The sequence below is a fragment of the Patiria miniata genome, unplaced genomic scaffold (assembly GCF_015706575.1).
Source record: "Patiria miniata isolate m_02_andy unplaced genomic scaffold, ASM1570657v1 HiC_scaffold_27, whole genome shotgun sequence".
Taxonomy (NCBI): Eukaryota; Metazoa; Echinodermata; class Asteroidea; order Valvatida; family Asterinidae; genus Patiria; species Patiria miniata.
In genome coordinates this window covers 2,478,365-2,550,325 of record NW_024037066.1, presented here as the reverse complement: position 1 = coordinate 2,550,325, position 71,961 = coordinate 2,478,365, and the positions used below count along the sequence as shown (strand labels likewise).

The window sequence follows — 71,961 nt, the reverse complement described above, 5'->3', positions numbered from 1 at the left end:
CGATGGCCATTCATGATACCTGGGACTATGCCGAACATTTTCTAATTGGTTTTATCAGGTTAACTCACGAGCTGATCTAGCTCAATTTTTGGGCCCCTTTCTCATGGCCCTCCTGACCACACCCACCAGAGTGTGCCCGGCAGACGTCCATTTCCTTACATTGGTATGTATGTGGAACATTGCTGCATACATGAAAATTGGTTAACTTTCCAGCTAGGCTGACCCCCCCCCCCCCCACCGGCTCCGGGCGTGGCATCCATTTAAAAAAGGGGGCAGGACTTGTCGTGCCTGCAGTGAAAACGGTTGTTCCCACTTGTAACAAAAGCAAAGTTCACAAAGACATAATAATATAGATTATAAGTGTTTTCCAGATTCGGAGCCACCACAAAAGTACCTTTTTGGGGGTGTGAAAGCCATTTTAAAAAAAGGGGGGGTAATTATCATGCCCACCTTGGAATAAATTGTGCCCATATTTCATGAAAAAAATTAAGCGTCCCACAGATGACTATAATCATGAGAAAAAATATCCAGATGTGGAGCCATCTCGAACATACCCTTTAGGGGCGTGGCAACCATTTTAGAAAAAAAGGGGGCGGGGTTTTCATTATGCCCACCATGGAAACATTGTTTCCACATTCATAGCGAAATGGAACTTTCCACAGACATTGACATTCATGACATAAAAAAATTCAAGATGTGGAGTCGTCGCGAACACACCCTTTTAGGGGCGTGGCAGCCATATTGAAAAAAGGGGGCGGGGTTCTCATTATACCCACCATGGGAAAAATGTGCCCACATCTCATAAACGAATGAAGCTAATTCCCACTGACATTTATAATCCTGAGAAAAAAATTCAGACGTGGAGCCATCACAAACACACTCTTTTAGGGGCGTGGCAGCCATAGTAAAGTGGGGGGGGTAGTCATGATGCCTCTATAAGAAAAAAGTTGTGCCTACCTTTCATATACGGATTAAAGGGAAAATACAACATTTGCAAACATCAAAAAATAAAACTACCAAATCATTTTGAAATACCTTGCTGGACTAATAGTGAATAACAGTGTAAAGCATCCTGTAAAATCATGGCACCTGGTATACTGTCATTTTCAAGAAAAGTGGTATTTTTAACCAATTTCCAACGCTGATCGGCCGACCAGCGTTGGAAAAAAACTGGCTTTTTTTCAAATACTGGCCCCAATTGACCATCGCACTTGTTTGCAATCAATTACACACCTATGAACGGTTACAAGGCAGCTAGACTGGTTCCCTGACCTTACAATTCCCCAGTGTATGTAAACTGCTCTGTTTCTTCTTAAATGGAGTCAGGGAACCAGACTACAGGAAAATGATTGTTTTTCTTGGTTTTTATATCATTTTTGACCCCAAAACCTCAAAAAAGTCAGTGTAACTATGTTTGCTATATATTTCCACCCCCCCCCCAATTCCATCCATTTCTGAAAATTACAGCAAAAGCAAATGATGTATATTCCCTTTAAACTCCACACAGACAATATATTTATGAGAATCTTCCTTTCTTCGAATGTGAAGCATCACAAACTTACCCTTTTAGAGGCGTGGCATATATGTATAAAAATTGGGGGGGGGGCTGCTACAAATCATTTGCCCACCATCGAAACTTGTGCCTACTTTTCATAAATGAGTAAACTTCACACAAACTTGTTGAAAGAAAATAAATTCAGATGTGGAGCCACTGCAAACTCATCCTTTTAGAGGCGTGAGGGGCCTACTCACTGTGCCCACAATTGCAATTTTTATATTTTGTTGTTGATTACTTATAATGTTGATTGGCCCATAACCCATATGACATTATTTGGTAATACAATGACTTACACCAAAGAGCATGGGTAAGTACCGGTAGGCTAACCTGTTATAGGGTTCAACATATATACATGTACTTATATTATCATGCACATCAAAATTCCAGAGTGATTTCATTATTTTTCAAATACACAGCACACAGTGCAGTCCTAAACTCTAACATTTAACATTTAAGGGCCAAGGAAATCTTTTTTTACGGGGGTGGGTGGGTGTCATATGACACTTCGGGCGCTGTTGTGTGTTTTTTTTTTTGGGGGGGTGTCATATGACGCTTTGGGCGCTGTTTAAAACAATCACATTTCATGGCCATTTCAATAGTCTTCAATACATGTACCTGTATACGTTAAATGTGAGGTAAAATATTGAGTTTCATTTCATTTTTTTTTTTCATTATCTGTTCTCTTTTTCTCCTGGTGTGGGAGGGGGTGCAAAATCCCCTTACCCCTACCCGTTGCGCCGCATTGACAGCAGGTTGGATCACAACACGATGTACTCTCCTTGTCGTGGTGGTTACGTCCACAATGACTTCACATTCAATGAATCTGTGTACCCCCACAATACAACCCCTCCATTTTCTTAGAAATGGTATATCAAGCTCTGACCAGTGGTGTTTTTTTTTTACCCCAACCCAATCCATTACAAAAATTAGTAGCCCTGACAACATTTTACACTTTTTACAGGTGCGACACTGCATATGCCTTTGGGTCTGTCACAAAAAAGGCATGGGAAACACCATGTATTTGAAGAATTAACATAAGTCTTTCCAAGACTAACTGAGGTACCCCAGTTTATACCCCAATTCAGAAATTGCTGAAGTTGAGAGGTTAACAATAATTCTACAGACGACAGAACCAGTAACTGAGCTAATATAGATGAGGCAAGAATGCATAGTGTAAGAAAACAAAGGGTTTGCCAACAGTAACTTCCAACTATAAAGGCGGCCCTACTCCAACACATTAGAAGAGCTATCTGAGGTGGATTTTATTACATGTATATGAAAAGCGATCAAAATTTTCCAGGGTGGGCATTGGTCCTAGTGGGCATATTGATTCCCTCCACTTTTGAAAATAGATGCCACGCCTCTAAAAGGGTAGGTTTGTGATGGCTTCACATTTGAAAAAAGAAAGATTTTCATGAATATATTGTCCGTGTTAAGTTTAATCCGTTTATGAAGGTACGCACAACTTTTTTTTATACATGGAGAGGCATCATGACTACCCCCCCCCCACTTTACTATGGCTGCCACGCCCCTTAAAGGGTGTGTTCGCGATGGCTCCACGTCTGAATTTTTTCTTGGGATTATAAATGTCAGTGGGAATTAGCTTCATTCGTTTATGAGATGTGGGCACATTTTTCCCATGGTGGGTATAATGAGAACCCCGCCCCCTTTTTTCAATATGGCTGCCACGCCCCTAAAAGGGTGTGTTCGCGATGGCTCCACATCTTGAATTTTTTTGTCATGAATGTCAATGTCTGTGGAAAGTTCCATTTCGCTATGAATTTGGGAACAATATTTCCATGGTGGGCATAATGAAAACCCCGCCCCCCTTTTTTCCTAATATGGTTGCCACGCCCCTAAAGGGTATGTTCGAGATGGCTCCACATCTGGATATTTTTTCTCATGAATATAAACGTCTGTGGACGCTTATTTTTTTCATGAAATATGGGCACAATTTATTCCAAGGTGGGCATGATAATTACCCCCCCTTTTTTTTTAAATGGCTTTCACACCCCCAAAAAGGTACTTTTGTGGTGGCTCCGAATCTGGAAAACACTTATAATCTATATTATTATGTCTTTGTGAACTTTGCTTTTGTTACAAGTGGGAACAACCGTTTTCACTGCAGGCACGACAAGTCCTGCCCCCTTTTTTAAATGGATGCCACGCCCCAAAAAGGGTAAATTTGCGATGGCTTTACATCTAAGACAATTTCTCGCATGAATATAAACATCTGTACCAAGTTTCATGCTTTTATGCAAAAGTGCACACTTTGTTCACATATCCGCTGGACTAATAAGGGTGTACGCGCATAATGCCATTCGGCAAGGCACACGACGAGACATTCAAATGCATTGCTGAAAACTGATGCTCAAATTAATACATATGTATGAAATAGACCATAATCATGTTGTGGCCATCTGACTTTTTTCCAATTCCAATCAACGTAACCAAAGTGAGGCTGTAAGGAAAAACAGTCTGGTTCCTGTTTGCACACACACAAAATTTCAATCAGTACTGTTGTTGGATACATGTAACATGACTAAAATGGTGGCAGCATGATAAAGGTCTTGCTGTTGCTTGGCGCCATACGAACCACACGTGGTGTGTTGCCCCTCTCCTCTACCCTACATCCTCCAGTGGAGCCCTAATAACAGGAAAATTAGAGCATATACAAAATGCAAGCACTGCAATAGCCGGGACAAAGTGATGTAGCTTTTGCTGCCAACAGTAGACTTCGGGCCCGGGTTATAATAGTATTGCCCTAGTACAGTACGCGTTTTTCAGAGTGGGAAAAGACCTTCCCTTTGATAGGCTGCGTACAAAATCTATTCAATGTGGCCATGCGCCAAAACGACTCAGCAACACAAATAATACTCACCGCATTGATGATCCTTGAACTTAAATTCTTATATTCTTCTGTTGTAGAATTCAGGTAAGCATCGTCAAAAGTAACATTCATACCATCAATTTGAGTGATATAAAATGTTGCAGTAAAAGTTGTCTCATCTGAAATGCAGAAACCAGAAAACTATCTATTATTTAAGGTAGAAATAATTCCATGAGTTAATTCTGGGCCCAATTTCATAGCACTGCTTAACAGTAAGCAGAAAAGTTGTGCTTACTATAGCAGAAAATCATACTGCTGCTTAAGCACTATTTCATGCTAACGGTTGCACGCGCATGGATATTTCTATTGTTATGTCACTGATTTAAGCAAAGTTTTCTTCTGGGGTTAAGCGTGCTTTTGCTATGCTTACTGCTTAACGGTCTTTATGAAATAGATAGAGGCTCGGTAAGCACAAAGACGGCTGTTAAGCAGCGCTATGAAATTGGGCCCTGGTGACCTTAAGAACACAGGTTTATGTGCATTACAAAGGAAGCACGTTAGTGTTTGATTAGTGGCTCTTAACTCACGCGAGAGGGGGGCAATAAATATTTCCCCCCAAAACCTGTATTCTCAACATATTCTCGATTTATCAATTTTAGAGGGACATTTGCCCCCCCCCCCCCCCACCATTTAATTTACACCAATATGACTTTGCACCCCCCCCCCCTCGCGACGCCCATTGTGTTAGTGTTTGTTTTGTGGCTCTTAACCAAACACATAGACCGCCAGGTCTACACGAGCATTTCGTGATTTCGCGTCTCCCGACTTAAATCCAAACTATGGGCAAATTCACCTCTCGGGATTTTACACACACCCAAACTGTTCCATTAAAAGAAATATTCTATATAGTTATTTTTCGATTGTGGAAAAAATCCCTTGTGAACTTAATATGATTTAGGAAAATTAAAAAAACAATAACGTGAACAACTTTTTTCAATCGGATTGTGAGTGAACCAGCCTTTTGTAACTCAAAATTCAAAATTAACTCATGTCCTGTTTGTAAATACTGTACTAAGTGCGTATCTGCAATGAACGCGCGTCGCGCGATATTGCGTTGCACTATACATTTGCTCGATTTGCAATGCTCTCTCCGTTATACTTACTCCCAACGATTTCCTTCCTATTTTGTTGGAAATAGTTTCCTATTTAAAGTATAGTTCATAAGTAAAGTTAAGCCAATTTCTTTTTGAAAACATAACATGGAACCGATATTCACAAACTTTACGGTCGTGTCCAGAAAATGGACTTTTTGTTAACAATCATCCCAACTTTACACTTGCAATGGAACGCTCTCAATTGAGAGCGTTCCATTTCAAGGGTGACGTTGGGATGATTTTTTTGATCAAACACTTGTTTTGTAAAGGCCTTCAGAACACTTCGAATTGAATTAATTTATCATCATTATTTAATATTCATGTTTTGTAACAAGCCGTATATATGTCTGAGTGCTCCCCGTTTGCTATTTCTCAGGTGGACAGCTTTGCCAAATTTGCTAGCATCGTCACTTTGGATGATGTCCCTGATTTATGACTACATAATCAAACGGGTTTATTGCTAGCGCTCTGGAACAGAGATATTGGCTTATTGTGAAAGCCGCTATAGGAAAGGAAAGGCAGGATAGCTCAGTCGGATGTAGAACACCGGTACGGCACTTCAGAGGTCGCAGGTTCAAATTCCGCTCCAATCGATTTCGTTGCTACCAAATCTAACCTTGGGTATTTCATACTAAACCTTTCAATGCTTAGTCTTTGGGCAAGCACCGGTGTGCTTTTCAATCGAGCCATCCAACAGGCCCAATATGCAGGCGGTTTTCCCAATTTATTTTTATATTATGAAATTTGCATGATCTGCTATGGACACATGGGAAAGAATCGCTTGAACAGTTCTATATTAAAGGCCCGTTCTAGACACCGTGCTACTGCCATGCCGAGCTCAATTAAATATATTTTTTTTTAATTCGGCACGGCGATAGCCATGTTGCCTCGGCGAAATGAGTTCGGCACGGCAACGCCCTTTATATATTAGGGCGACAGTGCGCTGTCGTCGTTCCAAATAGCTGTATTGGTGTGGTGCCATTGCCGTGCCGAACTCAACTGGACACAACTGTCAAGCTTGTGCATACTGGCTCTATTTCATACTTAAAAAAAAAACTGAAAAACGAAACCATCAACTCTTTCAAGCTAAGGTGAATGGGTGCGCTCGGGTGTGTGGGTGTGTTTATTTTTCTAAAGCTGGAAAAGGCGCGAAAGATATTACATCAATGTCCCAAAAGTGTTTTCTTTCAGAAACCATCTTCCTGTGGGTTTTGAGTGAAGGTGTAAAATTTGACCCTGCGTCGTGTAAAATGTTACAGTGGGCTTCACGATAGTTTGGAAGTTGTGCCAACAAAATAGCGGGACATTGTTTGGAGAAACCACGTGAATTGGGTGGCAACGGCGAGTCGAGGGTCGCTACAAATATAACCCCGCCATGACGCGAGTGTGACGCCGGGCCAGCGGCTGGGTGTCAGAGTGTTGGCGATGTTAGCTTGATTATTGCCTTGTTACAATAGACACATTTTATACAGTTTCTGCGAAACACTTTGAATTAAAAGTAAACTACAAATCACAAAAAAAACCACTTTCATTGGATCGCATATATTGTAGAGTTTTTAAATTCGAATTAGTTCAGATTTAAAACTAATATATTTATTAGTTTATTCCCGCCCTCCATCTGAAATGGAAACGATTGTTGGTGGGAAAAAACACGCCGAAGTCGAATGATATTACAGGCTGAAATCAGAACTTACCCGCTGACGCTTGGATAATTACGACAAAAAAGCAAAACAAGTCCGCGAAGAGCGCCTCCGAACGCCGTCGTTGTAATGTATGCTCCCGCACTCAGTAATTCATTTACAGTATACTTAAAGTGCGCCCTCAGTTGTTACACTGTTACAATCCAGTTTCCAACATGGCTGAATAAACCAGGTGAGCTCGTTCCGAATTATATGTCAGAACCCACTCAATATCTCACAAAGTGGCGACGAAGATGTTTTAATAGACATATAGTATTGTCAGAGATATAATTACTCACCTGTAGAGTCAAACAATTGACATTTTGCAGTGATATTTGTGCTGTTTTTGGAGTGATTTGGGGCTCGTTTTTCACCGTGCAACTCCATAGACTTGCATCCGTCGTTCATTTGTTCATGCTTATACGTGAAAACATACGCGTGTACAGTCGGTGAACACTATGGCGTCGGGACTTATCGGTCGGATTGACCCATATAACAGCGATGAGGAAGACTGGCCAACCTATGTTGAACGCTTAGAACAATATTTTGAGGCCAACAACATCGCTAATGAGAGGAAAGTTTCAGCACTAATCAGCTTGATTGGTAGCAAAACGTATACACTTCTCAAGAATCTCACTGCACCTGAGAAGCCATCGTCAAAACCGTATGCTGAACTCATAAAAATCTTGACAGCACATCTTGCACCTAGACCCCTGGTCATCGCAGAACGTTTTCGTTTTCACAAACGCGATCAAAAGGAGGGAGAACGTGTCAGCACTTATTTGGCTGGACTTAGAAAACTAGCTGAACATTGTCAGTTTGGAGATTACCTGAACGAGGCACTTCGTGACAGATTCGTCTGTGGCTTGCGGGCAGGCAGCATTCAGAAACGACTGCTTGCAGAGGATAAACTGACACTGAAAAGGGCAACTGAAATTGCCACAGCGATGGAAACTGCAGCGAGAGATGCCATCGAACTTCACCAGCAGACAACTTCAAGTTCTGCTGTACACACTGTAGCACGACGCAAACAATCATCATGCTACAGGTGTGGCAGATCAGGACATTCTGCCGACAGTTGCAGATTTAAAGATGCAACATGCCATTCATGTGGAAAACAGGGCCACATAGCACCAGCCTGCCGCTCCAAACCTCGTCCCCAGGGTAGGCCTAATAGACCACAGAAAAAGCCCTACAAGCCTCAACCCAATCAGAAAGGGAAGGTGAAAACTATGGAGGAAATTCCAGACACCGATAACGAGGACGACAACATTCTGATTGCCAGGATGAACATTCACAATGTGGGTCATAATCGGTGTGACATGAGCACAGCTATCTGGGTCACGCTCCACATTAACGACCGTCCAGTAAAGATGGAGGTGGACACGGGGTCAGCCATTACATTGCTATCTATGGCTGACTATCAGAAATTCTTCCCTGGAGAACAGTTGCAGCCGACAAAGATCAAACTGCAGACATACACAGGAGAACAGATTTCTCCGGCAGGACTCCTGAATGCCAAAGTTCGCTACAACAATCAGGAGCACAATGGGAAGATGTACATCATCAAAGGCAACAGTGCACCACTTCTTGGCAGAGACTGGCTAGCTCATATCAAGTTAGACTGGCCAAAATTGTTCGCCATGACAACCGCTCAACCCCCCAAAATTGGCAACACTGAAGAAAAGCTGGACGCCATGCTGAGTGAGTACCCAGAGCTCTTTCAAGAGGAGATCGGGGAACTCAAAGGCATTACTGGGAAGCTCAACGTACGCAACAATGCACAACCGGTATTTGTGAAAACCAGGCAAGTTCCGTACGCTCTACGACCCAAAGTGGAAGCAGAACTGACAAAGCTCGAACGTCAGGGCATCATTTCGTCAGTAGAATCCAGTGATTGGGCAACACCCATTGTCCCCGTGCCAAAACCAAACGGGGGCGTACGCATTTGTGGAGATTTTAAGGTGACGGTCAACCCTAACCTTAACATGGAACGTTATCCGCTACCGCGAGTGGAGGATGTCTTCGCTAATCTCTCCGGCGGCCAAAGATACAGCAAGCTTGATTTGCGCCAAGCGTACTTGCACATGGTCATCGATGCGGAGTCCAGAAAGTTGCTGACTATCAACACGCATAAGGGTCTGTTCGTCTACAACAGACTACCCTTTGGCATTGCGTCTGCACCAGCCATGTGGCAGAGAAGCATGGAGCAGGTACTCCAAGGCATACCTGGAGTCCAGTGCATCTTGGATGACATGATCATCACAGGCCGCAATGATGAAGAACACCTCAGCAATCTGAGAAGGGTCCTTGACGTGCTGAAGGCCCGTGGACTGCGCTTGAACAAAGCGAAATGCGAATTCTTCAAGCGAAAAGTGGTCTTCTGTGGGCATGAGATAACCCATGAAGGCCTGAACAAAACCCAAGACAAGGTTCATGCCGTCAAAAATGCTCCACGACCAACCAATGTGAGCCAATTGCGTTCGTTCCTGGGCCTGGTAAACTACTACCACCGGTTCCTACCCAATTTGTCGACTGAGCTACATCCACTGAATGAGCTCCTGCAAAAGAACCACAAGTGGGTGTGGACCCCTACTTGTGAGAAGGCGTTCGAGAAGGCCAAGTCCTTGATCACAGCAGATGAGGTCTTGACACACTATGACCCAGACCTTCCAGTGAAACTTGCGTGTGACGCCTCACCCTATGGTCTTGGCGCTGTTATGTCACATGTCATGCCTGATGGTTCAGAACGCCCTGTCGCCTACGCATCACGTACACTGACGACTGCAGAACGCAATTACTCTCAAATTGACAAGGAGGCACTCGCGTTGGTGTGGGGAGTGAAGAAGTTCAATCTGTACCTATGTGGACGGAAATTCACCCTGGTGACAGATCACCAACCACTTACCTCTATCTTCAATCCCTCGAAGAGCACTCCTTCAACTGCTGCTGCACGACTTGCGAGGTATGCGATTTTCCTTGGTAGTCATGATTACACCATCGAATACAAAAACACTGCTAAGCACTGCAATGCTGACGGGCTATCCAGATTACCCTTGGGCGAGACTGTGTCTGAACCAGCGGATCCTGATGACATACTCCAGGTGTCCCAACTAGAGACACTACCTGTCTCCAGTAGCGACGTTCGCAAAGAAACAGCCAGTGACATTACGCTTGCCAAGGTGTACGATTACACCATGAGAGGATGGCCTTCAGACACCGATCCAAGCCTAGCAGCATACCACAGTCGCAGAAACGAAATCACAGTGCACGACAACTGCTTGATGTGGGGACTTCGTGTCATAGTCCCTGGCAAACTGCGTGCACAAGTCCTAGCGGAGCTACACGAGGGTCATCTCGGAGTAGTCAAGATGAAATCTCTCTCTCGAGGTTTTGCTTGGTGGCCGGGAATTGACCATGACATTGAGCAACTAGCCAAAGAATGCTCTGGTTGCCAGAAAACCCAACGTAACCCAACTCTGGCCCCACTTCATACCTGGGAATGGCCTGCGAAACCGTGGCAGAGAATACACGTCGACTACGCTGGCCCATTCTTGGGACAGATGTTCCTGGTAGTTGTGGATGCGCATTCAAAATGGCCAGAAGTGATCCAGACTACCACTGCGACATCAAGCCAGACCATTGACATCCTAAGGGGCATATTCGCACAACATGGTGTCCCTGAGCAACTTGTTAGCGACAATGGTCCCCAGTTCAAGTCAGAGGAGTTCGAAACCTTCCTGAAACGCAATGGGGTGAAGCACATAACTTCAGCTCCTTACCACCCAGCGACAAATGGACTTGCCGAGCCCTTCGTCCAAACCTTCAAGAATGGACTCAAATCGATGGAAGGGGAGAAAGGGTCGGTAAAGCAAAAATTGTGCAGCTTTCTCCTTGCTTACCGCAATGCACCACATGCTACCACTGGTCATTCTCCGGCGTTCCTTCTCATGGGATGAAACCTCCGATCCAGACTTGACATCATCAAACCAGACATCCGCCAACGAGTCGCTCGTAAACAACTGGAACAGTCAATCTATCACAAATCTGGGAAGACGACTCGAAACCTGCTCACAGGCCAACCTGTGCTCGCTCGCAACTACCGAGACAGTCAGAAGTGGATTCCAGGCATAATCCACTCCCAAACTGGCCCACTCGCATACGAAGTTCGAGTTGGTCCCGACTCCATCTGGCGCAGACACATCGACCAACTTCTTGATGTCGACACTGGGAAGCCCTTCTTCTTCAACCAGCAGCCAGATCCTGTACCCCCATTTGTCCCTGATATCAGTGACCAGATGACTCCCAATCGTCCAGTACCTACTTCACCAACACATACACCTACCGACATCCAGCCCAGCGCAGAACAACCATCTGTTGTACCCGAGACAGCAACAGAACCACCTAGAACTGAGAGACGCTACCCCCAGAGGAAGCGGAAACCACCGGATAGACTGGATCTCTAAACCCCATACACACATAAGGTCCCAAAAAGGCTTGGGTAGCCACTATACTTGTGTTCTATACTTGTGTTTAGTAGTTTAGTGTTCAGAGCATGTGTTAAAAGAAAAAACAAGAAGGAACAAACAACCCAAACTCTCACTTTCATGAGTCCAAAAGACAACAGAAAAATGACACTTCACTAGTCAAATAATTCCAGATCAAAAAGAAATTTGCAGTTTATTACGAACAAAAATCATTGATAATTGTTTTGATATGCCAAAAGCTATTGCAAGTAATATCTCATGTGAACCTTGAATTCAACAATTTTGAACTGGAAATTGAACTCTAATTATCATGTGAACATTTATGGACTTTATTGCAGTTCCATATTTAAGTGAGGAGGAGATGTAATGTATGCTCCCGCACTCAGTAATTCATTTACAGTATACTTAAAGTGCGCCCTCAGTTGTTACACTGTTACAATCCAGTTTCCAACATGGCTGAATAAACCAGGTGAGCTCGTTCCGAATTATATGTCAGAACCCACTCAATATCTCACAGTCGTTGACGCATCTTGCTCGCCCAGGTTGGCCGGCGATGACCTGGCTGCCCTGATATCCCGCTGTATCATTGTCAATTATACGGTCGCATTATTGAAGAGAAAGTCTGCACTTACCGCTAGTTACTGTTGTTTGACATGCCGCTGGGACTGTTACGAGAAGAAACAAAAAGGCCGCGAAGAGCGCCTCCGGACTCCGTCGTTGACGCATCCTGCTCGCCTGGGTTGGCCAGCGATCGCCCTGCCTTGAAATTGGCCCTGAAATCCCGTTGTATCACTGTCAATAAACGGTCGGCTTGCGTACTACATACAGGCAGCACACTGCTCCGAGATCAGTCTAGGAGCGGTCTGGTAATATCATCGACGTGACATGTCGGGTATTGGGGCTCAGATCGGAAGGCCCCTCCCCTATATCTGTGATAGACAGCTCGGAGTGTCATTGTCACGCATGTTCAGTGCATTGTAACTCCGATTCGTTTCAACAGTCTTTTTTTTCCTTAAAAAAATCACGACGTCATAGGGGAGCCAACTCGAAAGGCCTGGTACATCAACACAAGGTTTTTTTTCTCCGATTTCACATTTGCACTTGATGGCGCCTCATGAAAAAAACAAGTACAGACCGTGTCCATTATTTTAATAGATAAGCATCGAAAAGGGCTGACTTTCTTTTTTTACAAAAATAAAATAAACTTAAGGGACTCAGCCAACGTGAACACCTGATGAATGGCGGCCTACACCTTTTAAAACTCATGACCATTATCCAAGTTCGGTATTATAGCTCCTGTATTTCAACAAAACTTAGCCATATAGGCCTAGGCCCTCCGTTTTCTGTTAACCGCGTGTTTACATTATTAAGCCACATGTAGGCTAACTCGTTTCTAAACGCATTTGCATTTTTTTCTCGGCAACTGTTCTCAACAGAACTATGTAAAATGATGTCTTCCTGTACTAGAACGAAAGAGATATTTTCCCTCATATTTTTTTCCCAGGATGGGCCATAGGATTATCCCCTCGTTTTTAAGTCTTTGTTCCGCTATGGAAAATATGATCGAACCTGGTTCGCAGGATCAACTTTATCAATCTCGATAAGTAGTAAACCCTGGCAGGGCAATATGCCTCCAAGTACTCCGCAATAGCAAGCAATTGACTTATAACGTGAACTTGATGATTTTATTTCAAACGTGTATCACGCAATGTAACGTTCATGGCGATTTATTAAAGACAATCGTCCGTTTTTCCATTTTGCTTATTATATAAATGTAATACTGCATGTTGCATGGGTAAGATTCTAACATTACAGCTTTGAGAAATCATGTAGGCCTATTTTTCGATCTCTACGAAAGCCCATTAGCGCCACTGTAAGTATATATGTTGTGGATTATTTAATTCGTTATTACGGATTAATAATTCGTTATTACGGATTATATATAATTCGTTATTACGGATTACTAATTCGTTATAACGGATTATTTAATTCGTTATTACGGATTATTAATTCGTTGTAAACGTTGTATGCAAAGATAGCGCCGCCTAGCGGCGCTATATACACAGGCCCCTGGTCACGTGCTCTCCACGTGTGAGAACATCAGACCTAATTCGTAATAACGAATTAATAATCCTTAATAACGAATTAAATAATCCGTAATAACGAATTAATAATCCGTAATAACGAATTAGTAATCCGTAATAACGAATTAAATAATCCGTTATAACGAATTAATAATCCGTAATAACGAATTAGTAATCCGTAATAACGAATTAAATAATCCGTTATAACAAATTAATAATCCGTAATAACGAATTACATAATCTGTAACATATATACTTGCAGTGGCGCTAATGGGCTTTCGTAGATCTCACTCCACGACGAATTGATTTCATTTGTACATCGGACAACGCGTACGTACAGCAATAAACAATTATAGCATGGCCATCCATGCTTTTAATATAGGTGGCGGGAAAGGTGTTTACGAGGTGTCAAGGGAGGTAGGCTGCTACGGTTGATTTTCCACAAAAGCTCGGACTCAGGCGGGATAGCAGCTAGTTTGGCAGCGTCCGAGGTTGCGCATGATTAAACACATAATTATAGACCGAATTTGATATTCCTGTCCTACAATAAGTAACACTTTGTGCAAGGGGTCCATTGTATCATTTCCAGTCTGGGGCCCGTCAGCAAAGAGATTCTCCATTGTGGTTGTGGTGGTTATTGCACTTTATCCCACCACAAAACAGTACTTGTCTGGGTTGCCCATACTTTTCATGGTTGACTGGCGCATGCGGGATTGGCCAATAAGGGCCATTCTTGTAGATTCGGATGAGACAAGACACACTAAACGTGGGTACAGAGTGTAGGCATTTTCCGTTGAAAAATCAAAATTTGTATTTTTAACTATGCACACCTCTAATGTAAAAGCTCTCTGGGGTATCTGCTCTTCCTATATTAAGCATAGTACAAGCCTCTTCCCTTTTTTTCGAGTGCCCGGGGTTATTTACTCCACCATTTTCACAGATGATTCTGCTCCAAAGGATAGAATTCAGACGGTGTGGGGTTGTTTATGACAACGCGAACACTAAGCTCGGGTTCAAAAGTTTAGCGTAAACCCCCATGCTATGACTCGGCCCCAGGCTTTTAAAATATTCCTGGCGCGATATGAGTTTTACCGCCCCGTCCAAACCTAGACGTTTACATGAGTGAGCCAATATGCATCTTGATTTATCTCACGTACTTACATTCGTGTTGTCACCCTTGTTGTGTGAATAGTAAAATCTTTTAAATCAGGTATTTGCTTTCAGCGAATCAGAGTTCAAAGTTTTACCGAGCAACGCCCATGCAATTTGAATAGCATAAGGCTCGGGTATTCATATACCGCACTGGACCTTAAATAACAATTTACAATGCATAAAAGCTTATCCTGGAAGTAGGTATTACATATGAGAGAGCACAATTTGTGAAAATTTACTGAAGGCAAATTTTCGTTCTACGTACGAATGCATTTGCTTGGACCCCCTTCCCCCGTGTACGCATGTTGTGCGCAATGTTAACAACCCCTCCTCTCTCCCCCATTCGTGCATACATACTTTGTGGACGGTCCTTGTCAGGGTTGCGCGTAATGGCGGATCCGGGATAGGCCAATGGCTTGGGGCCTTTTTGTATGCAGATTTGGATAAGTCGGAGCAAATTTAACTTGGATGCAGCAATTTTCCGTTGAAATAAAAATATGCATTTCACCTGTCCACGTCTCTATAATTAAAGCTCTCCAGAGGCAAATTGTCGCTCTACGTACTTATATTTAGCATATACAAGCCTTGATCTTAACTTTATGTGTTGCTCGGGGTTATTTGTTTTTCTACAGGGCTTGGCTTATGTCAAACGTCGAACTTCTGCCGTGTCTAATTTAATTCATTACAGTTGGCAAATAAGCGGCAGAAGTTCGGCAGTTGCTTCAAACGTCGACTTTCTGTTGAACGGAATTCGGTTGTTCCACATGGCGACCTTTTAGACATGTCCATGAGCGCCATTTTGTTTAAAAAGCCGAAACATGAACAGCCTGAGCAGGCGCATGCGCATTTTAAATCGGTATACCACTGCGATTCGGATTTTTGCCGTTTGAAGCCGTGCAGATCTTTTGTCCCTCAGAGCGGCAAGACATGTCGAACTTGCGACAGGAAGCCGGCAGTTGCTTCCAACGTCGACTTTCTGCCGTGTCTAATTCAAATAATGTCAACTTTGGGGCCAGTATTTGAATTAAACACGGCAGAAGTTCGACGTTTGAAGCGGGTTATAAGATCTTCATTGTTAATGCTTAGTAGGATTTATTACATGACTGCAATATTATTCTGTCACTGTCATATAAACTCTACCTTTGGTCACGGATGATTCCGCTCCAAAGGATGGAATTCAGTCGGTAAATATTTGGGTTGGTTTTCACAACGCAAACACCAGGCTCCGGGTTCAAAAGTTCAGCATAAACCCCCATGAAATTTGAATGGCTCGGCCCTTAGCTTTTCAAATTTCCTTGCATCGCAATTGCATATTAAGGGCGTCCCTTTTAATTCTATGGTTGTCATATTATTTTGGCCTTGAAGGAGGCTCGGTCGCTCGAAATAAATTTCTGGGGTAGAAAAAAAAGTACATGCTGAATGCACAAAAGGGTAAATAGAATGACGCAAACTATTGAATATATGACTGTCTCGTTCTGAATTTGCTTTTATTTCCATCATTTCAAAATAAATCAACCCAATACTCTGTTTCGGTATTCATAACCCTGTTATGTTCAACAAAATATGGGTCTATCGCTTGAAGTTTCCGATCTCGTTCAGTGGTGCACGAACGAAATTGTTCGGCTTTATACCTGTATTGGTGATTTTGAAGCCCCGTTTGACGTTCATGGGGCGGCTCCCCGTGTCAACCCCCATTATCTCAAAAGAAATAAATTCTGTTTCTTCACATTCATCTTCAATCCAGGTTTAATAAGTAGATCATAACTCCACTTCCAGACTTTATCTGCACTATACAGCTTATAAACGTTTTCACTATCGACGCTGCCGCATTATGAACACGTTATGATCATCAACATAAAACTTGAAGATGGTTCAATATCCCTGATTGTCCAGTCTGTATATCTGTACTGTGCACACCTGCAACACGTTTGCGCAATTTATGAGAGGTGGATGTATTTGAGATTTGAAATTAATAACTTCCTCGAGTTGAATAATATGAGTTTTACCGCCCGTCCAAATCTAATAATAATAATAATAATTACCGGCAATGGGGTAATAGGGAGACTTTCCCATAGACTTGTGCACAAAAAATTCCGATTTAAATGTGCCCTTACCCAATATTCCCTTGTCCTTTTTCCACGAATTTCAGTATTTTTACTAATTAGACCACGAGCAACAAATATAACCTAATTTCGACAGTAAAAATTTGCCTCTAAAGGGGGGCTGCGCCAATAGGGAGACACCTAGCCTATTAAGCCCATGTCTCCCTACTATCGAGATTTCTACGCTAACGTGTCTCCCTAATAGTACATTTGTAGGAATAATTATGATAATAAAAATAATAATAGTGGGTATTCATAAAGCGCACGTATTCACCAGGACTGGTGCTCAAGGCGCTACATCATTATTTCCCCTGCTCGTTGGGTCCATGAAACATTCCAAATACCATCTCAGCTCCGAGTATACAGCTCGATGCAGCCTGTTAGGCGCAATGAAGCTAATTCAATCACAATAACCATCTCTGCCCTCACAGGTACCCATTTACTCCTTGGTTTAGAGAAGCAATGAGTGACAAAGTGCCTTAATTGCCCAAGGGCACACGCACCATGACCCCAGACGTTTGCATGAGTGAGCCAATATTTATCTGTCTTTTATTTCACCTACTTACATTCGTGTTGTCGCCCTTGTTGCGTGAATATTGAAATCTTTTAAATCAGGTATTTTCTTTCAGCAAGAAAAAACGCCAGAATTTGTGTTGCAATAATCCTCGTGTAAAAGCCAAGAATCTGTCACAAATTATTACTTCATGGAAGACGTCAAGGGAATTTGTCTCGCAGATTGCGGTATGAAATAATGGAATCAGGTTCTTGAGAACCAGCAAACAGTAGGCCTATCTTTAGCTGCACAGTCCCATTCAGCCAACTTGTTTGTGTTTCCAATCTAAATAGTAAGCTCTGTCTTTGGTCACGGATAATTCCACTCCAAAGGATGGAATTCAGTCGGTAAATATTTGGGTTGGTTTTCACAACGCAAACACCAGGCTCCGGGTTCAAAAGGTTAGAGATAGCGGAGGGAGATAGTCAAGCCTTCGTAGATTTTGCATCTTTATTCAACACAAGTTCGAACTCGTAGACGCCACTGATGTTTCTGAGCTGAACAGTTCCGTGTGTCATGGCAACAGGGTTGAAATAGTCTGGTGCCAACACTTTTTAATGTTTCTTTACTGCAGTAATTACAATGACTACAACAACAGACTGGTTCCGTAAAGATTACATGCCACAGACTACATGTCTAAGAGGCGGGCTCCAAACGAAATTGTTGGTGCTACCATAAAAAAAAATACCGCACGGCATCGAGCTGGATACTCACCGAGTTGACGTCACCTGGGCGCGTATTTACTTCCCGGACGCGCTGCGTAATCGGCCAATTAAGCTTTCCAATTTGATCATGAATATTTAAGAGGTGTTCCGGTAGTTTTTCCGGTGCAGCGTGAATATTCTACTTCATGAAAATGGACCCATTGCTAGTACCGCGCATGCCTATGTAAGATTATGATATATTAAGGTTTATAGGGAGAGAGACCTGTCACGTGCGAGGGATTAACCAAAAATATGGAAAAAGAGTCCGATTTTCATAGGAGTCGGATTTTCATAGACACCTGCTCATCGACAGTTTCGGATAACTTGATAAGATAAGTGTTAACTGAACTGTAACCAAACTTTTTTTCCAAACCTAGACGGTTACATCATGTGAGCTAGTATGCATCTGTGCTTTATTTCACAATCTTCTTGTAAAAGCAGAGAATTTTGCGATAAAGCCTCTGTGTGAAGGAAGACGCCATTGTAGGCTCTTCAGCAATTCGAATTTATCTCCCAGAAGGAAATCAAGTTCTTGGGAACTTGCCAACATATTTATTTAGATGCATGGTTTCATTATGCCATCATGTGTGTGCTTCCGATAGATTCAAGGCTGAGTGTTGTATTGAGTGATTGTGCCCATTTTCCCTTTTTTCTCTAACAACAAAAGTTTGGTTTGAGATCAAAGTTTAACCGAGCAACGCCCATGCAATTTGAATAGCATGAGGCTCGGGTATTCATTAGCCGCACTGGACCTTTCACTCCTGTTTAATTGAGTTTGCGACTTGACAATAGACTTTCGTCGTAGTGTCAAAGTATTTGTGGTTTTCTCCCCCTTCAGGCGCTGAGCAACTGAATTCCCATCAGTAATTGTTTTTATAGAAATGTTCATGTTTACTTATGCGCATGCATGTCCAATCGCTGAATAAGGAATTCGTGTTTTCGCCGAGCTTTGGAGCCACATGTATAACGGTCCATGGAATTGGAAATGAAGCGTTTATTCAACGAATGTCTCTTAAAGGCTTACATAGGATCATATGCATTTCACCCAAAAGTAACATATCAAATTATCATCAAAAAGCTTACTTGGATTAAAGAACGGGAAAGATTTCCATATAAGAAGTTCACTCAAAACCCTGTGTACAAACCCTATGAGAGTGGACTGAAAATTCTGTGTTTTCTAAGAAAATTAAATGATTGTATTTTCTCACTGCTCAAATTGACTTTGATGACATGAAATTGCTATCTGGGGGCTTGTTAGTCAATACAGAGGAAAATTAGTGAACTTCTTATATGGAAATCTTTCCAAAGAACGTACTAATACTCCGTGAAACTATTCAGTCTGACTTGCTGACTGTCATTTAGAGAAAAAAAACATGGAATGAAGGTCATATCCATCAATCAAGTGACTGTAAATAAAGAGTGCTACTGTAGAAATCGTTTTTCGTGATCAATAGTTTGTGCAAGGTTTTGTGCTGAAACCTCGACAGGTTGTGTTTTGAACATTTGTCTTGGGATTTAGAGTGGAGTTATAGTTGGAAACGAACAAAATGCATGAACAGAAAATGATGCCTTTAAGCGTCTCTGACCAATTTTACTGGACCAAACAATCATGCATGCCTAGATATTACTTGCCTTTTTGTTGATTTCTGCAGTTGCTGCCAACCATGAGGCCTTTCAGACTATCGTTTCACTGTCCGTGTTGAAATCAAGAATGAGTCCGCCTTGAACAGAACTGGGTCCCAACGAACACGGGTTGGCAAGGCATGCCGTTCACACACAGTTTTGTACACGGGCCGGCTGTAATTTTTGAATTATCTACCCGGGTAGATCCACTCAACCCTGGTCCCAATCAGGGTTGAGTTCACCCGTGTAGAGCGATGGACCCGTTGTAGAAGCCGTGTTGGATTGCTGATAGTGTGAAAGGTGTTCCTGGATTGTGGGAAATATTTTTCTTAAATAGCCCACTTCACTTTCAAGGCAGGCATCAAAGAAACCAGTTATTCCTACAATGAAAACTACGAATAGCTAGTCATGAATCAAGAGCTGCATTTCTTTCAAGACCTGTTGTCAGATAGTTTGGGCAAAAGTGGCTTGAGGATGGGACACTGGTACAACTATATGCAGTACTTAAATGCTTTCACTTGAGAAGGTGTATTGGGCTAAACGAGGTAACTTCAAGACAAACGATTAGAAAGAGTAAAATGTAAGGACAAACAAGGGTTGTCTAAAAAATATGTAAAGAATGCTTCAGCTGGTGATTAGTCTCTCATACTCATTAAAAACTATTGTCACTCTAAATAAAGAAATACCTGACACGCGATTTGCACATTGTGGAGATTGCTGACAACACACGTTATGAAAAGTTGATGAACAATAAGGAAGCAATCGGCAGCCATACCCAAAACAAATAAACAACTATTCCAAGTTTGGTTCATATAGGAATGCAAAAACCATTGAAAAGACGCAGGCCTATTCAGAGAGACGGACATACAAAACAATACACTGAATAACAGTAAGCAACTTATACACAAAAATAATTACGTTATTGGAAACTGCGTGCAAGCTAATGCAAAACAATACACTGAATAACAGTAAGCAACTTATACACAAAAATAATTACGTTATTGGAAACTGCGTGCAAGCTAATGCAGGGGCGAAAGTACAGTGGTGGAGAGCGTAAAAATGATTCTCACAGTTTTTCGTGGGAGATCCACGCATGTTCTGTTCAAACATCCGCCATCAGTAATGAGCGCGTAGAGGGCCTAAGCCAAGTTCGGTATTTCAACTGCATGTTAAGATTTGACGATTTTCTTTTGAGACAAACAGTTCGCCGTATGCTTGTAAAATGACTGTCTTTTTCTGAAGTAAGCGAAACATTTCGAAAACGTTGGACAGCGATTTGGACACCGATTTGGCTAATTTGGCTCTGAAGAATTTCTGATTACATCAATGTGCCGCACATAGCTTTCTGTTATCCTTCAATCTGAGATGATATTTGTAAAGTTAAAAATTAAATCAAAGGTCTGAAAATACATTTATTTCTTAATAGACGAAGTTGGAATTGAAACCGAGACACTTGGTGCTAAGCCAATTTCGGTCGCATCCCGAGCCACGCCGATCGAGTCCGAGTCCAAGTCCGAGTCCGCAGGGTTGAGTCCAAGTCCGAGTCGCGAATCATACAAGTCTGTGGTGATATATAAGGTAGTTAAAATATGAACTCAACGATGACTGCCATGGCCCTTATTGATGACTGTCGTGCATAAACTATTTCATTACATGATGCTCGAGTTCAAAGTTTAACAGAGAAACGCCCAAGAAATTTCAATAGCTCGAGCTCCAATATTTCAGTAGCCCTTTGTAAGTTTTTCATCCGAGAGAATGACAATACAGTAGAGTAGGCCTAATCCGGACTTGAGAACCTAAATTAATGATGCGGCCATGGCGACAGGTCACGGAAAATATTCTTGCATTATATCCAGTATTGTTTTAAGCAAAATAAATTAACATTGCTTTTGTTGAGTTGTTGAGTTTTATGGGCGGTATATGCAGTTGTTGCCTTTTTTGTGACGTCACTTAAGAAATATAAATTGGGCACGTACTTGGGCTCAAAAGTCAACAGAATTGCTGTTGAAATCCTCTCGTATCAGCTGAGAATTTGCCACAAAGTAGTACTTTAGTGTAAAGGTAGACGTCATGTAGGCCCTACCCTACATCTACGTATTGCGACTGTCTCTCCCAGATACTGATGTGAAAATAACATTGGAAATCAAGGTCTTGGGAACTTGCTCACAGTATCTTTAGATGCACGGTCTCATTATGCCATCATGTGTGTGCTCCAATCCCCATCTATAAGAGATATATCCAAGGCCGAGTGCTGTATTGTTGGATTTTCCCCTTTTTTGTTTATTTTTACTCTTACGAAATCCCTAGGTTCGAGTTCAAAGTTTAATCGAGCAACGCCCATACATTCAAGGCCGAGTGCTGTATTGTTGGATTTTCCCCTTTTTTGTTTATTTTTACTCTTACAAAATCCCTAGGTTCCAGTTCAAAGTTTAATCGAGCAACGCCCATACATTCAAGGCCGAGTGCTGTATTGTTGGATTTTCCCCTTTTTTGTTTATTTTTACTCTTACAAAATCCCTAGGTTCCAGTTCAAAGTTTAATCGAGCAACGTCCATACATATCGAATAGCATGGAGCTCGGGTATTCATAGTGTTTGAGGCTAATTGAAAATAGACTTTCGTCGTAATGTCGAAAGAATTTTTTTTCTTAGAGGCGCTGAGCAATTGAATTCCCATCAGTGGATGGATTAGATTTGCAAGAAGGAAGCTTGTTATACGGTCCTTGGAATTGGAACAAGCGTTTAATCAAAGAAACTTCTCTTAATGGCACATATAGGATAAGAATGAAAAGTTGCATGGTGAAGATAACAGCAAGGCAAGTTTGCGGTGGCACCATGTGACATTAGTCTATTTTGTGATTGTGTTGTGGTTCTAAGAAGAACCGATCTCAACTCGACGTTTCGGACATCATTCCCTGTCTCCTGACGACGGACCGAGTATGCTGTCCGAAACGTTGAGTCCAAATCGGTTCTTCTCAGAACCACCGCATACTCACAAATTAATTTCACATGGGGTGCCACCGCAAATTTACCTTGCCATATGTAAGATCATTATGCGTTTATCCCAAAAGTAACTTACCAAACTATTTTCAAAAAGCTTTATTGGATTAAAGAAGAAGATATCACGAAATGTAGGTGATATCCAACGATCAGTGAAGTGACTATTTTTTTTGGGGGGGGGGCGGGGAATTAAGAGTGCTATTGAAGAAATCGTGTGTCGTGATCAACAGTTTGTGCATGGTTTTTCACTGTAAGATCGAACACTGAAACTTCAACACTGGAACTTCAACAGGTTGTGTTTGGAATATTTTTCGTTGGATTTAGAGTGGAGTTAATATTGGAAACGAACGAAATGCATGGACAAAAAAATGATGCCTTTAAGCGTCTCTGGTCAAAACTGGGATGGTTATGGCAATTTCACTGGACCACACAATCGTGCGTGCATACATCACTTCCATTTTTTTGTTAATTAAACCAACAAGATTTCTGAAGCTGCTTCCAACCATAAGGAAATGCTTGACACGCGATTTTTACAGCAACACGCTATGAAAAGTTCACGAACACTTTAGTGCCATGCATCGGCAGCCATACCCAAAAAAACTAACAACAATTCCAAGTTTGGTTCATAGGAATGCGGTTTCCAATGGCCATGCAATTGAAAGGACGTTGACCTATTCAAAGAACGGATACACAAAAAATACGCCGAATCACAGTGTGGAACACATCAATATGTTATTGGTAATTGCACGCAAGCTAGTGCGGGGCGATAGTGCAGTGGTACCGGCGGCTTGAAACCACCCACGTGACGGGCTTTTGACCAATAAGAATGGGTATTAACTGTATGAGGTATTTACGAATTGCACTGTATATTAGCAGTTTGTAATTTCACTCTTTGAATTTCGCTTTGGCAGTGCAACCGTTTTCTGACTGCCTCATTGTCACCCTCACTGAAGAAACTAAATATCCATGTCAATCATAAGTTAGTTAGGACTTGCCGAATCAGTCCAGTGTTCTTGCGAATACGTAAATTCTCTAGTTGAATGCATAAAAGAATTGAAATTACAGAATAACAAAATACGGTGCTCATAATTAACCTGTCGCTGTTTGCGAGTTAGCCACGCCCCTTAGACAACCCTATGGAATTTTGGACATTAAGTTTTGTTTGTCTCAGATTTCGCGTCTTCCGCGTTTCTTTGTATATCATGTAATTGTACAATAGTTCTCAAGGTTCGTTGATGCGATCCTACCGCGATAGGTTTATTTCAGAGAAACTCCAATTAATATTTCAAATTGATACAATACTATACTTTAAAAAACTGTCAACAATTCGTAAATACAACTTCAGGATGACAAAATATATACTTTGATCTAATTAGGCCTTTACTATTAAGTCATAAAACGCTGCTAAGAAAATAAGTTTCATAAACTTTGATTTGGACAAACCGACATAAAATGATATGATACTGTAAACTTCCGAATGAAAAAAATGTTGATAGGGCCTGCTTAAGCTAAGCTAAGGATAAATCATGACGGTGTTAATTGATTGTTTTGTTTTACCTGGGTAGCCCCACCGGATGTCTAGGAACTGTTCTCCCTTGGAAGTCTGGATTTAACTGTTGTCATTTATGTCATTACTCCGAGTTAAGCCCATTACAATAGATTAAGCACAAAAAGTTTACGTTTCTATGCCTTGATAAAATACAGCGGATGGTAATTCAAAACGCAGCTGCAATGTTAAGCCGGCGATTATATAAACTGTTTCGAATGTTCTAAATTCGACAGGAACACTACTTTCAAGACTCAAAAGGAGTGTTGGCTCCATAATACACTCTTTCAACAACACTCTTTCTTTAACACACAGAGTATTCATTTTTCCATCCGCTCACTAATATAATACAATAAAAAATAGATTATAAAATGTTTTAACTAAGAGCTGATCAAAATACACAGCAGCATATAACTTGTAACAAATCCTAAGAATTGCTTATGTTTAAAAATGAAAGACATTAGTTTTCTCATTACATAAAAAAACAGACCTCGTAACCCTATTATGGATTAAATACACCAATGAAGAACAAAGAACTTAAAAAAGCTGCTTTACCACAATCAGTTAACAGTTCCATCCAAGACTGTGTAGAATTTCAAAAGGTAACCCACAAAAAATATGGAATACATGTGCGGTAGTGTGTGAGGCTGATGATGATAAGGGGGCCGAGAAATTTCAGATCATATTAACACAGAATGTATTTTATCTTTATGTAATAGTAATGAAGCCAACCACAAAGTAAGATATGTTTAGTTTTATTTAACATCAGTAAATGCCCCCCTCTGGTGGGGATGAGTGTATGAAATTAAAATCATGAAAAAAGGGGTATAAAACAAATATGCTTCACTGGATTCAAAACAAGTTTCAACTGAGATAGTTTTTTAAGAGGTTAGTTTTGAAAATGGGTGTTTGCTTTGTCTTCTCCTACAAGAACCAAGAAAACACCTCAAATCAAGAATAAGATGGGGAGAGACACGGTACCAAACTGGGTGAATGCAGTATGTGTGAGGATTCATTCCACACAAGAACTTGGATAACTGTGGAACTGGTAATCATGGTAAAGCTGCAAGCCGTCGCTTAGTCGTTCAGTCTACTTATCCCATGGGCATTACTTGTCGCAGAGCTGCATCTGCAGCTATGGAAGCTGTGACCAGTGACGAGGTTTAGTAGTAGAGGGCGGGATTGTACACCGTGCGGCCTGCATGAGCCCTTCCATCACGCTGTGAAATAAAACACCAAGGGGACATATCACAAGTCTTGAAATTAAAGTTGTGGTGGAGTGTAAGCCGAGGGTAAAACATTTAATATTTGAAATTTACAGTGTGATCATGTAAACTCACCGCTTCGTTTTCTCGGTAACGTTCCAATGCCTCGTTCCCAGTCACCACGTATGGTCGGATGAAGTCTTGGCGATTCTGCATAGACTTTGTGTCATATACAAAGAAAACTTAAATCAGTAAGTTACACGTGACGTCTTAAATTATACATAGATATGTCCAAAGCAATACATTGATTGTGTCCATGTCTATATACAAACACCTTGTCTATTTGTATCAGAATCCATTTTATCCCCGAAGTACAGCACTCTTGCTTTCAAGGGTCATCAAGCCCCACGTAAAGTAAGATTGGCTAAGATCTACTTTCCTGAAATCAACAAAATCCTTCAAAACCCCATTGTGGATTGGGAAAGATCTTGGAAGGCTAGGGTTATAACTCCAGCAACTTGACAGGCTCTTTCTTCAGAAACCTCTCTAAGAGAAAGAACACAGTTAACCTGCCTCACCTGTATGTAAGGTGACTGGCTCATGACATGAGCGAGACGATTCATCCTCCTTTCTTCCTCCCTGTAGTCGGTTGCACTGTAGCCTTCGTCAGAGGACACGCTGCGATCTCCAAAATCGAAGGGTTCCCTACTAGATCGGAACTGTCTACTTGACTGATGGTAGTACTGAGCCTTACTATATTGACGCCTCATTAGCATGCAGAAACACATGGCTATTCCTGCTATAGCCAACAGGAGAACAACACATCCGACTATGATGAGAACTGTAGCTAAAGGTGAAACACCACCTGCAACAAAGAAAACAATACAAAATAAGGTACTTTTCGTCCAAAACCTTCAGATTAGGAACGAAATGAAAACGCAATTTTATTGCAAATACCCTGAGATACATAAACTGAATGTCAGGAACTGAGTTTTTTTCCAATGATCCGTAAAATCAACATGCTACAAAAAGGCCCGGCTGTAAATATAGTCCTTTAAAATGAACCAACTGTCTATGACCTTCTTATCTGGGGACATTTAGGGAAACTGATTCGAATGGGACGTACCTCCTGGGGCTGCCGTAGTCTCTGGGGCTGTCGTGGGTACTGGAGTCTCGCACTGGTCGCCAGTAAATGATGCTGGGCAACTACAAAACACAAACAGATTACATCCCACGTTTGTATAACATAACATCTTAATTTCTCAACGAGCATTAAAATAAATATGTATCTAAAACTCACATTAAGCATTCCCTCAGTTTTTTTTAAAGAATCTGGGCCGGCATAAGGAGGAATTGCACCATCGCCATTGTTCAATCAAATCATGGATGTGTAAGTGGCATATATACTCGGTCAACATCAGCATTTTCAATTACCGATATATCGACCAACTAATATCAATTATTATCATAATTAATTGATATAGGCAGTGCAACCCATACTAAAATCATTCAGGCACTTTCCGGCCTTTTTGTCATGTGCTGCTTTTAAGGTTATAATAATCCAACTCCTTTCATGCAACTCCAGCTTCGCCCCCTAAATTACCTGCAGGTTAGCTGAGGGTTGAAGCCTGTCCTCTCGCACGTTCCGCCATTCATACAACCATCTTGTGTGCAGTCTGATAACAGTGCTGATAACAGAACCAATTACAAAAAGTGTAAATGTCAAAATGTGCAAAATATCCACTGGTGGATTTTTTCCCAATGGACCACTGCTTTACCGAACACTTTGTGCTTAGGTTGTCGCAGGGATTGCATTTCTAATTCAGGAGGTTTCCTCAGTCCATCTATTATTCACATTTTTGTCAATTACGTTAACACAGCTGTACTCAGTTCAAAGTCGGAGACCATTTAAATGATTGAGTGTCCCACGGTTCTAAATCAATTTCATATTTTCTTTCGTATTGATGTCTCTGTTTCGGAGGATAACTGGAATATCAATAACGAAGTGAAATATCCAAACAAATGTTAAAAAAGCTTACACGCCTTCTAATCAATGTTTGTACACTCCATGTCAGTTAGTGTTTTCTACCTGTAAATCTGTTCTTTGTATTTGGTGCGGTTGCCCTTGTTTCACCTAATAGTCTACAAGGACAACAGCATCATATAGTGCTTAGAAACGTAGTATTAAGCGCGGTATAAATGTTTGCTATTATGATTATTATTATTATTAGTCAAAACATTCCTTTAACCATTAGCACTTGTATTACACTGTGTTACATAGTATTTACTCATTGATGAATCCATAAGCCATACTAGGGCTGGGGCATTTTGGGGTAGTACTGGTAGTAACAGGCAAGTTGGATTGGGGAGATCATAGGAACTAAGACATTACAAAGCCTTACATGTGTTTGTGTAGCTGACAGAGTCCGGTACAAGAGCTATGTCTGTAACACCATCGTTTATTGTGCCACCCGCTGCAATCACATTGGTGATGACATCCACCGATGGTTGTTGCCCTTGGAATGCTAGCGCAATATGTGTAACCACACTGCCACTCTCAAATCTCAAAACTTGTACGGCAATCACACGGTTAGTCAAACTATCTCCCCGCAGTTTGCTCAGAATCTGGAAAAAGGAGAAAGTAGCGTTCAGATGGTAAATAGACGAGGTCAGTTCTTATTCTTATTGCAAATATGAAAGTCACTTCTGACATTGAGGTAATTTGCCTCAGGAATTTGCAAAGTTGAATACATTTCCACCACAGTAAATTTTGTAGTGGATATTTTGTCATAATGAATCACTATATTTTGTCATGATGAACCCATCTTTACCGTCATTCTTATGACAGGGACGACAGCTGGTACCAATTACCCGACAGAAGATGCCAGAAATTAAACCCGGTTCCATATCTGGTTCTTTTACCTGAAAACCCTCTTTGCATAAACACAACTTTTCGATACTATAGGGAGACACAACTTTTGCACTGATCAGTGATAAATAACCCACAAAAAAATTGAAAAAATGTGTCTTTGTATACCCAACGAATACTTAAATTATGAGGCTTTGCGAGGGAGATGCCTTTCTGCTTTTGCAGTCGACCAACTCGTCAATGATCAACTCGCATACTGAAGTTTGTATCCTTGTGGAGTCATTTCTTTGTTCTCGTGTACTAAAATTTTAGAATGTGAAAATCCTGTTTCAGAATGCTCCTATTTTAACCAGAATTAACTTCTTGGGCTGAAATTCGGACTTCAGGGTACCGTGTATGATCAGATCTCGGGAACACATAACACATATATATACACACCCAAGTGTGTATTTACCTTGCTCTTTCAAAACGACAACGGGTATAAGGTTCCAAAATTACCCGCAAAAGCACACCCCTATGCAAATTCCAGCCCATGGCCAGAACTGGCATATGGATTGTAGAGGAACTTGTTCATATCCCTGTGTTCACAATACACAAGCTTTAAGTTCATTCCCACAGGGGCGTGCACTTAAATACATGAATGAAACAAATTAATGGTATATTACCGCTGAAACAACCCTTCTGGCAAGTTGTTTCCAAGCAGCAGCTGCTGGGTTACGGTAGGCACTGAGGAAAAGCAGGTCTAATGACATGACAAATCGGAGTGCGGACCCTCGTTCTGAAAAAAACAATAGCATTTTTTTTGTTTCAAATTAAATTTGGTATACCTGTTTTGAAGTGATCTTGAAGATGCTGTTTTTGTGAATCATGAAGCTGTTCTTGGAAAAAATGAAACGTAGAACTTGCACACTGTAATCATATTGTAATGATAAATACCCACTGGCATATAGCGAAGGGAGGGGGGCGGTGTGGTAACAACAACAACCTCCATAATGCACACAACCCCCTCCGTACACAGCCTGTTACAACTGATAATGTAATAACCAACGGATAATGTATCACCAACCGATAATGTCACACAAATTAACAAATATTGTATTACTAACCGATTATGTAACAAAATTGACTGAGATTGTATCACTAACCGATTATGTAACACAATTGACTGAGATTGTATACTGAATGTTACAACGCTATCAGTCAATTTTGTTACATCGGTTACGACCGATAACGTAGCAACAATTGACCGATAGTGTACTAAATGTTGTTACATATCGGTTAGTGAATGGTTACAGTATCGGTTGATTTATGTGACATTTTCAGTTGGTGATACATTATCCGTCGGTTACATTATCAGTTGTAACACAGCCTGCTTGTGCATGGTGCGCTGTATGCAAAGGGAGGCTTCAACCATCAAATTTTGGGGAAAATTGTATAACACCTCCCCCAACGAAAAATGTCTGGCTACGCCACTGCAATTAGCTTGCAAGGTTTACTTTACATTGCTAGTGTTGCATGCATCTTTACTTAAGATGCATGGCACATCATACAAGTTTATGGCTACGGAGTTCAAATAATAGCCCTGCAAACGGAGATATCACCTCGGGGTTCTCTAGACCAGGGCTGACATTTTCAACCCGGGTTGAAACTCTCGCCAGTGTTCATAAACTATAGTAAGCGAAATAAGCTGGGTTTGCACAAAACAATGTGCAACGATGCGGGGTTGAACACCGTGTTGGAACTCAAAAACTCATCCAGGGACAGCACTGGGTTCGCTCAGGATTGAGTTCAACCCGGGCTGAGAGGCTTTAGTGTGAAAAGACGTATAAAAGATCTGGAAAGCTCAATTGAGAAAACCCTGGTGAAGCATTCCACAGGCCTCAGGGTTAAAGCCTTGTTCCATCAATTTCTAAACTTGTAGAACACAGACTTACGTGTACATGAACCATCACTGTTAGTGAAGAACCCTTGATAACCATTGCATTCGCATGTGTAGCCCACAGCATTCGTAGCCGGTTGACAGAACTTCCCTGCAGCATTTGGGCACAGAGAGGTGTCTGACAAACATGGATTGGCAGCTGCAAAACAAAGTAAAAAAAATAAGGAACAATGAAAACTGTTTCCAGTATTGTTACGTTAATGCCAATACAAGTACAGGCCTTACCCTCTTAGTAAACAATAATATTAATAGGGCTGAACTTCAACTTTAACTTCTTGTAGCAGTTGAAACACACATTTTGCTCATAGATTGGTCAACACATAACATGAAGTGGAAATAAATCGTGTAAACATGGAGAACTGACGTGAGTAAAAACAAGACGATTTCTTGGAGAACTTTCACACAAAGAGCTGTTAAACTGCAGCTTGCATATCCTGCCTAAAGACCGTTTCATATATGATTGACGTTAAAGCCTAAGCGAAGCGAATTCGTGACATCAACAATTATTAAAGTTACATTGTGATATTTGCCGTACCCCTAACGAATTCGCTCTTATAACTCGCTTGAAGTATGAAATTATAAGTCCAAAAAAAATTAAATTCAATGTATATTGGATGCAATGATACACCTCATGAAATGAATGGGAAAAAATCATGAAGGAGTTGTCAGCCTTCCATTTCTGGAATCAGAAGCAAATAACTTTGGATGAAACCAGTATCTTGGAAAATGAAAGAATCATACTTATTACAAAAAGCAAGCTGTAGCTGTGGAACATTGTTAAGTCAGGAAAATCTTTTTGTTTCAACAGCAACTCATCGCAAAACCTTACCTGCACAAGTTGGTTCAGCATAAGCGTACGGACAACGACACTCACAAAAGTCTGAGTCGAATTCACCTCCATTCAGGCAACTGGATGCAGACAGCGGGCACGCTGGTACAAACAAGCACACAAACAATGAGCCGGATGAGAGAGTTAATTAATGGTCATTGTAAGTGACAGGTGCCTAGGGATCATGCTTCAAGTCTTGATGCTAGCAACAATAATGCATACTCAGATCGTTTATGGCTTCTGATTAATGCAAATGTCTTTGCATGAACAAAGACATTCCCACTTTGGGAGGGAGACTGCCAATACAGGCTGGATACAGCACAAACGGGTTGAGCGATCGGGTACAGTTTTCAAGATCTAAGGTTCTTTTGACGTATTTTAAGTGAGGCCCTTAGTATGATTTGAACAATGAAATAACAGTGTAGGTGGTGGGAAGAAAACCTGGGAATGACATTCCAGGCAAGACCCACTGAATCCGGTACGGACTGAAAACCTATTCACAATAAAGGCCTAGGCTAGATTCGAATCCGGGTCGCAGTGGCGGAGGGCACGAAAAGTGGAGCTGTGCCAAACTGATCCCCAAGGGACATGATTATGAGCATGTAGAGTTGGAATAAGGAACTGGGTATTATTGAGAGTTTTCTGATGCATAAAAATAGCATATCAAAACGTTCAGGAATACTTTCCAATCAGTTAAGAATTTAATTAAACAATTTAATTGTAAAGTGTGAATCAATGCTGGATAAAAGTGCGGTACATTGGGATGCAGTTGAATTGCATGTCTGTCATATGTTGCAATCACACGTACTTTTGTTGAAGTTTAATTAACTAATGTTAATCCAATAATGGACTGTATGTTATGTATTTGACCAGAACAGAAGCCCCGCCCTCTGCGGACGTGGTTGACAACACCTGCGCCTCTTGCATGTTCCAACTTGAACCGTAACACCTGCGCCTCTTTCATGTTCCAACCGAAGGCATCATGACCGTGTAAAGACACACTTGTCAGAAGGGCCTTAAAGATCCCCCTTTTCCCAGATTTTAGTGGACACATGGTCAGTTTTCAAGGATCACAAAAGTGGAGTTTTTCTCATTGTGTGAAAAGGAGATAACTAAGTTATCCAGCAAGTCTAGTAATTGTATACATGTATATGGCAAACGAATAGTTAATCAAACAATTAAGACAAACGTTTATCCAACCTCCAAGAAAGACATGCTGTTCTAGATTAATTTCTTTCCTTTGAAATGTATGGGAAATTATGCCAGCCCCCTGACAAAAATCCTGAAACCTTTCTTGATATATCACTGTAAATCGCACATCTGTCTATAACTTTGATTCCATACCTGAACAGTCAGCTCCAGTCCAGCTCTGTGCACACGAACACTGGCAAGTAGCAGTGTTGAGCGTTCCGCCATTCATGCAATTCAAGTTGCAGTCTGCAACAAAAAATCTCTATCAGTATTTTTTTTACAGTACAACAGTCCCTTTCTTCAGTGGTAGGCTACTCTATACAAACAACTAATGTTTATGAATGAAAGGGTAAGAATTATTTCATGAAATTTTCATAGAATTTTCGTCGTGGAATCGAATATTCAATCAAATGGCAGGACTTTATTCAGGCGTTGTATAAATATCAATACGTGTATATATAGCTTATCAGCTTTTCTCAGCAAAACAGGTCACACTGAGATGTGATACCGTATAACCATGTTATAATGAAGATAATTGGGTCGATATAGTGCACAGTGGTCACCATTTTAGGCTGCAAATGCTCTGGGGCCGCAAGTTTACGATTATTCTTTCAAACAATTAATTGTTCCCTGTTGGATTACGTTTGCGATTAATCAAACGGCCGATTTTCTTGCGGAAAATGTGGGTTGAGAAAAACGACGGCGATTTACAATATCACCTATATATATCTCGATTTTGTCTAACTTAGGCGATTTCCATTGGGTTTTTTAAACCAATATCATAGGCCTATTCGTGGCGATATTGTATCGCTATGTTGTCCAACGCTACATGGAATGTTTGAGATTTTTGGTTTTAGACGTTTTGGGCCGTTCTCTTAAGCCTTTTGAAAGGAAGCGTTTGTTTCCACAAAGTGGTTTTCTATTTAATCAAATAGAAAATGCAACCGGATAATCGACACTTTGATAGTTTAATCGAGTAACTGAATAGTTCAGCGCTCTTAAAATTGTACATACAATTTGGGAGCTAAAGAGGCTGTTTGTATATAGCCAATTTTGTTATGGTGGTGTTTTTGTTATATATGTTCTACTGTATGTACATGCCTATGACTGGTCCGGTACTCACCAGTGCAGGTATTTCCCATCCAGTTTTGGTCGCATTGACACTGACACGTTCCGTCATTCGGTGTACCTCCATTTGCACAGGAAATTTGACAGTCTGAAAAAACATCACAGTACTTTTATCATAACAAAGTATCTTAAGATATTGTTAATATTAAAAAGGGTATGAACGGAGCTAGTGTGACATTTCGTTTCATGTTTTCAAAATGGGTTTTCTTTTGTTTGTTTTGGTTTGTGTACTACAAAACAAGATTTGAGCAGCTAGCCAGTTTTAATTTTGGTAGAATCCTTAATTTCCCAGGAGGGATATGCAGCTACAATTAAAAGCAAAACTCACCAGAACAGGTGGTTCCAGTCCAGCTACCTGTACATGAACACTGACATGTCTCACTATCGAGATTCCCAGCATTTGCACAGATCAGTTGGCAATCTGTAAATAAGGTTCAAATTCACCTCTTTCATATCATACCATTTCTTTTTATAATACCTTTTGTTACAAATTCAATACCTCATTCAATTCGACCTTACATCAGTTGCTGGGTTCACAAAAGAACTACGGTTCACCTAAGGACAAACTTCCACTTAATCAATGTACGAGTTTATTATTGAATTTTATTACAGGATCAGATCTAGGCTTGAAAATTGCGTACATCAGGGAACTATGCCTTTACAGTTGTGACTACCACTAGTTTGACTGTACAGCTTGTTTGGACTTTACAGATTTCACACAGGGTGGAGGCTACATCACATAAGGTAGAGTAATTGAACTCTTTTCCAGTTGATTAACATGAAACGTCCTCTTCTATAAAGACAAATGTATTGTATTGTGTCAAATTGTTTCTTATTAATCATCTTAACATTTTCCCCCACAAAGATCGCTGCCTTGATTTGTTACAAGATCGATGCACCTAGTTCAAGGTGTGCTAACATCATGATTTTCCTTCAGTTTCCACACTGTTAAATAAGAGCAGTGATAGATTTTTCGGTGAAATATTCAATGATAATGTAACGAACTGAATTTCACTTTGTTGTTGCTTTTGTTCATTAGCCGCTGCCGGAGAGCACCGGCGGCGCATTGTTGGCGCGTTGGGTCACAGGTGCGCTGACCTAGTTCTTTTGTCTAGCTAAGCGCGTGCTCCGAGACTGCCTTTTATAGATAGGTAAGTGAAAGTTTTGTGAAGCTGTGCTTGACTGCTTGTCTATGCTGGAGATCAGCAGTTGTAGTTCTGATGCTAGTTGCCCACAGAGTCTGTTTGGTGAAATAAATAAGAGCTTCTTTTTAAGTTAGAAATCCTGTGTGTTGTGTGTCCCCTTTTCTTGTGAATGCTCGACTTGGAGGACAAGAGCACATAGGTTCACGCTGCAATAAAAAAAAAAACCAGGTAGACAACAATCCCTTTTTTTGGAAAGTAAATACAACACTCACCAGAGCATCTTGTTCCCATCCAGTTACCTGTGCATGGACATTCACAGGTCTGACTATTCAGCTGTGCACCATTTGCGCATTCTAACGGACATACTGCAAACCAAACAGATGAAAGTTTGTAAGCACTATGGAGACTTTAAGTTTAACAATGTCAGTTCACATGTGATTTGCCAAGAAATGTTAAACGCTGTAAGTGTGTGACCACATAACTGCCGATGAGCCAGCTTCCCGTGATAATGAAACACTTGAAAGACTTGAAAAGAGGGGAGCATGACGTAACCTGGAAAAATGGATCACTAGATCACTTTGTTGGGAGAGCAAACAAAAAGTAACTTCACACTGGTTCAGGAGGGTTAGGTTGCGAAATGCTTAAATAGGTAAACACAAACAACTAATTCCTTCCGATATGCTCAAAACAAAGTATTTTATTGATCAAAGACAACTTGAAAAAAACCAAACTTGTAAATCAACCAAAACACACAAATCAATTGAATTGTAGTAAATCAGAATCAACGAGCAGATCAATGAACAGGATTTTAGCGATACTTCCAAAAAAAATATTTGAGTGAACAAAAAAAAAACCTTTTGAGTCAGCAAAAACCTTGAACCAAAAAAAAACCCCAAAAATAGTAAGAAACCAACACGGCGCTGAAAGCAAATCACTTCGTAATACAATCAAACCATCCAAAGTGGTCCAGCAGACTGGCCCATCTAGGCAGGTTGGGCTAGGGAAATTTTGGCTTGCTCCCTCTTCACTGCCTGTCTGCTGAATGGAGGGTCTATATCTTCAGGGGCACAGAGCACACTAGGATGGGGACATTCCTTTGTCTTATGTAACACTAGGGGGGAACTACTCTTATCGACTCAGGAGTCTATGTTGTTACTTGAGAACCACTGGGGAAACCACATAGGGGTGTACTTTGCTTAAAAAAATAAGTTAACCGGGGAGCTACATCTTTTCAAGTGCAATTAAGTAAAAAACTAACTCAGTGAATTTCTCCTCCTTACACTAGCTGAACATATTTTGTATCAAGAGGAAATGTTAGAGGTGGATAGTATTCAACAAAATCATGCACCTTTTAAATTTGTTCATAAAGGCCTCATTATGCCAATGATTAGTCAGTTCTGCTGACAAGGGTGATCATTTCGCTACATAAAATGGGCTACATGACATGGGTTGTGCATGTATGATGACCCAATGAAAAATGAAAACAAGTGGTGGTGTATATTGACTTTGGAAAGTCCGAGAGAGCATGCATTCTTGATATTGACCAAACTGACAACTGGGGATGGAGTTTAACCCAAGACTCCCCTCCCCCGCCTCACTCCTAGAGAGAGCGATACAGAACGTTGAACAATTCCTTTATGTGTTGTGTGGTGCAACTGTCTGTAATGTCAGAGCGCCCTAATTCACAGAAAGAGGCTAGATTTCCTACTTAACAGACAAATATATTAAGATAGTAGAAATCATGATCGGTGTTCAATTACCTGAGCAGTCATTCCCTGTCCAGTTCTGGTCACTGTCACATGTACACTCACAAGTTGTCTGATCCTGCACTCCATTATTGAGACAGGTGGATGAGCAAGCTGCCATACAGACAACAAAAAGGGAGCAATGAGTAAAATAAACTTGTGTTGCTTTATTTTAATTTTAACTTTAACACCCAAAAATGAGCGCGCAAAAATGCAACTGGATTTTTCTTGCATTTATTAGGTTTATTGGCATGTTGCCGTCATTTTGAATTTTAGAATGAGAACAAGTAACATAAAAAAGAACGAGAAGAAAAAGCCACTGTCACTTGGTAATTAATGGTATGGGTGGGGTCATGTATGATTTTTTGCCAAAATCTGCAAATTCATATCTTGTAAATATCAGAAACATGAAAACAAAATTGTAGTGGGGTAATTTTCACACGTCCAATATTGTCCTTATTTGTTCATACCTGAACATTGACAAGTACTGGTGAACAGATTCTCTCCTGGCGGACAGCTACTTAAGCTGCACTCTAAAAAAAAAAAAAAAGGGAGAGAACAAAGTTTATCCAAATCATTGTTCATAACACTGCTCAATTTTTTTGCTCTAACTCAAATTATTTTTAGAGACTGTATCCTTATAATCAGCTCTTTAATGTTTTGTTAACACCAGCGAAGAATGCTACATGGTGAATTTCCATCATTTTGTTTTATCATATGCCAAACCTTTCCATTTCATTTGTATACTTGCACTGGGCCCAATCGGCAACTGAGCCCAATGACGTGATTTTCTGCACACAGGGTGTCTGCCTATTTCACGGAGACCGTCAGTACGAAGACAGAAGACAGTATACACGCACTCTGACTTCGAAGACAGAAGTTTGAGAGGATACAAATCTCCAAGCGTGTTGTCAAGTACGCTGAAGGTCAGCGTCAGTGCAACAGTTTCTGCTACAACTAGCACAACTTTTCTGCTAAATAATTTCTGTAGTGCTATAAAATTGGGTGCAAGCACACATCCAATCACAACGACACAAGAAACGGCAATCATTATATTGTAATTACCAGTACAGGTCGTTCCACTCCAATCGTTTATGCATGTGCACTGGCAAGTCGCCTGATTCACATTACCACCATTCATGCAGTCCAATGCGCAATCTAGGTCAATCACATAACATTTAAACAATTAACATCTGCACCACATTGTATTACATTGTATGTATTTTACAACGAATCTATTAAACCGTGCAATAATTGGGCTTTAGAGATAACAGGTGCATGTGGGGCATTGAAGTGACTATAATGGGCTAAATCCTGCCTCACATTCCCATTCATAAAAAGATCGACCACAGGTGGTCTAATGTTAATCTTTCATTCCAAAGTGTGGAACGTCATGTGTTCCCGACAAATATTTCATTTTAAGGCCCAAGCAAACTGCAAATAAATGAAATGAAGGGATAGAAATGATGTGGTAGGTGGGGCTTGAAATCAAGAGCACAGGCTTAATTTAAACTAAAAACCTGTGCAACGTTGTTGGTTTTTTTTAAATGAAAGAAGCCATGGCACTATAACTGAAGCAGTTTTTTTCACCCTGGCCTTTACATTTTAATTGCTGTTCGTAGAATGGTTACCCAAAAAAAGAAAGTGTAAATGATTTAATATCTACATCTGATGAGGTATGTAAAGGTCCTACTTTTTGCTCCAAAAATTTACCAGGATTACTTGAAGTCTATTATTCCATTTTATACACTAGACCAATCAATCGTCCAGTAGTGACATCGTAGCTATCTGGTCAACTAAATTTAAACTCATGGCCATAAACTCTGCTTTCTTCAGATCCCTTTTGACACTAAATAAAACCAGTAAAATTGTTTTTGTTCGTTTGTTTTTACTGTTTTTGTTAACTGACCGTTACAGCTCAGTCCGCTCCAGTTGTCAGTGCATGCACACGTGCATTCTGCAAGATCAAGTTCTCCGCTATTCGCACATGAAAGCGTACACTCTGAAAAGAAAACACTTATTCAGCGCTCATTTTATATTCCTGTCTCTCGAGTCTCCTAAAGATTCTCAAGGGCTTGTTTCATATTACCATTCTGTTACCCAGAGTTACTAGAAATATCTGACTATAAAATAGATTTTCGGACATTTTCAAAAACTTGCCAACCTTTTTTAACTGCTTGTTGTTTCTCAAAGGCATGGATTGGAATTTCCCCCACTATTCCTCTTTTATTAATTTCAGTGAGCTAGATAGTTTGTAAGGTTTCCCTATACTGTGTGCTAACTACTATTTGCACCGTCACTGATATCCTCAAACCCATAAAAAAAGAAAAATTGAATATTATCAAAAACCGATGAATGATTGAGCCAAAACTTAATTCTTTCTTCAACAAGCATAACATTTAATTTTGTTACCTATTTCACAGTTTTCTCCCATAAATCCTACGTCACAGCTGCAGGTGTATCCACGAGGGTTGTTCAGAGCGTCGTTGCAAGTTGCTCCATTTACGCAGTCGTTGCCCATTTGACAAGGTGCTTAGGAGAATATACAAAAACAATATTCAATTCAATCATAACCCAGAGGAGGGTTGGAAATGTTTTATTAGTTGCTATATAAGCCAGAGATAAAGGTAAGCATGAAAACCGACTCCAAAATAGATTCCTCTTTCATTAACTTTAATGACCTTTCATGAACTTGAATGACCCACCAAACTCTAGTCGTTCCATACTTGTTCCATTCCAATCTCTACTTTCTCAATTGTGGCATGTGTTTTAAAACTTAAGCAAGAGTCATCACAGCCAACAAAATTCTAGAGGAAAAGCTTAAATAAATCTCTCAGATGAGAGAAGTTTTTTAATTCATACGTCTAACAACCTGTTTAAGTAATTACAGTGCATACATCAAGGCTTAATGTGGAATGAGATATCGAAACATATGTAGATTTTTAGAATTACCATAAAGCCTTTACAAAGAACTGTCAAGTAATAGGGGTCAAGTAATAGACTATGTAGAGTCATGTAAATATTTTTAATGATCTGTATTTGTCTGTAATCCCTGAACATTTGAGTATTGGTGTCAGCCTGCTATGCCTTTGATTTCTTGACACTGACAAATGAAAAGCACATAGTTCCTTCAGTTACCTATTGTTTCGCACTGCGGGCCACTGAACCCCTGACCACAACTACAGGTGTATCCAGTGTCCGATGTCGAGTCAACTGCGCAATTCCCACTATTCATACAAGGGTTGACGTCACAAGGTGCTGTGAAAAAAACACAATCCATGATAGTATAAATGTCAAACAAAGTTTCCCTGATTCGTTTGGTTTGATGACATATCCCCTGTCCATGATAGCCATTCCCTACATATAACAATTGTGCTCTTTGTACGGAAGTTCACCTACCAACTTGGCAGTTTTGTCCGCTGTAGCCCGGCGGGCAGCTGCACGTGTATCCTCCCGTGGCCAAGTTGTCTTCAACACACTCACCACTGTTCTCGCAGGGCGCTGAATCACACTCTGGTTTGGAAAAAAAAACAGCCGAATATGAATTATTTAACTGTGAATGTCTCCTCTGCTCGCTATTCCCCTTTGTTAGAATAGAGGTTGATTTATATCTCATCTTGAGAGTGAGGACTTACTGGGGTCGCCGATGATGAATGTCCGTCTGATCAGCTGGTGGTTGGGAGCCAGCTGACCCCCATTGCCACCCGTCACCTGGCCAAGCAATGCCATGATGATGTCCAGATCCGAGTGTCCAGAGCCACTGTCGAAGTTGATGACCAACTCCAGCAGAGCTGTTGATGAGTCTGAGTTGAGCGTCAAGTCTGTGATGACCACATCCCTGAAGGAGCTAGTCAGTGAGGAAGCTATGAAAGCTGCCTCCATCTGAGTTCAACATGAGCCATAAAGAGTACCAACAATTCAGGATGGGAATCACGTTTAATATGATAAACATTCAACAAAACTTTCACGCACTGTCTAAACGTTTCAAGTTTGAAAGGTCCAGTCAACATTTCACAAAAGTAAGCCACCACCTGCCTAAGTATGCGTCTGGTTGCACATGGAAGAGGCAATGAGCACTGAACTTGTTGAAGCAAAAACCAGTTGCCATGTTGCAAATAGTTAAATCAAACCTCCTGGAATGTCATCAAGTCAAAGAAATAGACAGGTGTATAGACAATGTTGATCTCATTGGAGTAATGATCTAATCAATTTCAGTTTCCTTTATAAAAATTTAATTCCATTTGAACGGTTAAGAAAAACTCTAACAAAAAAAAAAATTTAAATGCACCACATCCATACCAGCAGGCACCATCAATCATTTCAAAATTATGGGGGATTAAATTGTTATTGGTGTAATCTATGTACCGAATTCTTCAAATCTTGGCGGTAGGTGACGGAGCCTGTTGCCAGATCAAATCCAGCACCGCCCACAGCCAAGCCACTGATGATTTCAAACACGGCAGATGACGCTTTTGAATAAGCCGCTGGGGAAAAAAACATACACATTAAAATAATAAGTCTCTGCAAAGATGACCTGACAGCCACAGTCTTATTAAATATACATCCACTATATTCTTCTAGCTATTTTTCCTATTTCTTTTCGGACTAACGTTTTGGGAAATGTTTGTCCGCATTAGCACACCAGTCATGCTCACACCTTAATTTTCCCTTTATATCTATACAACGTTTGTCGTGGAGGTCAAAGTTTTAGTTGCAAATTAAACAAAAAACAAGTCATGAATGAGTGTAACGATTTCCAACAAATCTAGAACAATATTTACCCCGACATGTTGCGCCTTCTTGATAGAATCCTAACATGCAGTTGCACTCATACGTCCCTGGCAGATTAGCGCACATTGAGTTGACCATCGTACATGGAGTACCTCCATTACATTCGTTCACATCTGAACAATGGGGAAGATGTCAACAAACACTTCACTAAACCAAACGCATCCTGCGTATTTTGGCCAAGAACCTTCCTTAATCCTCAGGACAATTAACCAATTAATTTAAATGGGCCATCAAACCCAAATTTATGAGTGTAGGTGGTTGGGCTCTATCTTCCATCGTTCCTGCAAAATCCTTCAAACATCTTAGTTTGACGGATCGGGAGTGTAACAAAATCACTATAACTATGATAAATGTGATACAAGGTTTTGCAAAGTTGAAATTACAACTGGGACACAGTTTGTAGATTGAGACGGGTTAAGGCTTTTTCAAGTTTACACACAGATCAAAACCAAAGGCCTCAAGTTAAGCAATGGACACAGATTCCCAATGAGGAAAGACATTATTCCAGGAAGAAAAATTGGAACGTTTTCAGTAATTTGCAAAAAGATAACATTTGTCAGTTTAAGCGGGAGGATGTCCACCCGAATAAAATTCACTTTTTTTCACAGGTATTTACAGTTCTTATACTGAAAATCGACATTTGAAATGAAAGATTTAAAAATGATGTTGATTCTACAGTATTAACTGTCTAAAAATAGAACAAGCGAAAATGTATCAGTAGTGAGTACATATTGTTAAAATTTTCAGCACAGCACTGTTTTGACAATGCAGTTATTACCTTCACATTGGCCCAATATCTTCTCATACCCCTCCAAGCAATCACACACGTAGCTACCGATAGTGTTGTTACATTGAGAGGTTGATGTTTCGCAGGTGTCAGTATTCAAAGCACACTCATCAACATCTGAAAGAATCAGGAGACAATCATTAGTATATGAATTCAATATTCAGTATTTGCCTGATAACTCACAAACATCAATGGGCAGGATTCTAGCTCCAGGCTCAACTGAATGGAAAGAGATGCACAACTAGAGCATGTCTATAACTCTTTCTCCCAGGGCATCCTTTGCGAAGGAATTTTCCTAAATACTGCAAATTTCATAACTGAGTACAGGACCCAATTGCACAATCTTTGTACTTCATCGTTCAAGAAGCATCAAGTAGTGATCTATCCAGTTTAATTGAGGAGGGGGCGGGGGCGTAGGGGAGCACATGGGAGGGGAGGGGAGAAACTTGTAACCCCAGCGAAATGATCCCTTTGATAAATTGAGAGCATCAGCGTTTTACTACCAGTACTGTTTGGAACATCTTCTATTGAATTAATAAGCCCAACTTCCACCGACCAAAACATAGATATGCTAATGGCATCATGTCATTTTGTAGTTACAGTGAATAGGCTCTACCTTCTTGTTAATCCTGCAAAATCCTCTGAAACCTGATTTTGGAATTTGAGGGATCTGGAATGTTTACACATTCACATTAGACCTCACAAATTATTTAGGACCAAATTCACTCCAAGTTGGAAAGTGCTTGTGCAAGTTCCATACACTTGTCCTGGCATCGCATGACCCCCTCCCTGCTCACATTCTAGCCAATGTATAACCGGAGCCATAGGTTTTTAACTTGTGTATTAAAATAAAAGAGAAGGTGTTTACCATCGCACTGTCTGCCAGCTGGGAAGCCTGCAGAGACATAACCTTCTATGCAGGAACACATGTAGCTACCGACATTGTTCGTACACTCGGCAATGTTGGCTGCACACTCATCGGTACCGGTCATGCATTCATTTACATCTACAGACAAGATCGATTCTCAAATATCAGATTTGATTTCATATGTAAATTTCGAGTTTTGGATGTGGAAAGCAAGTCGATCGGCAATTGAACAGATCTTCAACAGCAATGACCCTTTTTCAAATGTTGGTGAACTACCTAGCAGAAAGGAACTTATTCAATGGAGTCTAAACGTGTACTCCTGTTCGTCAAAAATCTGGTGACTTCGTTAGTTTCCAAAATGCGAACCATCATCACGAAATCTTGCCCTTTTCAACTTTAAAGTACAGTGAGACAAGGCCTCATTTGATGGGCCGGTCGACTTTTTGGTTTGAGGAGTTAATGTCCATCTATAAGTCCTCTTCTACTTGTCCTCAACTTTATCTTTAAATTCAGTCAAACATTTCTGAAACCTTTTTTTAACCCATTTCAACTATTTCTCTCTCTTGATCCTGATTTTTATCCGTAGTTCATGGTGTTTGAATTTATTTTGCAATTTCAGTGGTTGCCTCAAAAACTGAATAAAATTAGTTGTTTGTGTTTCCATTAACGCACTCACCACCCCATTATATTCGTTATTGGAAAGGGCTTGTTTAGCAGTATCCAGAAATATGTCAATTCGTAAAAACAAAATCAGACTTTTAAGCTCATTTCGCGTAGTCAGGTCAGAGATGAGAAAAGTATAAAATCGGTTAATTGTTTTACCTTCACAATATGTTCCATTTCCTTGGTAACCCTGGTTACAGTCGCAGCGATAGCTCCCCTCGGTGTCTGTGCACGTCGCTAAGGAGTGACACACGCCAGGGTTCTCCTGACACTCATTGATGTTGACGCACGAAGTAAAGCCATCACCACGGAAACCATCGTCGCACGTGCAGAGATAACTGCCTGGGTTGTCCGTGCAGGTACTGTTGGTAGCGCACACGGGGATCCCACTCTCACACTCGTCGACATCTGGTGAAAGAAATGGGTGTTGTACATGTAATTTTACGGTCGCAAAATAAATGTGGGCGCATCAAGACTTAAGAAGGCCTACCCCATTTTTCTTACCAGGTGAAGTGCCTGAAGAAAATGGGAAATGTATTTTAGCTCATAATGTGTACAGGTAATTAAAGAGTGGCCTCACATGTTCAAAATAAGATCCATTTAATGTGGAAAAAAACTGGTTTACGTTTTCGAGGCCAAAGTGGCCAAGGTTAACTCTCCCTCCCCTCTTTTTTGTTCTTAGAAAAAAACCAAATCTATGATCTGTAAATATGAATATTAAATCAGTACCGTGTGTACTTGCTAATTTATGCTAGCTCCGCCTATTGGTCATCTGAAGTAAAAACTAAATTCTAATTGGCGGAACGATTTCACCTTGTTTCCATTAAGACACACTCACACTAAAAAAATTACATTGTATGACAAACTTCAACTATATTTGGCATCATGTGAGTAAATACAAAAGTTCAATGCACCAAACAGTTTTCTGCCATATGGCCGTACGAGAATTGGGATACATTTTTTGGACCCCATGCATAGTACACAGTGCTTCATTACCACTCTTGAGAGCTCCAGTGGAAGTGCCTCATAGCATTGGTGCACTTGTCCATTTGCGTAAGGCATAAAATACACAGTATTTATTTATTCTTAATATGTACAAATCCCATAGAATCTTCACGTATTAAAGTGTCAGACACTGTAGGCAATGCATTCAAGGGTCCCTCGCATCTGTCTGTCCCAACTTTCTCTTTCCAACCATAACGGGGGCACTTGTGATACACAGTCCATATGTTTGATTGCTTCTGCAACAAATCCGAAAATTCAAGGTGAACCGTAGCCATACTTTGCCACAAGCATATCTTGGCGATCATCTTTCTTAGTTAGGCCGAAATCCGGTGTTTGTTTTTTTGCACACTGTAAAAAAGATGGGCAAAATGAGTTGATAATTTGACCAACGCTGGTCGAATTATCAACTGCCTACACTCTTGGGCAAATTCTTCCCAATAGTTTGACAGTTTTTACCCATTTCAACCCAATATGAGGTCATTTCTTGCCAATGCTGGGTAAATTACATTACTCAACAGTGTTTTATCCATTATTTTTCACAGTGTACATACTTTCGCAAGTTTGCCCATCCCCTTCGTATCCCATGGTGCAGTTGCATTGGAATGAGCCCACCAGGTTGGTGCACGATGCGAAGGGACTGCAGTTGGCGTAGTTCGGGTCGTTGGTGGGCAAGGAACATTCATCAATATCTGGGGGAAAACAAATTCAACTTCAAATGTTAATAGACCCATGAAGTTTTTTTCAATTAACTTCACATTGTGTCGATAATGCGTTTACGATTTCTGATATTTGAAGAAAAAAAAATTTAAACCAATAGAAATATGACAAAGTTGTGAAAGCTAGCCGAGATCTTCAGGAATATCAGCATATGTCAAACTAACATCAGGTATTCCATTAATCAACACCACAACTGAAACAGGAACATCATTTCAAGTACTTGGTGGCATGATATCATGCCAAGTGTGAATTCAAAGCACGCTACAAACCGTGCAGGGCTAATAACTGATGGAAATAGAACCCATGGTTTTATTGTGAAGTCCAAGTACCCCCTCAAAAAAAGTATCATAAAAGGTCTTATGCTGTTACGAGTATCCAACTGCATAAGATAATACATGTGTTATAAATGTCAATTGGGGTCTCGTAAAAAATGTAAAACACCAAACAAACACTCACATTAAATTGTAATCATACCAAAACATAAAAAAAATACATTCACAAAGTGCATTACCAAAGCATAGCTGTCCTGTGCCAGTGAATCCGTCCTTGCATTGGCAGGTGAAGGAACCGTTGTTGTTCAGGCAGTCAGCGTCGATGTGGCAATCATTCAAGGTGTCGTTCAAACACTCGTTGATGTCTGTCAAAATTAACAAACATGAATCTTATTTGACAGAGCATTAATTGAACTAAAGTGGGAGCTGCACAATGTCCCAAGCCATTGACAAGGGCGGATCCGGGGGGGGGGCAAAGGGGGCCATGCCCCCCCCCCCAAAAAAAAAAACGAAACCAATTTTTTATTTTTTTTATGTGACATCGCAATAAAGGCAGGCAATGAGTACACCACCATCTTTTCCTCAAAAAAACATTGGTTAAAGTGGTCAGAAATTGCCTCAGATCGCACCACAGAGCATTAGAATCCAAATTTTTTTCGGGGCCCTTAAGCGGGCCCCGAACCCCACGCCGTAATTTTTTTGACCCACTTTTTGGGGGAACCAAATTTTTTTTGGCCCCCCCCCCAACTTTTTGGGGGGACCAAAATAAATTTTGGCCCCCCAAAAAAATGTGTTCTGGATCCGCCCTTGGCCATTGATGCCTTGGTTCTTGGGAGTGTCAGCACAACATGATTACAATTAATTTTTGGCAGTGACAAGGTCTCTTTGAATTGAGTGGTTTTGGATGCGACTCCGAGGGTTTCTGTCAACAACATGTTGCAGTGACTATCCATAGCCATATTGACAGAATTACAGATATGGCTTATTTTGGTCTTCACAGGTTGTGGTTGACTACTGGTACACATGTAGGTCCTTAACTGACTTTCGAAATTTGTCCAACAAATGAAAATCCAAAAGGTCTTGAAAAGTTAACAAAATTTGTAATTAAGAGGCTAAGAATTTCAAACTGCAGATTTCAGCTTTGTTTACTCCTGTTCACAATACTTATCTTGGTGTGCATTTTGTGAATCGAAGTTTGAGATTCTTGTTCACAGTCATGGAACAAAGAATAAGCTGACATCTCATTGAGTTTTGAGCCTTCTGGAACACATGCCTGCATTTTTCCATGATTCACTCACACACACATGATTGCTGATAATGAACATGTTGTAAAGTGCACAACGGGCCTATTCCCTTAACTGATAAATTGAAAATGGGATGGCTTCGTCAACCCCCAAAGTGGAACTTTGTAAAGTTTCCAAAGGCCCCTAGGTGCACACGCCTAGCAGGAAAGGGTCCTCACCTGAGCAGGATCCGTTGAAAAATTCGCTGCTGAAGCCAGGCTGGCAGTCACAAGTGAAGTAGGGTTCATCGTTGACGCACATCTGGCTCATAGCATCGCAGTTATCGGTACCAGCTTGGCATTCATTCACATCTAAATATCATGAAATAATGCCGTGATGGTTTGTCAGAGCCCAGACTTCAAGTAAGAATCAAGTAGACTACAGTGATCGTTAACCTATACAAATTCTACCGGACAAGCAGTACTTTTATTTGAACAGAGCCCCACCCCAAAATACACCTATTGCGGTTGATTCAGCACTTTTGCTAAGCAATATTTCTGCTCAGCAGCCCCACGAAATTGGTTCCTAGTTTCATTGTTAGATTGACATACCTGAACAGGTCCGTTGGTCACTATTGAGAGTGTAGCCGGGATAACAACTACACTCATAACTGCCGTCCAGGTTATCACACATGGAGTTGGCACCACACATATGAGGATCACTCTGGCTTGTACACTCATCAATATCTGAAATGCAGTCAGAAAAGGTGAAGTTATAAGAATGTTCTCTTAAACCCACGGAACTGTTTTCCGCAAATGTTTTCCAGAAATACAAAATCGCTCAATTCCTGAAAAGAAATCTGATGTTAAGCTCATTTTGTTGTGACATACCAACAAATAAAAACAAGTTTGAAAGGAAGAAAGTTTACGAATATTATACCTTCACAGACAGTGAGATCACCATCGGCTGCATATCCTGAGTAGCAGCGGCACATGTCTGCATTGCTGGCTCTGTAGCAGTCACCCTGGGTGCAATTTGTATTCAAACACATCATTCCAGCTGTGGGAGAAAAATAAATACAAATCGGTCATTGCAATGGCAAAGAAGCTTACACTGTATTACATTGTATTACTTGAATTTATTTACTGATGAATCTACAAAACAGACAGTGCTGGGGCAGTTTTGGGCAGTACACTGACCAATGGGTTAAGATATTTGGAAGTAAAGATAATTACACGAAATTATTAAGCTTCTTTCGAGGGTTATCGGGGAAGTATTTTACTATGATGTTTCCTAACTTATTCAAATTCCTTCATTTTTTAAATGATATTTTTTACAGAAATCGAACGAAGATATCAATTTGCTCACTGTAAATACGGATCATTTTATAGCATTCTTCTCCATCTTGATTTACAAATGCACAGTTGGGATCCCAAACTGGCTCATTCAAGGAAAGTGCGCAACTGAATGTCTTACCTCGGCAAACTCCTTCTTGAAGGGTGAAACCAGTGCTACAATTGCAAGTAAATGATCCCTCAGTGTTGGAGCACTCTTGCTGGCAGTCGTCTAGACCAAGAGTGCATTCGTCAATGTCTGTACAAAAGGAAGTGCATCAGTGAATCGCAACAAATGGCACAACTAAATATTTGGAGTAACGTGCTGACAATTTTGAAAAGGGTCATCGTTCTGTCATTGCAAATCCCTTGTTACTGGACTATTGAATCGACCTGCTGCAATTTACTTAAGAAGATATTTGTGTTGGACAATGGACTTCACGATAATGGAAGGGGATGGTTGCAGCTTGGGTTGAAATGGCAACAAAGGCTTATAATATAAATGCAACATCCAGCAGAAAAGCTTTGACTAAAGAAAATGAAAAGTCTTCGCCTCAATACTTAAAGTTAGAGAATTTATTTACTGAGTATAATGGCTTTGACAGCTGAAACATTAACCAAAACAGTCACACTTTGCCAATGTTCTTAGAAAGCAATTTACAATTTCTGTTTTGCCTTTGACAAAGATTTTGTTACAATGTCAGGGTGCTGAAGTGTAGAGATTATTTGACAACTCACCTGTACAGGTCTGTCCGTCCCCTGTGTATCCAGTCACACAGTCACACTGATAGCTGCCCACCGTGTTGGTGCAATTAGCGTTCGGAGAACAATCATTGCTTCCCTGACACTCATCGATATCTACAACGATCAAAGTTTGTGACAAGAAAGGAAAGATTTGTTTACCCCAAAACAATACTTTCATTTCAATTGGTGTCAAAGTCATATTCTTTATTCTTAATTAGGCAGCGCATCAAGGGGTGTAGCAAATAGGCCGGAGTTGTCACCAAAAAATATTTCAGTCAGCCAGAGCCTCAGTTGGCTACTGAACCACCATGGGCGTGGCTGCCATGAAAAGTGCCACCTATTCTCCGATAAGGTCCAAGGGATTTGAACATCGCCTCCTTAGGTCAGATGGTGCACAGTCCCCCACCCCCACCAAATCTTTGCCTTTGCTACTTCCTGCTATTTGCCGAGGGAAAAGTTCCTGGCTACCTTCCAAAACAGGGGATCGTTCAGCAAATATGTTGTCACACACCCAATCAAATTAAGTCTTACTATGCCCCTGATATGAGCACATCTTCCCATCTTGTCAACTACCTCAAGCCTACAAATTAAAAAAAGTATTCCTTCGACACAAAGCACTGGCAACATAACAATAATACAATTTTGCCCTTTCATTTTAGAAAATTGTATCAGTATCTGCGAAGAAGGTTTTGGTATAAAAAAAAAGGGAGGATACCTCCGATTTTCAGTCCGCTGTTTTGTTCCCGTCGCAGGCCTAATAACATGTTGGACCTACAAGGGACACTAATAATACACGTATACAGCACACTTAGTATGTTTGATTTACCTGTACAGTTTGTCCGACCGTCTCCAGTATATCCATCCTTACAGCTGCAGTCAAAGCTACCCACTGTGTTGCTACACTCACCAGTAACGGCCATACAATCGTCCTGGCCCGTGGTACACTCATTCAAATCTGGAATCAACAACAATGGCAGAAAACTAACTTGGCTGCATGCGCTGATGATATTTTTCGGTTATGTGTTTGTTCTATGGTGTGTACTTATAATAATGAATATCTTTAGTCATAGATGTTTGTTTTGAATACGTCCTAAGCAAGGGCGGATCCGGGGGGGGGCCAAAGGGGGCCATGCCCCCCCCCCAAAAAAAAGAAACCAATTTTTTTTTTTATGTGACATCGCAATAAAGGCAGGCAATGAGTACACCACCATCTTTTCCTCAAAAAAACATTGGTTAAAGTGGTCAGAAATTGCGTCAGATCACACCACAGAGCATCTAGAATCCAACAATTTTTAAATCCTTAAGCGGGCCCCGAACCCCACGCCGTAATTTTGTTGACCAACTTTTTGGGGAGATCAAATTTTTTTTTGGCCCCCCCCCCCAAAAAAAATTGTGTTCTGGATCCGCCCTTGGTCCTAAGTTGGTGAGGGTGATAGAGTTATGTTAGAAGTTGACAAATCAGATTGACAGCCCTGGCCTATGTTCGTCATACAAATGAGACTCTGAACAGAGTATAGTATTTTACAGTGCATCTCCAAAGATCCCCCTGGCTGGCTGATATCACTAAAGCCATCACAACAATAACTATCTCTATACTACAAAATTGCGATAACATTACTTACCCGTACACATCACTCCGTTGCCAACATAACCAGTGTTGCACTGGCATATAAAGCTGCCTTGAGTGTCCGTACATTCAGCGTTCTCATGACAGACTGGCAACGATGCGGCACATTCGTCTACATTGGTGCAGTTGGTGCCGTCGCCAGTCCAGCCATCCCCACACGCACACGTGTATGACCCCACGGTGTTTGTGCAATCGGCTTCAGCATGACAGTTATCATCCAGGTTCCGTGTGCATTCATTCAGATCTATCGATATTTATTATAGAAAGTCATGTTGCGAACAACAGTTTCAGCTGAATGTGACTTCACGCCAACTTTTTGACGCTGCTTGTTCACAAAATTTGACCGCATTTTAACACCGACGGGTTTTGCTATGAAAGTTTTGTTACACCAGATTCACTTCACATTTGCATTGGTAATGAAATCGAGATAACCATGTGTTGTATCTGCTTGGTACACTGCACATTGTTTGCATCATAATCAGGCAATTAATTCCCAAATCAGTTAGTACATATGACCTTACCTTGACATGTCTTGCCATCACCTTCATATCCTGCAATGCACACACACATGTACGAGCCTATGGTGTTTTCACAGTTAGCTTTCTCGTCGCAAGTATAGGTACTATTGTCCATGCATTCCAAGAGGTCTGAGAGATTATTGGGAAAAAAATGAAAAATCATACTTTGATTCCAAATTCATGAAGATTATGTCATTTTGTATGCCTCCATTACTGGAAATACTGACTTAACAATGAAATGAGAAGAAAAGTGAAAACAGCAGAATTTCTGTGCGTATTCTTTTTTTATCATTATTTGTTTGTAATAACTGAATTTCCACAGAAGACTTTTGAGAGCTTTGCCTGACTTAAATTAAACTTCAGAAAACTTTCAAAAAGAGGATTTTGGTGCCGCATTACCGTGTGTTACTTTTCTCATTTAACTCATATTCCTCGGCTTATTATTCACCTGTCTAGGCTTAATTGCCTAGCTACACATTTTGAAACACCTGAAAATACACACAAATTCCCACAAGTCGCCACGGGTAGTGACAACTCAGATCCACAGTGTAACAAACAGTACTTCCTTTCCCAATGTTCCTCCCCTGCATTTTTGAGTTGACCACATCGTAACTTAATAACTTAATTGTGAATGATTTGCAGTTGTCTTGGCTGTGACTTTAACATTGTGGTATGTTCAGTATCATCATTTGTACAGTGGAAAGGCAAAATTACAAACGCCGTTTTATCAAACATTTGGCTATGATGAACATCCATTTTGGCTCCCAGTTTGTGTGTAGAATGTTATACCAAGCACTGACATCTGAAAATTACTATTCTGAGCTGTGTACATTTTGGATTCAAAACTTGTTTGTGTTTTATTGTTTTCTTCAATTTTGCTTAACTAAACACCGTAAAATAGAGGGGTCTTAATTTTGAATCTGATCGTCTTATGATACAGTCATTTATATATGCATTTTGAAAATGTTGTTAGCTACATTTTCATACCCCGTTTGCCAACAAAGACTGTAAATCGTCCAAGATTGACAAAGGTTTATGAAAAATGATGCAGTTTGAAAAGTTGAAAATTGAAAGAGTACGCGAGTGGCAATCGCTGCGTGACAATGTCACACTGCCTGAAACGAACGGCAGGGAATATCGCGGATCGCACAATGCTTGTATGCATGAGAGCACACGACATTGAATTAGCCGTGCTTCGTGCGGGCAATGTGTAGGGGTCAATCACGGTCATGTGTGGTTCCGCTAAGCAATTTCTCCTCGTGTAAACTTTAAATTTCCAATTTTTCAAACTGCATCAATTTTTCATAAATCGTTGTCAATCTTGGACCGTTTACAATCTTTGGTAGCAAACGGGGTACCAAAATTTAGCTAAAAAATTCACACAAAAAGGACGTCATCATCAACACGATCAGATTAAAAATTATAACCCCTCCAGTAAGTATGGACATTTTTTGCGGTTCATATCAAACCTCTGGATACTGAGTTTAAGCTGGCAGAAACGGTTGGGCTTTTAAAAGCTAACAAAAAAGCTTCTATCGCATTTTGGAAATACGCTGTTCAGGTGTCTGTAGTGACGTACATCAGCGGTCCAAATCTCTCTTTGTAACCATCCAGAGGGTACATGTATTTGTTCCCAGAGTACAAGTAATTTTGAAAACTTCTCGACTGTTTTCCATCACATACCTGTACACGACGTTCCATCCATAAAGTCGTCCCTGAAGCCTGGCTTACAGTCACACTCATAGCTGCCCTGGGTGTTGTTGCACACAGCGTTGACGCTACAGTTGTGCAGGTCCAGTTCACATTCGTCAATATCTACATCATCCAAAATAAACACAACCATTCTAAACTACTGGTTTGACAGAGTCCAAGCCTGACACACAAAAACACCGACATGCCCCAAATCCTCAGATAACAAAGGGGTAAAATCAGATTTGAATGACAATTGGAAAATTGGAAAACACCTTCAAAGAAAGAAAAATGCTAAATTGGGGTAATTCCATCTCAGTTGAAAGAACCTAGTTGAGGCTTGTTGTGTTTTGGGGGGAGGGGTGGCAGAAATTGAGGAGACAATTAGAAATTACCCTAAATATTAGTGTCTGCGTCACACAAAGTGAATGATAACTTCACCACAGGAAGGTTTCAGGAAAGCTTCAACTATAATGCCTGATATATTGGGCCTATTGCGGATACCCTTTTCTGCACTTGATCCTGATAATAATGAGATGACTTCTTATGTATTCCATCTCTCACTTTCACAACACTATAACGAGCACAACCAACTTTTTTCTACAGGGTTATCTTGGTATTTTGCAGGTTAATCTTCGTGTTTGTGAATACAAAGAACACAGTGCATACCAATGCATCGCCTGTTGTCAATGTACAAGGAGTAGCCAGATTCACAGCTGCAGTTGTAGTCCATGAGGAGGTTGTTGCAGATCTGATCGCAGCCTTGTCCACCGCTGCTGGCTGGCTCGTCTTGGTACAGCTCACACTCGTCGATATCTGCAGGAAAATCAGCAGCAAATCTAAAGGGTAACACGGTAAGTCATCCACAGTTAACGTGAGATCCTTACAACTCATTCATAAAGCACTCACTATCAAAATTAGAATCGTTCTGTAGTTTGTTGATATCATTTCTTTTGAGGGAGGGTGGTTGAGGTGGCTCGTCGCCCTCTCCATATTAATTCCAAGAACATTAGTCTCCATGTGTTGACGATGTCAACCCCTCATTCCACCCCATTAGAGGAAAAATTCTGATTCAGAAACTGTAAGAGTACTTAAGATTGGCAGAGGATGAATAATGATGACATGCTAAGGGGCTAATGTTGCAAGCTACACGCAAACCTTGGCCGACCATGCATCATGGTGCAAAAGGTTATCTGCTCCTAGCTAATTTACTTTATGCACAGGAGGATCTTTTTAACAAACTAATCCTTAGCATAGCAGCGACTATACTACATTGTACTGCATTGTCTCTATTCCCTGATGTACCCATAAATCTATACGGTCGACGAAAGTTTTTTGGGCAGAACACAGAGAGTAATAGAACATGTCGCATTTGTTTAAACAATTTAAAGTTGTGGTCATGTGATGCAAACTTGGAGCAACCTGTTCTCTCCTGCACTGCAAGTATATCTCTTGAAATATAAGTGGTTTAAAAGTGTTGACATTATTGTTGGCAAAATAACTTGCACAAAATGCTATAATTTGCATGTTGCTTGCTTAACTCAGCATATCATCACAAGGGAATAACGGGTTAAATTTCAATGCTCAAACCAAGGGAGTCTTGGCCTACCCTGACAGAACCTGCCGTCACCCTCAAGTCCTTGAGGGCAAGGTCCACAGGTGTTGTTCAACGACGGTGGCACTTCATCGAAACAAGCCACGCCCATGAAACAGGGGCCGTCCTCACATGCGTCGAAATCGACTTCACAGAACTCACCACTCCAGCCAGGATCACACTCGCATAGCACCACCTAGATATGAAATGATTGACAATGTCCAAAAATATAAATATATAAATGAATGTGAAAAACCGAAACCACTTAATTTCGTTGGTTACGTTGTTACAGATATTCACATAGCCTAATTTAGGTAGTGTCTATCAAATTGGGACTTAAAGCCTCTCAAACAGAACACCTTTCTGAGAAAACCCTGTGTTTCAGTTCGGACCCAAGCTGAACCACTACATGTTGGGAATCCCTTTCACTCTATACACAAGCATCCAACACAACTTTTACATGGGTCTGCTCTCCACAGTGGTAAGGTCGAGAGGCTCTATATCTACCTGCCTAGAAAATATGACCCAATGTATGAACTGGCAGTCAGTCAGTCAGTCGAAGAGTCGGGGAGTCATTCAGTCAGTCAGTCAGAGAGTCGGTCGATCGGAGGACAACAGGTTCGCCCTTTGGGTCCAGCAGAAATCACTAACCACTCACCCCAAAACGGTCTTCGACAACATCCGTGCCCATCACAAACTCATCCCACAGGCACGTGCCACCGTTCATGCAGTCACAGATTTGTACGGTAGGTTCGTGCGTGCCATTAGCTTTGCCATCTGTTGCTAGGAAACCAACCATGACCTTTGACTTGTCCGCTGGTGTCCATGTGAAGAGACCACCTGTAATATAATATGGAAGTGGCATTTGAGCTAGCTTTTGAAATTAAAAAAAAATTTTTTTTGCTGTACTCATGCTTTAAGATGTGTTGTCCGAAGTATTTTGTTGCCCAACAGGGTGGATTGACTGGGCTGGTGTCTGTCCCAATCATAATGGTTGATGGAATGATAACCAGGCTACTCGCAGGGCAGATCAATAATAAAAGCCTCTTTTCCCATGGTTGCAGAAGCCCACACTAGAACAGAGAGGGGGTGTTATTAAAATAAAGCATACAAGTTGAAAATTCGTTGAGAACAAAAAAAATAGTTGAAAAACATGGATAGATAAGTCCAATGGTTGACTGGTCGGTCGGGGCGGAGTAGGGTCGGGGAGGGTGGGGGAGAGGGGGGCTAGGGGCTTGTAAGCCTTGACAAGAGCTATATGCCGTTGGTTCAAGTCACACTCATTTACGGCTTATGAGTTTTTTCTCAAAGATTAATTTGACTGCAAAGCGTTACACTGCTCTTATCAAAATAATGTTGATGGAAGGCAAGGCCAAAACTACTTCGTAGAGGCTAGCTGTGTTTACCGTCTTCGGTGATGGATGCACCTTCGATTGGCTCAACCAATGCAAATGTAACATCGTCTCCATCAGGATCCACGGCTTCCAGTTGTTCTGTGAATTGCACTCCCACCATCACCCTGAAGGTATCCGAAGCGGTTATGTTTGGTGGAAAGTTGGCTGCAAATTGTGCAAAAATAGTACATTTTATTGCCCTACAGTAGAACGATACATAAAACAAATATCGATATACTTGACATTTGGCCAAAACGATCATGAAAAATGTTGGCTTCCAAATGTTTGTACAATCATACAGATCAATAATGGCCGACAATTGGTTTCACAAATGACCACTATACAAAAATTAATAATCTTTTGTGTACCCCATTGTGTCCATTGTATAGTGAAGTTCTACTGCAATTAAAATATCATTTGTATGCACGATTGCATTATGGGAAGAGCTCTGTGTGAGGGACGAGCTGCCTATATGCTGGTTTATGCACATACTGGGTGAGTAAAAAAAAACCGAAACCCAAATTGTTTTAGTGAAGTTCTGCATGTAGCGCTTTTAAAATCTAGGAAATGAAAGCCCACTTCTAGCTTGCTTTTAGTACAAAAATCATTCAAATCACTAAAGTACATTTTAAGTTACAGAATTTTAAACACAACCACTGTTTTAAGGTTCTGTCCACGGATCACAAAAAGTTCAGTGTTCTTTCAGCAAAACAAAAACAAATCACAAAGAGATGTGTGTGAATTTTTTCGTTTTGCTGAAAGAACGCACACCATGTAGAACTTCAACAAAACAATATTCCCGACATTTGGGTTTCGGTGGTTTTTTTACTCACCCTGTACAGCACGGAGTATTCACAACTTACTTGTTTATTCTGAATACTGCGCAAACCTGTGGTGCCTTCGCATGAGCATCGCCAGCGTACGGTGTCACAAGATACTGCTCAACCCTGAGTCACCAATAAAGGACTGTTGAACAACAGGATTTACTTACTTGCTGCACTTTCGCTTGCAGAGTTCATTTCATTCAGCATCACTGTAGACTGTCCGATGCTTTCATCCGCCGTCGCCAGTGTGTCAAACAAACACATCTTGTTGTCTCCGCACAGCTCTTGAGCCCTTGCAAGTTTTTCCGGAGTTGCAGCTGCTACAAGATCTTCATAGAAACTTGGCACGAAGGAGTGTTCGTTTGATAATGCCCAAGTCTCGTCACTCACATAGTAGAAGAGAGAATTCGCTTCAGTGATACGCCCTGCATGCAGCCAAAGATAATATATATTTGAACAAGAGGATAAAAAAAAACAGACTTAGGAAAACATTCTCTTTGTTTGGCAAAGAAATATCTTACATGTCTGGTAACTTTCGTGTGCAGCAGCTAAATAAAGAAACTTGAACTATATCAGGGGGTCAGGTTAATGTAGGAACACTTTCCACCCTTTCATCACTATGTGACCTTGGTTTCAATCATGTGGAATATATTTTCGGTCCCTACCTGATTGCGTGGTTTTCCTTGGAATGTCTTTGCAAAGTTTTCCTAATTCAACCTGTTCCTGATCTACCTTGAGGACTCCATTGAATCCTTCCATGGAGTATCCCGGCTGAATGCTAGATTATGATAAATAACCTAAAAATAAAGACACCATGCAAAATGATTTCTCAACGGTCAACAACTGCAATGATTGACTTACAGGTTTCACCAAATTCATAGAAGTCACTTTCAATCATCGCTCCGCCAGCACCGGTGGCTGGTTGTATAGCACCACCACGTCTGGTTGCATCATTGCTTTGGTCGCCATCCCAAATACCTGTACAGCAGATATTTAATCAATCAATCATTCATGCTACACAGACTGAGAACCTGACCTCTAATTACACGAGTATTTGAGAAGGGCAACTGCGTCAAAGTACTTGAAAACTTTATATAGGATGCTTAATTGCTTATTGGCTGCCATGTGGCTTGATGAAGCCAGCTTTACCTGTAGCCTGATTGGGCTACTCCTCCAGCATTCTTCTATGTCGTATGAAATGCAGGGCTGTATTTGTTTGTCTTTGAAGATCTCATTTAAGTAGAGCCTATACTTAATGGGACAGTAGGTCAACATCGCACCCGCTTTTCTCAGACAATAACTCTTAGTATTGTAGTTGAGTCTATTACAGGTATTAAAATCACAATATTGTAATGAACAACAAAGGAATGCCTCTGTCACAGTTCATTTGAATATACGCATGACTTGACGCGGGACTGGATGCCACTGAACTTGTGAGGACTTATAAAAGATGTGTGCATATCGCATTGAAGTCACAATGCATTGTTGAAATTTTAGGCAATCAATTCTGTATTTGGGGAATTGGTTTTCGTAATTTGAGTTGTACTCACCTAGTAATCCTTTGGTTTTTCCTCGATATGTTTGCCCAAACTGGACAGTGATGTCTCCAATGCTGTTGTTTACTCCTACTGTAAACTGAATATCGCCAGGGAACATGGTGACTACTTTGTTAGTTGACGCATCCCTTTTGACAGTCACATTGCCAATTAGCAATCCTAAAAAGGGTGAATGAAAATACAACTCATCACTACTGATGAAAAAAAAGCCAGTGAAAAATCCTTTGTAACAATTTTTTTCACCAATATAATACTAGGTTAAGTGTTACTCAAGTTTTATCTTTATTAAGGCTCCTGAACTAAGAAACCACGACAGGCACAAGGGCTGCTTGTTGCATTCTCAAAACAAAACTGAGAGGTATGGTATAAAGGTACAGGGTGAGTTCAAAGAAAGCGGAACCCAAACCCCCAAAATATATTTCATATAAAAAAAAATGTAGCACCAAACATAATAACGACTGGAAAGCCAAGTTCATAAGCTACTTTTAGATGAAATATAAATTGCTGAAATTGCTCAATCTATTCAACAAAATTTCACCATTTTAAACGCAATGACCTTAAAACCTGTCTCGTCCAAAAAAAAGCAATTTATTGTATGTTTTGACTGTTTGGAACAACAAAGAAAATGACACAGAGTACTTGTTTCAACAACTGTCAACAACTGTAAAACACAATATCGTTATCAACAACCCTGGTTAGGCAAACAATATGATTTATAAAATCCCCCTTTTTTTTAAAGACGGGCCTTCAAAAGGACTTTGTTCAATATTTTTTACTTTTAAACTGGGGTCTTATCTTTGGTGATGTTTGAAGACAACTGTGACGATGATTTTTGAATCGCATTTTTGAACAAGCAATTTAAGTAATTTTTTTTCATCAAAAAGTAGCTTATGAAATTGGTTTTCCACTGTCCAGTCATAATTATTTTGGGTTTTACTCATTTGTTTAAATAAGAAATTTAATTTGGGGGGTTTAAGTTCCGCTTGTTTTGACTCACCCTGTATGATGTCATCTGAAAGGCTCAACAAGGGTCTCGTAACAGGTTGTAGGTTCAATGAAGAATCACTAGAGGTGAAGGATTGCTTGATCAGCACAGATTGTGTAATAATATACCTCTATTAATCAGGGTGGATGCACCGGATCAAATTAAACTCTATCAACTGCAAATGTACCTGCTGTTGTAGGCGTGACAACGTCTCCGTTGACAGTTGTAATCAGACCATCAGCGTTCTCTCTTTTGTTTAATTTCACTTCAACCTGCGGGGAAAAAACACTTCTTATTGAAATATGACAGGTTAGGAAAGCTAGGGCATTGTTTCCTTTCAACTAAACATATTCCAAAAGTGCTCGATCCAGTGCAAAATACGTGCAGAAAATGTGAATTTTGTTTTGTTTTGGGACTAGGTTTTTGCATTTTGTAATACGCGTACCGTATTTTGAAAGGAAAACAAATAAGCGCAAAGATCACAATGTTTCTCCCAAATAACATGTACATGTTATTTGGGAGAAAAATTGTGCATGTGGGAGTTTCTATATTTAAAAATGCCATAACAATTCTAGCTGTTAAGAAATATATTTTCAATCGTATAGATATTGGAACAAGGAGTGTATAGCTATCCTTTCTAATCTACAAAATAAATTTAAATATATTTCCCCTTACTTTGTCAGATGAATTGGCATTTTAACATGTAGATTCAAAAGAATGACCAAGTTCATAGCAACGTGCCAAAAACAAGCATGTCAATTATCTACTTAATTAGCTACAGCTGGAAATTACTCAAGTTTAATAATCAGGTGCAATTCAAATTCAATATAGAAAAATATATTGAACTGTTGCTACATATTCATAATTGAAAGTGAAGTGTTACAAACCCTCCCTTCTCCTGGATACTCTGCAGCAAACCCAGAATAGAATGTTGCATCCGTTAGTTGACCAGTTTCTACATTGGTAGCTCGCTGCGTTCTGCCTTGTAGTTCAAAGATTATCCCTCCGTTGTCGTCTTGGATTAGTGCTACTGTGTATTCACCAAGACCATTGAAGGTGTACTCAACTCCATCCAGGGTTTTGATGTGGGGGTCTCCCCAGAACCAGACTTTTGAGAATTTCCAAAAAGAAAAAAACATTCGGCCAAATTAATTTGACTCAATGCCTGCATTTCCATCTGTTCTATGAAATCAGAAAATGGTCTGAGAGGTTTCAAAACAATCTGCCAGACTCTCTCAATGATTATTGGACCAACCATAATTGTGCATATCTAATTAGTAACTACGCAACCTTTTCCATTGACAAGAACAAGGGCTCAGGCGTGGACCTTTGGAGTGGGTTTTAAACTAAAACTCCCTCTGTCGCAATGATTTGAAAATGTGCAGATGTAGTCAGAATGGATATCATTGATTGGACAGCCGTGATCTGAAAGGTGCGGAATATTCTTCATCAACCCTTGCCTGCGTAAAAGTAACAACAACAACGGCTTCTTAGAGTTCTTCAATAATGCCAACTTACACCAAAATGGTGGTTGATATCTCCAGCAACTCATGGCCGGTCTGTAGTAATTGTAGAGGTTGCAGAGTGTAGAAGCTGAACAGCAGTAATACCGAGGCAGTACTTCCTTATCTGTGTGCAAAAACACGAAGTTTGCTTAATGGCGGTTCAAACAAAACAACAATTATGGAACGTACCCCAGTATTGCTTCTTTCTTGAAATCAAACATCAGATCAACATATTAGATTCACGACTAACAACACCTAACTGCCACAAAACTAGGGCCTAATGTCACATAGCTCCTGTAAACAGAACACACGGCTTTGGATATTGACATGCTATGCACAATTGTTTTTTTGTGCAAATATCGGCCGACAATCAGTCTTTAGCAATGTGCACTGCATGAAATTTGGCTGGAAAACCTGTTTTATACTTGTCAAATATTTTCCTTTTTGTGTGTGTGACATAAAGCAGCTCCGTGAGGATGCCATTGATGAATCTATTAAATGTCTCTCATCTGTGGGTCGATTCAAACATGCCTCATCTCCCGATATCTGACAGAGCTTGCTTCTCATTTGTATTTCAGCATTATTTGGGGTTCTCTCTTAATACGTACTGTTAAATGTTCAAGCTTAGGTTCTGTCTTGGTACAACTGTCCGTGTGTACTTGTTCTTGTTTAGTCCATCCAATATATATGTTCGCCGTTTACATCTTTTTGACAATTCTATTTACTGATTTATTTACTTATTCGTGTATTATAATGCTTGTATTTCTCATTTGGTATGGAAATTATTGTGAGTTTGAATTGAATTGAATAAAATTTTAAATACTGAAATTTCACTTTGACATGTGCATTTTGATGGAAGCTAGGTTGCTCCCATCCCAGCTGCCATTGTACATGTATAAGCAAAGGTCAGACGTTGTTATAGTTCAGATGTAATGGTCTCTGGTTTAAATCTAATGTTGCAAAGCTGTTGGGGACATTCAATTATTCAATTGGGCGCTTTCGTATTAAGTGCTTACCAAACCACTGGTTAAACAGACTAGGTGTGTAAAACAAGGGACTGACTGGATAATGCTCAAAGACAGAAGCAACTATTGCATTCCTGACGCCCCGGAGAAGACTCCATGTTTGTGTGCTGTAGCAGCATAGCGGGCCCGGGGTATTAGGAAACTGAAACGTCCGGACATAGCAAACAGCAGCTGCAAGAAAATTACAATCAATTAAAGAAGTAAACTGGGAGTTATTAGCACGCAAGGAGGTTATACGTCTTAAATAAAGAGAGGGTCAAGTATAATCAGAATTTTGTTTGTGAAAAATGAAAGTGTAGGACTTTCATGTCGAGGATTTGACAATTTCGTCTTTGCGAAATTGAACAGCAAAATGTATTTGGAGATTGTGTCTGCTTTTAGTCAAGGATCCTAACATCTCACCATCCAGTTTTTGTCATGTAAATATTTGGCTCATTTAAATAGTTTAATAAGTGTCAGACTTGTTTTAATTGTTATTTAGTTTAAAAAAGGACCGCACATTCAAAAATGAAAGTAAAGTGTCCACCACTGTTCATGAGGTCATTCAAACATGCCCCAAACATGCCCTTATGATGTAAGGAGGAAGTGGATAAGCTACTCACCGACTGATGAGCTGCTTCCTGAATCGGGAAGGAAATAACTGTAACCGATGTATGCCCATCTTGGGTCGAAAATTGCCTGGAACCAACTGCATGGACAAGTGTGAGCAGTCGCAAACCAGTAGGAAAGGATAAAATTATCAACAACCTGCTCACTGTACCAGTTCCGACAGAACAAGCGGGGATTGACAAAATCGTCTGACAGGCTGTCCAGTCGGTGGACCCAGCGCCCGTATATCCCGGTATTCCCAACCATATTTCCTGGTCGGAAACGCAAGTCACTCGGTATGTCCAGGTAGAATTCAGTGCCAGGTTGTCCGCAGGTGAAGCCCTGGATGACGTTGTCGTTAGGCAGAAGGTCTTTGTTCCAGTTCATGCCGCAGCGCTCGTAGTTGAAGATGACATAGCCATGAGTGTAATCTGTCACAAGCACAGCTTGGAAAGAGTTGGTACTCTGAACAGAAAAAAATAGTAAAGATAAGTCCATTGTAAGTGGCAACACATACAATGTATATCTTTAAAATATTACATCAACCGATTTTGCGACCAGCTTCTCGAAATTGTCTGTTTTTGACAGAAAATGTCACAAATACTTACTTTATCGGGTGAGAGGGCTTCTACATAGCGCCATGTGATGACTAGGGCCCAGGCTGCAGTGAAGCTGCAGTCATAGTGGGCAGTCACGATGCCACTCAACGTAGACAACATGGTGGAACTACTGTCATCATATACCTGGGGGGGAACCAAAGGACCAAACTTGGGGTTTTTTTTGGTTAATTAGGCTCTGTGCACAAGCGTCCTTTCACTCAAGTACAAGGAGAGGAAGACGATTCGTAAGTTTAAAAAAAATGTGGAAGTTTGTACACATTCAGAATGTGGGGGAATCAGGTTGGTGTCCTGGTACTTTCCTCGCCTTCGACCGCTATGACCCAGGTTCGAATCCCGCCTGAGCCAACATGTGGATTGGGTTTTCAGTCCCTGCCTGACTCTGTGGGTTTCCCCACGAATGTTCTTCTGGGGTTTTCCTCCAAACTCTAAAACTGTACTTTCTTCTCGTTGTCTTCTTTCTACAGGTTTCTTCAGGCTACGGAGCTACAGTGCTTATGGCGTTTTTGAGGAATCCTTCAACAAAAGCTTCTTTTAAACCAAGCCACTTTATGACTTGGGTGAAGATGAGTGCTGCTGAGCATTGTTAATAACCTAAGTTGAGTAGCTTTGTTTGGTTGATTGAATAAAAGTACGCAGTTTGATTTTACGTAGTCCAAGATGGAATGGATGAGGTTTCAACCCTGAATCAAACTCACCTGAAAGAAGACATCCCTTGTCGGAAAAAACCTTCTGCTGTTGACGTCTGCCCAAAAGGGAGCTACCATTTTTGTTGGGCCACTGAAGAATGTTTTTGTGGTACTTGGGTAACTGCGTTTATATAGACTTTGCTCGTTTGAAAAGACAATGACGCCATTATCTGTGAACTGATAAAACAGACGACCAAAGATGTGTCATCAGGACCATAAAATAATTCCAATGTTAGATTTGGACGTGGGTCCAGTTTCAAGACAATGCAAAGCACACAAGAGCATACATCAAGGGAAACTTCATAATAACATTAGCTCCATGTACATGTAACCGTCAGCATAATATTTGCACTTATTATTAGGATTAGTTGTTATCATTGTGCCAAACACAGATGCTACACCTTCAATCGCTAAGAAAGTACACTATTTTCTCACTCATTAACGCTAGCGATACACTTTTATAATCACAGAATTATAGCAGAACGTTAACGCAAGAATGGGATCCCTAATAAGCTTGTCCAGTAAGTGGTTTTTTTTGTTATAGCAAGTGTGGCTGCCAATACTCAGTATAAATATTATTACATCCAATTTGAAAGTACTCTAGGTTTTCATTTTAGCGAGCTCTACTGCATTTGATTGATAAAATACGGGCCACATAAGCCAATATCTTCAATTTCAAAACAGGGGCCAATTTCACGGCACTGCTAAGCACAAATATTTGCTTAATACAAAAAAGGTGTGGCTTTTAAAAACAGGTTTTCAGCCAAAACTCCATGTAATGTATATTGCTCGAGATTAGTATTCAGCTGTTGTTTACTTAGCATGACAATCACATGGAGTTTTGGCTGATAGCCTGCTTTTATAAGCCAATTTTTTTTCTGTGCTTAGCAAATTGTTGTTCTTAGCAGCGCCGTGAAATGGGGTCCGGGTGTTATGTTCCATAAATTGCATTTTTGTCATGCTTTTTATTTGTCATACTTACATAGATTTTCTCATGCAGCTCATTGCAGAAAGGAAAGAAATTTGGCGGGCTGATGGTCCGTGAGATCATATCTTTGTTAGAGGACAGCGATGACTGTTGGGACAAAAATGAAAGCATTTATATTACATTGTGTTACATTGGGATTCAATGGCTTAGAATGTGCTGGGGTGGAATGGAGAATTGAGCAGCTTCTTTTTACCACTGCAATATCCCACTTTACAGCACCATTGGCCTCTCTTAACCAAATCCTTCCGTCTGTCATTTTATAATGACAGACGGAGTCAGCGAGTTCCTTGCACTATAACCAGGATGCCGCAGGCAGGTGGAGCTCGTTAGATGTGGCTGCAGTTCGCCTAGGAGAAGGACCACTCTTATCACAACTCAGGGTGGAACTCGTTAGCCTAAGTCGGCAAGCTGCCTAGGAGAATGACAAATCTGCTGATCACAAACCTGCAGTAGAACTCGTTTATAGCCTTGGTTGGCTCTACCAAGAATCACCTGATCGGGTAGTGCCAAGAGTGGTAGCGCGCATGGCCCGTCGGTGTGCAGGCACGTCCCGGCACTCATCACAACTAACCCCCCCCCCCCACCTATTCGGCAAAATAGGAAAAGTACCCCTGGGTTAGGTGCTTTCAAACACCAGGCAGCTACTGTTGAGCATCTTCAATGCATCTGCTCCTGTGCCCAAGCACTTTACTGGTAGTGGATCACGTCTTGTGAAGTCTTCATTGTCGTCTCCCAAATTTACATCGCAGGGAACAAGTCAGTGCAGATGGACTCAGCTATGGGTGGTGGCCGGGGGAGGCTCTTCTGATTTCTGACCCCGACCGCCGAGCAGTGCTGAGAGGACCAGCGACCCACAGCACTTATGAAGGGCCCTTGTGATGACTCCCAATATGCAAATCCTATACCCCCAGTAGCGGGAGTCTGCAGGGACCAGCTTGGCAGCTTCCTACGCGTTTCACCAAGCCTGATGACGGTGCGCTCTTAAACCAACTCTTAAGCTTCTCAGATGCACGAATTAATGATCTCATTCTTTCCACCTACAACACCTAGTCCATGACCAACAAAAAGGTGGGCTTGGACAAGAGGCACAAGCTGGCTTCTTCCTAATACAACTAGAAGTGGCAATGTGCGGAATACAGGAACACAGAATTGTCCACAAGGATGAAATGAGTGAGCATCTGGTCTCTGTACGGCAAGAGAACGGCTACATGCTCTACACCTCCTCGACCTGGAGGAACTCACAGGGCGGGAAGAGGAGGGAGCAACAACGGCCGGCATCGGTAAGGGGCTGAGCCCAGTCGCTGCCAAGATGCTAATCAGCGCAAGTCGTGTGTTCGGCACTCTGAGCTGGAAGCCTCCTCCCTCATCTTTTGGGAACCAACCCAAGGAAAGGAGTCCAGGGCCAAGAGAAGGACAACCTACATCGACGTCCTGAAGAGAGACACAAGAGTTCCCAGAGCTGACGACCTGTTCTCCTGCATGGAGCACCGATCAGACTGAAGGGAGAGAATTAGAGGGGCCCGAGCTGCTGGAGGACAGCCCCCTGCCAGGATCTGAATAGGTCTTACATTGTATTACATGCTGGGATAGTTTTGGGTGGTACAGGGAGTAACAGGTAGGAGTTTGGGGCAGTTAAGACACTAATGAGTTAACAACCCATTCACAACTGAATAATGATTTTACTACATTGTCTTATTCACAAATAAACCCAACAAACCACATGTAGAGTAGCCTACTCGGGTGGTTTGGCATTACAGGGAGTTAAACAGGGTGTGTCACTTATTCACTGGGCGGTAATGATTAATGATATAATATCCATACTGACAGCGTGTTTTGTAAGGTGTACAGTTAAAATCAGGTTTCAAAGTTGATACAAATCAAATATCAAGAAACTTGGGTTATTTTAATGACATGATGTATTACTTACTGGTTGTGTTTCCTCCGAAAGGCGACTATCTCCAACTGCGACTCCAAAGGGAACAAAATTGCCCTCTGTTTTTAAAAGAGATGAAATCATTTTTAAAAAAATGTGACCCTTGAATCCCATTTTATGGACCAAATGCACACACTTATAGATGGCTCATTGGGACAACTTAAAAGAATTCCTAGAACTGAACACATCTCGTATACATGAGTACAATGGTTCAAGCGTGTAGGTGTGAAGTATGCACAAATCTCAAATTTCAGTGGCATGTGCAGTTTGAAATGCTCCGAATGCATCACTGAGTATTCTGTGGAGCAATTGGGTGACGTAGGTGAGCATGCAGCTTCTAAGTAATGGTCAAATATCACCCCCGCAATTGCCCGTTTCCACAAATCTACCCATATCTCAAAAACTTCGGTTTAATGCCAGCACGTAGTGTTTTCCTGCTCAGTTTCAGGAATCACGATGAAAATTTGCAAATTAGGAACAACATCACAGCCCTCCTCCAAAAAAATGTGATTTAAACAGAAACAAGTCATTCGCAGCGACAAAATCATAATTATTAGTCAAAATGAAGCGATCACTAAAAAAAGGCAATTTCAATAAGCAGAAATATATGACCCAGCGATATTTTTGCTAAAAACCAGTCCCATATTGAAAACCAGTCCCAGACTCTTATAACACATGACATGATTTGTCTGTTGCCTGAATTTGTAACACAAATATTTTCTTTTGTTTGAAAACGTTTGTATGTGCATGGCAGCACCACGACATTGGCTCCGATTCACCATGAAATTGGTTCCAATTGGCTGAATTTAACAAAATTGCCAATTAAAAAAATACTGCTCTGCTGATAGAGAAAAAAAATCAGCCATGAACTCAGTGGAATTCGGTCACATTTTCCTAGCTTTAAAACCCTTTTCTTGTTAACGGAGAACCAACACTCATGAATTTCTTACCATAGACACTGAATGAGAAGCTCCTTGATGTGCTGCAGATTTCAACCGTAACACCGCAGGTCACTGTGTGAGATCCAAGACCAAAAGACATGCCTCCGCTCAGAGGCACAGCATTTCCGTTCTGATTGGTACAACTGATGGATTGGCCATCCAAGTATGTGCCTGTCACTGCAGGCCAAGAAACTACGACATCATTCTGTCCAGGCAGGGTACACTGGTCAGCAACCGATGGCACCGTTATGCGTGGCTGTGCTGTGGAGACCAATGGATTAATGACTGAATGTAAATCTCGAGGTATGCGAATGTTTCAAATTCTCAATGAAATCCACAGGTGGAAAAACTTCAATCAAACAAACTACAGAGGGAAACTCACTAGGTGCATAACAAGATTTAAAAACAATTAAAGTTGAACAAAGAAATTGACTGGGGCGAGGTTTGAACCTGTGACCTCCGGGTTACCGTTCTGGCACTCTACCAACTGAGCTATTAAATACACTTTCGACACAAGCTTCAATGAAGCCCTTAGTATGGCACAATTGATAGTGAGGCTGAACTGCCAAGTTAAAGGTTTAATGGCAAAGACATTTCTCTGGATATCAGCAGTTTTCCCATCAAATAAAAATTACCGAGAGTAGAAAATCAGGGAAGGAATTTGACAGCATTTTATTCTATCCACTCCATTCACAAGTACCCCCTCACCGGCAAAGAAAGTACAGTTGAGGGTGACCGACCGACGCCATCTTGCCTGACTGCAATTTAGTGCCGCTGTAGCGTGAAAATCCGACTCCATGAAATGTGGACTCATTGGTAGTATTGCGCACGCGTGGGTATGATACTATGCTATTTTTAGGATCGTTTAAGGAGAGTGACCTGTCACGTGCGAGGGATTCACCAATAATAGGGAAAAAGGGGTCCGATTTTCATAGGAGTCGGATTTTCATGTGACACCGCGACGCGCGGCCGTACCACTGCGTGTACATCGAACAAATCCCCTGGTGTACGTGCGTCACACACAAGGAACGGTGCGTGTCAACCAGCTACATGTCTCACCCATGGGACGTCGTTGCTAGGTAAAAGGGCGCCCTCTTTGTTGGCGCACGGAGCTCATAGGACAAGCGAATGTCAGAATTTTGCTAGTGGACACTTACACCTTCACAACACTGGTTAAAAAAACACAGGAAAGTTATTACGTGTTAAGTAAGCCTTCCCATGTCTTGAATTTTGGACTTGTTCTTACCGAATACATAGAAATCGAAGGCTCCTACTGCCGTGCAGCCAGCATTATTGGTGACAACGCAGGTGTGGACGTGTGTATAGTATTGCAAGTACCACCAACCCCCTGTGAGGGGCATGGAGATTCCCCACGCTATACAGACGATTGGGTTGTTGTCGCTGTGCAGGGCGGTCACTTGGGGCCATGACACCTGGGCATACACCCACCACGGGACCGCACAACGATCAGCTACGGTTGGCAGGTTAAGAATCGGTGATTCTGTGTTGTTAAAAAAGGGGGAAATTTTTAAGAAACGTTTTGCACGCTGTTCAATGCAACACAGACTTTTACAAACCACCAAAATGAATCATTTACATTACAACTTATACTTTATCAATCTTCACACCAAATCCCCAGGCTGGACTCGAACCCACTCCACACAAAACTTTAATGAGCTTTCTTACTTACGTCGGACAGTGAACGAAAAGCTTTTCGAATCTTCACAACCATTGATGGTGACCTGACAGGTCACGGTGTGAAAACCGACAGAAAAGGCGATACCGCCACTGAGAGGCACTGCAACTACTCCTTCACTGCATGAGATGGCTTGTCCACCCAGGTTGGTGTCAGATACTGCAGGCCAGCTCACAGAGGCAGTAGCTACGCCGAAATCAGTGCACTGGTCGTCCACATTGGGCACTATTAGCGATGGAGATGCTGCGGACAAAACAAAACAAAATACTCGTAATGCAGATCATATCTGGGTGGAGTTTAATACATTTTTAGATTGTTCCAACCCAAAACTTTCCTGGCTGTTACTTCTGTATACCGCCCCAACACTTTGATGGACTCATCTGGGAATAAATACAATGTAATGGAGTGTAGTAGAAGTACTAATGGTTAACTCCGCTGTGAGTTTTGTGGCTATAGCTGAGTGGCATGCTGAGTTGTGGAGTAGGGTTCCTTCAAATGCTTTCCGGTCTAGTTGGACCAACAATTTTCAGTTCTGGACATATTTCCTACTACAAGGTTTCACTTTGCTTGCTTCCCTGGGAAGACGGCTTTGCTGCCTGCCGCTTTGCTTGGATTGAAGAGCAAGGATGAGGCACCCCTCTTCCCAACAGACTAAGATGAGGACTGACATGTAAGTCTCACCTGCAACACCAACTGCAAAGCTTTTTGATGCCGTGCAACCACCGTTATTTGTCACTGTGCAGGTTACGGTGTGACTTCCTACCGGGAAGGTACCTCCAACCAGAAACACAGACAATGCACCCGATGTACACTGAATGGTTTGACCATCGGTGTTGGTGGCAGTTACTGAACTCCATGTTACGGTAACTGTTGCCTGATCGGTGCAGATAACAGGGCCCACGGGCACTGAAATTGATGGTGACGCTATTGGGAGAAAAAAATACCCAAAAAGTGAGATGTGATCTTCATATATCCCAAGAGGCAGCAGTAGTTTTTTTGTCAATCAGCATGAACATCAAAGCACAGTGTTCAATGCCATCATAACTGAGGCATTTATTACCGTAATCAAATGGTCAGCTCTCAAAAGAACTGTTTTATTTATGATCCCAGGATGTCTATCAGTGTTAAGTTCTGATACACATTAAAAACAGGGTTTCCACATTTGCTTCAAAATTGAATATCCTGTCATCAGAGGCAAAAGTTTTCATAAACTATGCATGAGCTAAAATATACTGCAGCTACAAAATATAATGCCTGATACCTGATACAACAAATGTGAAGCTTTTTGAGCCTGGGCATCCATCGGAATTGGTAACGCTGCACGTGATAGTGTGTGATCCTGCCCCAAAGGTTCCACCAGAGGTCGTCACTCCAGTTCCGCCTCCAGAATCAGTACAAGTGATGCTTTCACCCACAGCATCGGTGGCAGTCACAGCGGGCCAAGTCACAGCTACTGTAGCAGAACCTTCATCGGTGCACTGCGGACCCACCGTGGGCACAGTCAGAGACGGGGAAGCTGTGTCGAACACAATATCAAATGCCTTTCAAAAATTGTTAAAATGTAAGGCTGAAAGAAAATACTTTATTAGGACTTCATTCTGTGGCCTCTGGAATACTGTACCGGTGTTTTATCAATTGAACTATACCAAGCCCTATGTTGACAGTCTTCCAACTTGTCAATGTGTTTGTTCAAGGAGCACCGGTCAGAAGTCATCAGTCTACACTCAACCAAAAAAAAATCCCCCTTCCAATACTTTTGTCTAACTGAAAAACTACTGGGCACATCTTGCTTAAATTACGACTGATCTGTACAGACATTCCTTAGCAATCCAGCCATACTCTTTGTTTAGCCCACAACAGTGATAATGTGTACAAAATTATGCAATTTATGACAAATGGTACCGGGAAAAAAAGTTGCACTTTTGTATGCGTGCAAGGTGAGTGTGGAAAACAACTTCCACGTATACAAAAGTGCAACTGGTTTCGGTATCATTTGTCATAAATTGCATATATTCGTACACATTACTACTGTTTTGGGCCTAATAAAGAGTACAGCTGGATTGCTAAGGAATTGTTGTACTGATTAGTCGTTATTTGAGCGAGAGGTGCTCATTAGTTTTTGAGTTAGACAAAAAAAGTATTGGAAGGGGGGACTTTCGTTTTTGGTTGATTGTATATGCAGCATGTAGCCAGGGATCACGCCAAAAGACATGATACAAGCAACATGAGTAATTCTGCTGACCTGGGTATGGCGAACAGGGATCACATATGAAGGAAATTTACTTAAAAACTAACAAGTAAAAAGGAAATGGACCGGGGGAAAATACAATGCATATTAGGTTGAACATATATAAATTTACTAAGCGGGACTCAAACTTCCATTGAATTGGCATTCAACCAACTAAACTATATAATATGGTGGCAGTATTCCTATGTCTTGGTTAAGAATGCTGCCAAATTTTGAGACAGATGATTTGCAGGATCAATTTCACAATACATTTAGCAGAATTAATGGTTCCAGACTTGTTCAATACCTGCTACAACAAACGTGAAGCTATTGGAGCCTGTGCAACTGCCAGAATTAGTTACAGCGCACGTGACTGTATGCGATCCTACTCCAAAGGTTCCACCAGTGGTTGTCACACTGGCTCCATCTCCAGAATCACTGCAAGAGGTGCTTCCACCCGCAGCATTGGTGGCAGTTACGACAGGCCACGTTACAGAGGCTGTAGATGCAGCAGCATCTGCACACTTAGAATTCACCATTGGCACATTCACAGTTGGTGTAGCTGTGTACATGACATTTGATAAGTATCAATTAATGTCAAAGTTGACAACAATACGACGAACAAATTTTGCACAACGGA

General features: G+C 41.0%; 2 protein-coding genes across 2 annotated transcripts; one reads left to right on the top strand and one right to left on the bottom strand.

The window, feature by feature from the left end:
• Positions 1-7,679: 7,679 nt before the first annotated feature.
• LOC119734561 (uncharacterized protein K02A2.6-like) lies at positions 7,680-11,687 on the top strand. The gene is made up of 2 exons (XM_038208094.1): positions 7,680-11,083; positions 11,420-11,687. The coding sequence occupies exons 1-2, from the start codon at positions 7,680-7,682 to the stop codon at positions 11,685-11,687; spliced, it is 3,672 nt and encodes a 1,223-aa protein (XP_038064022.1).
• Positions 11,688-24,152: 12,465 nt separating this feature from the next.
• On the bottom strand, positions 24,153-71,665 carry LOC119734406 (fibrillin-1-like). The gene is made up of 59 exons (XM_038207903.1): positions 71,629-71,665; positions 70,356-70,610; positions 69,776-70,018; positions 69,089-69,337; positions 68,645-68,899; positions 67,408-67,659; positions 66,452-66,516; positions 64,519-64,611; positions 63,546-63,713; positions 62,839-62,973; positions 62,245-62,695; positions 61,634-61,813; positions 60,631-60,741; positions 60,000-60,220; positions 59,300-59,384; positions 58,122-58,286; positions 57,433-57,549; positions 56,739-56,996; positions 55,760-55,912; positions 55,012-55,193; positions 54,369-54,549; positions 53,429-53,575; positions 52,754-52,885; positions 51,074-51,199; positions 50,548-50,796; positions 49,752-49,880; positions 48,920-49,039; positions 48,324-48,440; positions 47,787-47,906; positions 47,459-47,593; positions 47,087-47,218; positions 45,864-45,989; positions 45,187-45,324; positions 43,790-44,038; positions 42,968-43,105; positions 42,091-42,216; positions 41,303-41,425; positions 40,887-41,005; positions 40,157-40,403; positions 39,921-40,034; positions 39,660-39,779; positions 38,934-39,053; positions 38,431-38,523; positions 37,587-37,679; positions 36,992-37,054; positions 36,537-36,635; positions 35,049-35,141; positions 33,960-34,052; positions 33,627-33,719; positions 32,657-32,749; positions 31,313-31,414; positions 30,479-30,622; positions 29,210-29,322; positions 28,078-28,300; positions 27,279-27,363; positions 26,802-26,881; positions 26,254-26,540; positions 25,811-25,894; positions 24,153-25,690 (listed from the first exon to the last, which is right to left on the bottom strand). Exons 5-59 carry the CDS (start codon positions 68,757-68,759, stop codon positions 25,634-25,636), a joined length of 7,854 nt encoding a protein of 2,617 aa, XP_038063831.1. The 5' UTR covers positions 68,760-68,899; positions 69,089-69,337; positions 69,776-70,018; positions 70,356-70,610; positions 71,629-71,665; the 3' UTR covers positions 24,153-25,633.
• Between the last annotated feature and the right edge of the window lie 296 nt (positions 71,666-71,961).

Excerpts from the sequence above, each read along its gene's own strand:
- LOC119734561 (XM_038208094.1), top strand. The coding sequence starts at position 7,680 with ATGGCGTCGGGACTTATCGGTCGGATTGACCCATATAACAGCGATGAG. Across the intron at positions 11,084-11,419 it reads TCGATGGAAGGGGAGAAAGG|ACACATCGACCAACTTCTTG; the intron begins GTCGGTAAAGCA and ends CATCTGGCGCAG.
- LOC119734406 (XM_038207903.1), bottom strand. The coding sequence starts at position 68,759 with ATGCCCCTCACAGGGGGTTGGTGGTACTTGCAATACTATACACACGTC. Across the intron at positions 51,200-52,753 it reads GGATGGAACGTCGTGTACAG|ACCTCTTGGAATGCATGGAC; the intron begins GTATGTGATGGA and ends ATAATCTCTCAG. Across the intron at positions 28,301-29,209 it reads CCAGAAGGGTTGTTTCAGCG|ATTCTGAGCAAACTGCGGGG; the intron begins GTAATATACCAT and ends TCCTTTTTCCAG.